A 60,948-nucleotide genomic window follows, 5' to 3' on the forward strand; every position below is an offset into this window, starting at 1 on the left:
GGAGCCATCCAGGCTGCCATGAACGGCACGGAGCGGCAGGGCCCGGGGAAGGAGCCATCCAGGCTGCCATGAACGGCACGGAGCGGCAGGGCATGGGAGCAGGAACCAATTCCTGCATTGCATCTGTCTGCTCACAACCAGCTGCTCCCTCTGCGTGCCCGCGGCTGTCAGGGCAGAGAGCGCCCAGTGCTAGTGCTAAAAATAGCGCTCCGCACCTCCACAGCACCCTCTGACTTTATATGTAGGAGTTTAGCTTCACTACACCCCTCATCTAATTACATCACTGTCATCTCCACCTTTATGTGTGAGGAGACAGTCACAGGCAGCACAGAGCTGTGAGAGACTTGGGATGACACAGCAAGCACAGGGCTAACAACCAGTGCTGGACCCAGCCAAGGGGAAATGTTCTGGGAGGAGAGCTAGCAGACAGAGTGTGGCCACACAAAGATGACAGACCTGCACTGGTGGCACCCGGCCTGGATGTTCCCACAAAACCTCCGCTGGGCAGGCCTGGATGTTCCCACAAACCTCAGTCAGCTTCACCTGCACATTTCCACCTCTCCACAAAACCCAAAGAAGCTGTGGATGCCCTATCCCTGAAAGTGTTCATGGCCAGGTTGGATGTGGCTTTGAGCAACCTAGTGGAAGGTGTCCCTGCCCTTGGCAGTGGGTTTGGAACTGGCTGATCTTTTAGGTCCTTTCCAACCCTGATCATCCTGTGATTCTACAATTCCATGAAAACAGCATAATCAGTTAGAAATCTTCTTGTCCAAATTGCTAACTTTCTGATCTCCTGCTAGGATTCACTCCATGATTCAGAGAAAGGGCCTAGATAGCCTTAAATGCCATGAAGTAAATGCACATTGCTTCAGGGAACAAGACCCTTCTCCTCTTTTCCAGGGTTGGAGAAAAAGAACATCCTGCAACATCCTGCTGCCTGCAACAGCAGAAATGGGCTGGTGATATGAGAAGTTATGAGAGCCAAAGGTAAAAGGAAAATTAAGACATGGAGAAGCAACATGAGAAGAGACCCTTGGAGCAGCATGAATGAGTGTGGCACTTGGGATGGGGACTCCGGGCCAGGAGGAGCTAAGAGGGAAGCAAAGAGCAATGTGGGAAGACTAGCAGGGAAAACTAAAATGATATTTACAGATTTAAAGGTGAGGAAAATGGGTTTGGACTTGTGTGGGAAGTCTGTAAAATCGTTCAAGGAAGTGAGCAGCTCTTCAAAGGGGAGAAGGAAGGCTGTTTTAGTAACAGGCACAAGCAATAGGAGAGCTCAGCATGGAGTGAGAAGAAAGAGCCTCTGCTCTACTGACACCTGCCTGTACTCCCCTCCACAAAAGCATCTCCTGACAAGGCAGAAGAAAGAGCACGATTTGAGAGGGGAGCCGAGGCACAGAAGTGTGTTTTCTGAGTTGGTCCAAGATGTGCAGAAATTCTGTAGCTGAGCAGGGAGAATTTCCTTGAAAATGCCCTAGACTGAGGAGAACCCAACCTTTAACAGATGCAAACTGGTTTCTCTGGAGGTGCTCCAGAATCTAGCTGGGTGCCTATTTGTGCATAGCCCTCCCTGTAAGTAAATGAGGTCCCACATGCCTGGTTTTGGGGTTTTTTTGTAGTAAATTTGAACTTCACAAGCATGACAGAACTCAAACTGCTTGTTATATTTCTTTGGACTGCTTCTTCCCAGCCTGCACTTGCTAGTAAAACCCACAGATCATGGAAACTTGTCTCTGGACAACTTAATAACTCCCACCATGTGGGAGAGCTCTCAGCTGGAGAACCACCCATTTGCCCAGACCCACACCAAGCCAAAACCTGCTCAGGTACAAGGCTGCTCATTGTGCATTTCTCTCACCTCCTCCATTTTTGCCACAGAGATAAGGGAAGCGCCAGACATTACCCAGACCGATAGCATAGCCCACACAGGACAGCAAGAAGTCAAATTTCCCCTTCCAGGAACCTCTGTCTGGGATCTCCTTCTTCTTCTTCTTCTTGGTGCTCACGACCTCAGAGCTGATGGGCTCTGGCTCCTCCAGGGCTGCCTGCTTCACCTCAGAGGGAGAGCTCAGCTCCACAGAGGTGTTGTCCATTTTGCCCATGGTGGCTCAGAGGTGAATCCACTCTTGCTGAGGGGCTGGAGGAGCAGGAAATGCAGTTTCTGCCCTGGCCACGAGAAGACAGGATGGGAAGCACTGGGCAAAGCTCCTGGTGAGAAAGGAGAGAAGGAAGGTGTCCTGTGTCAATGTGGTGTGTCAGACTTGGTTGTTACCATCACAGAACAAATCTCTAAACTCTCATCTTACCTGCTTCTCCTCCCAGTGCTCTGCAGGAAGAGCTTTGGGACCAGTAGGCATGCAGCAAAACCACAGGTTGTGGGTGACCCACCACACAGCACAGAAATGTACCTGTCCTGTCTGCGTGACAGTGGAGGAGGGCACGATGGAGGTGCCAGAGCTCCCAGGCCTGGGGTCCAAAACTGAGTGCAGCAGTCACAGAGCCACCGGAGAGTTTGTGTGGCCCAGCCAGCCAAGCACTGCTATGGATGTGCTCCCCTTGGAAATCCCATGCATTTATCCCTCACCACAGCAGCAACACAGCCATGTTCACAGCTGTGCACCTGCAGCATCTGGCAAGGCAATCACTGCTTGCTCAGCCCCTCTCTGTGCACCATGTTGATTCTGTAATCCCCAGGTGTACCCAGCTTGTGCTGACTGTGACTAGAGCCAGCCTGTGAACCACTGAAATCCCATTAAGTCAGGACTTCAAAGTCCTGATGATTAATTGCGTGAGTCCAACTAAAAAATTTAGTTAATACTTGCATTGATTTTAGTTCTTAAGAAGTATATAACCATCACACCATAACAATTTGGAAAGAGAGAGAGCAGGCTATGTTACTACACCTGTGTCTAACCCAATATTGCACTCATGTCTTGAAAAATAAGTGCAGTTCTCTCTTCCTGTCACACAGGCTATTGCAAAGTCAGAAAAAGGCATGGAAGAGAGCCAAAAGGCTGCTTGAAAGAGTGGAGTAACTTCCATGTGAAGAGAGTATAAATGAAACAGGATCCATTGTTCTGTGGAAGAGGTAGCTGGCAGGGGCCTATAAATGTATCAGTGTCATAGAATACAAGTATTCACCATTTCTGATACAAGAACTGCAAGGGATTAAACCACGACCAGCAGGTGGTAGGTTCAAAAAGAGCAAGAGGTGAAAATGTAGTCCAGAAAATGTGTAGCTATAGAGCAAGACTCCCCACTGCAGGACATGCTGGATGCCAAGAGTTTATATGACTTTAGAAAAGAAAAATAAGGGGATAAATAATGGAAGGAAAATCCACCAGAATCTACTACTGCAATTCTGCAGTAAACCTTGAGCTGGAAGTTGTTGGAGGTTGAGGGACTCTTCCAAGGAAATAGCACTCTCTACTTTTCCTGGTGTTGTCCTCCCCCCTCAGCCAGCACAGAAGGCAGGACTGGCATGGGGTTTGCTCTCACCCACTTCTCAGCCTATTTTACAGAGACAAATTTAATCCTCACCAGGGGTCCTGAGGGTGATCAGTGCTACAATCTCCCAGAGAAGTCTGTTGACAAAAACATTAATAGATGCAAACATTGGAAAACAAACAAACAAAAAGAAAGAAAAACAAAATGGGTATATCAGGAAAGAAATCAATGCTATAAAGAGGTGTCATGTTCTAGCAGTTAAAGCTGACCTTGCTTGAGCTTCTTTCTAGACTTGGCAGTCTATTCTCATAAAGAAACAGTACCCATTTGGCCCATGGGATGTTTGGGGGACTCATTAACTGGCATTCCTAAAGTGTACTGGACAGAGATGGTCTCCTAAGTCCAGGCTCAATAGCAGTATGACTCCTGTTTACTACGGCAGGCATCCCATGATTATAGCAGGTGGATTTTGTTCCCCCACAGAATCCATCACTGAGGTCAGAAAAAGTCTTTCAGCTGTGAAGGGAATGGCTGAACCAGGGAATATCTGTAATTCCTTTTGATAATACAGTGGAGAAGGCAGAAATCCCCTTGCTGTGGGACAAAGTCTGTAACCAGGCTCCCTGAGCTATGGAGCCCACACCAAGCCTCAACTCACTCCTCCAGCCCCAGGATGGCTGCAGCAAGCCCAGCAGCAAGAGGCAGCATGGAAATGGTTTCTGGGGAGAAGAGACCATTTCACATAGCCCATGAGGCAGATGCCAGAAAAAACCATTGCAGGACATTCAGAGCAAAGGCTTTGGTTGGCAGATCCCATTTCTGTCCTACGCCTTGTGATAGCACTGTCACACCAGCTCCTGGCTCCTCACTAAGGCAAGGAGAAAAAGATTATACAGAACATGTAGGAGGAAAGTAAAATCAAGAAAATTTATAAATCAAAATAGAAGAAATAGCACCAAAACCCTTGGGAAGAACTCAGAGTTGGGCTAAGTCAGGGTAATAAGCTATGCCTGGAGACATAAAAAATTTGACTCAGTAGGAGCCATTTAGACTCACTTCTTTTTTTTTCTGTAGACAAAAAACAGAAGGTAAGCTGCTATCTTTAAAAAGTATTTATATATCCTGCTCTCCCTGTGTTCTTTCCCCTGTTTCTGTTGCCACAGTTCTGGAGTGATACTACAGCTAGAGGGTCACACCTCATATTTCCTAGATTTGGGGTAAGATGATAAAGGAACAGCAGACCACGCTGGCAATTTCTTCTTACCTGAAAAGTCAGATTCTTCATCTCCAGCTCAGAAAGAGTAAGCTAGATTTATAGAGATTTCTTCACAGTCAAGAAATAGAAAAACAGGCAAGAGGATCCCACTGAGGATCCATCCCAGCTACTGTCCTGTCTCTCTGCAGTGATGGATGATAGGACAGAAGGGCTTTTGCATGTCCCACAGCCCAGCTGTGCCATGTCCTTCCCCAGACACATAGCCTGACCAGCAAAAACACAGGCATCAGTCTCCCCAGGCCAAGTGTTTGGCTCCTGTGTTGCTCACATGCTGAACAAGTCCTGCTGGGACAAAATGTCAGCCCCTCCACTCATCCACATGGGTCTCCTGCAGCAGGAGCACAAAGCTTTGTCCTGTGCTGACAGCAGAGAGAGAGCAGAGTCAGTTCAGCAGCTCTCTGTCATGTCAGATTATTTGTTCTGAAAAGCACACGGTGCTTTGGGCAGAACAAAATGCCTGAAGGACTCAAAATTATAATCAATAAGAGCAGAGCTACAAGATGGAGGTGGCTCTGCTTTGCAAGGACTTGAAAACAAGGTCAAAGTTTCAACATGACACTACAGCAGGTTTCTCATTCAACTTCTTCCAAATGCACCACGTTCTGAAGCCAGAACTTTCCAAGCAATCCATAAATTCCTGGCAGTAAAGGAGTGACCTGTGTTTCACTAAGTTGTATAGAAGGCCTGGTCTTCTGCTACCCAAGTCAATAAAAACAATTGCCTTGTCCCCAGTGGATGCAGAGCCAGGCTGATCCACATTCTGGCAAACAGACTGCCTTTTTTTTTTTGAGGGATTTCACTTCAAATAAGAAAATAGCAGTGAGAAAGTATTGCTGCCACTTGAAACTCTGCCTCCTGAAACACTGTTGCTAACAACAGTGACCTTTTTACTTTCCCCTGCTTCAACATCAAATATTAACAATCTCCTCAAATTTGACAGAAACCAAAAATTTCAAGGGCATAAAATTGCCTGAAATGGAACAGCAAAATGAGCAAAATGACCTATGGAAACACATGTAAGAAATACTTTCACACACCTCTCCACCTCTTATTTGTCAGTGATTTAACAGCCACACAAATTACTTCTGACCCATGCAGGTAGAGCCACAATTAGTTTAATTACACAGTGCAGGCTGTTGTTTAGTCAATTAGACTTTTTCTTCCATCCACAGCATTTTAATGACAGCTAAGTAGCCCCAAGGCTGGTGTGCCTTGTTCAGAGCTGTGACCAGCCCATCAGGGCACAGCAGAATCTGGGCTGGTTTTCTGCTCACCACAGCAGCAGCAGCAGCATATGCTGGAGCTTCCTGCATCCATAAGAACTGGAGGGTCTGGGGAAAAGCTCCCTGTGGGAGCCTGGGGATTCTGGCAGAGTGCTGGCCCCACATGGAGCCCACTCAGGGCTGGAGCATCACTGTCCTGTCCAGCTGGGTCAGGCTCATGCTTCACAGCTCTCTCTGCATGCTGCCCAAGAGGTGCCACTGCAGTCACCCAACATTTCATGTCCTTTCCCGTGAAGACAGGTGATTGCTTGGTTGGAGAAGTCAGCACTCACAGAAGATTTGAGAAAAAAATAAATTGCCTCTCCAGATGATGGAGCTGCTTTGTGGCTTGCAGTTCCATGCCCTTTTCCATCCTCTTGCATAAGATTTGGGTTGATGATACCTGGGTCTGACCTGCAGCTGTTGTGCAATGTGCTTCTTCCACCAGCAGCTCACATCACTCTTAATAATGTGGCAGGTGAGGCTGGCACAACACCACAAGTTCATCCAGATGAGAAGAAGGGGCATGAACCAAGTCTCATAAATCATTAGATAAATGGGACTTTCGCGAGGCAAGGACACATCTTTCAGCCCCCAGCCATGATTCCAGGAGGGCTATGGCAGTACCTCAGAGCCCTGAAAACTTTTTGGAGCTGCTGGGATCTGGTTGCATCTTTCCATGCAATCGCTTTGCCAAGGAGCACCTTCATTTTGTGTTATACATGCAGGAGGAACGGGACCAACTAGTGCAACAACTGTCTCCAGATGTCCACTTGAATTTTCTGTGGCTCCTCACCCCATGGGAGAAGGCAGGGTCAATGCTCCCGGCCACAGGCTGTGCCTCACTCACCACTTCTGCATCACCTAAACATCCTAAATATTGTCCCTAAAGAAAGCAGGGGTCCATGCTTCTTTTGGAAAATGTAAATGATGCAGCCTCTGGACCATTCTAATGCTCTCACTTAAAACCCATCCTGGTCCCTGAGAAGCTTCCCCAGGAAGCAGAGAGATGGCAGCACTCTTTTTTGGCCCTAGCAGACTGTCCTGACCCAGTCTGAGCCACCACAGCAGCATTCAAGGATCAAGGCCAGGCCACATCCCACTCCCTCAAGGCAGTGCCTGAGCACACTTCACATTTCTAGATTGGAATGCATCCCTGCCTCCATCCTCCTCAGTGAAAGTACAGCATTAAAAATATTAAAGGCCTATTTCTGCTTATTTTAAATGTCTTGATTAAATTTAAAATTGTTTTTCTTTTCTTGTATAATGCAACCTGTCACGCTAGGATGCCAGTTTCACGATGTTGGTAGGTTTTGCTGCATTACTCTTTTGCCCTGCCTGAAGCAACATGAACATTTTTTAGCCCAGCTTCATTCTGCAAAGACCCATCTGTCTGATCCCAGCCCCAGTTACTTATTGAGTTCACTGGTGAGTTTCACCTGTGCATGAAAAAAGAGCACAGCTCTCAAAGAAGTTCCTCAAGAAGCAGGGAATGGAGGGAGAGAAGAGATGCAGGTTGGTGCTTCTCCAGAATAAGGGTGATGGGGTGACCTGCTCTGTTCCTTGGTAAGGAATAGTCCCACTCCAGGGAGGCTAAAGGAAAAAACCTTCCCAGTGCCTTCAATGAGAACATCAGTGGGGCAGAAGTGCCTAGAACAGAGAGGGCAGTTTCAGATGGAATTTCTCACTTGGTTTATACCTCCTGTGCCTGTTTGTGACAGCCCAGAGCGGTGTCCAGGCACTGCCACCAGGATGGGGACAGGCATCCACACTGAACCCTTCTCTCTTTTCTCCAGAGAGGCTGCACTGTCACAGCTCAGTCACTGCAGCCTGAGTTACTGCTCATTGGCCACTGCCTCACCAAAACTCTGCCTCTGAACCAAGATTTTAGCTTAAGTCCTGATCTGAAGCAACATCCTGGGTGAGACTTTGGTGTTCCCAGGGGTAAAGTGCCCTGTCTTACAAGGACTCACCAGTGCTGTGCAAAAGCCATGGCTGTGCAGTGCATGAGGAGGAAGAAATCATAATTTCATGCACATAAAGCTGGATTTGATGCAGCTCCAGAGAAGTTGCAAGTGATGTCAGTGGTTATTTGCTGTATTTGTCTTGGAATGGTTTGGGGTTTATTTTTTAATTTCTTTTTTGTTTGGTTGGTTTGGTTTGGGGGGGTTTTGTTTGTTCGTTGTTTGGGGGTTTTTGTTTGGGTTTTATTTAGTTTTTGCTCCTTTTTTTAAATGAAGTCATTAAACTAAGCAGATTGGGCAAAATCAGTGTTGTAAAGAAAAGTAATGACATGCACTTGAGAAAGTCACCTTGGACTTCGTTGCCACAATTTAATAAAAAATAAAATTGAATAAGGAAAAGAATTGTGCTGGAAAGAGTAGAAACAAGCATGAGAATGATCCAGGCTCTGCTCTGAGCTGCCAGGGAGCAATCTCTTCTCACCTTGTGTGGCAGAAGAGCAAAGCACTGGCTGTCCCTGGGGCTGGGAAGCTCGGGTTGGGAAATGACCCATGCACAGGGCACAGACGAGTTCAGCCTGCTCCACACTGACCAGCACCTGCTGCCCTTGGAGTAAAACCAGCAGGTGAAAACCCTGCACTGCCCCTACAAATCTCTGCTGCTGCATTCAGATGAAAGCACAAAGAGGAAGGTAGATAGGAAAAGAATGAGAAAATCCCAGACCTCCTCCCTGCTCCTTCTGGGCAGGGTCACAGCAGCTACCAAGCACCTCATTCAGAGCATGGCACCTGTGAATGTGCCTGTCACCACTCTGGCACACATTTACAGCTCCAAAAAGACTAGACCCTCACCATGGAGACCATAACATTGTTTTCCTGCTGCGGCATGGCCAAGCTGAAGAGAAAATCTGTGTTCATTCTCAGATGCCAAACTCTTTGTTCTTCTCATGAAACCAGAGGGATAATCGTGCTCCAGAGCCCTCAGGCTGCCACAGGGCTCCCTTTGATCACATACATTTTTGGGGGGTGGAAAATAGAGAACAGCAGAGCCAGCTGCCTCAGCAGGAAACTTGCAAGAGCTTTGGTAGCCTCTTGGCTGAGGTTTCCTGGAAAACATGCTCACCACCCAGAGCACCATCCCCTCTGTCCAGGATCAACCTGCAACTAGCTGGGCATTATCTCTACCAATTTAACATTCAGACCTTCTCCTATCCTCACTTCTTGAGCTTAGCACAGTGGAGAAGGAGCAGCTCTTCCACCAGGACTTGTGACCAGGAGATAAAGCAGAGGAAGGAAAGGTAGTTGTCCCTGTTGCCTTGGCTGAAGATTCAAGTCAAATCCCACACAGCCAGTCCACACCAGGATGCAGACCCTGGCCCTCCAGCACCAGCACCAACCTTTACCACATGAGCACCTCCACAGGGGCCAGACACAGCTCCCACTTGCTCTATCCCCAGCAAACAGGATTCAGAGTGTCATGGGGTGTTCACCTGCAGTATAAGGACATCAGTTCCTTGATCCTTGTGCTTATTAAGTTTCTTCGTAAGAAAATGCATTTCCAGCTGCATGTCTTCGACCTGATTTTTGTTCTTCACACAACAAAATCCCAATCTGTTGCAGAGCTTCTCTTGGAGGGGAGAGAATCAAAATTAAATGTGCTGGAGGTCTCTACCAGTTGCTGGCAGAATCACAGCAAGGTCACCAGCAAACTGAGGAGACTTTGGAATCCAGACTGCAGCTCCAAGAAGCGCTCATGGGAGATAGGGAGAAGGGAGAGGGTAGGAGGAAGGGAGAAAGGGATGGGTGAGTTTGTCCAGGTCTCCAGTGCTGTGGAGACAGAGATGGGGAGGGCTTCACTGAAGGACTGAGCTACCTCCTCCAGAGTCAGAGTCTCTTGCAGATAGATAGGAAGGAAGGGTACAGACACAGACCCCAGAAACATCCCAGCAGCTATACAGGCAAAGAAGCTGAGTTCCAATGCTACAGACCATCAGAGCTTGTAGGACCTTTGTGAAGGGTCACAAAGAACCTAGAACAGTGTGAGTCATGTTGGGGCTGAAACATTTAAAGCTGGGGAGGGCTATCCCAGCCCCAGGGAGGGGCAGCTGAGCCCATGCCTCCTATGTGTGTCTCACCTAACCCATTCCTGGAGTTCTACCTACTGGAGACCCTCCCCAGAGAAGCCTGCCCAAGGTATCACCATAAGTGCTGATACAGCATCTTTACTGAGCAATCATTTGCACTCACTGCATTTTTCCCAGTCCACAGGCACTGTGAGCTGGAAAATCTTAGGGACCTCAGTACCATTTTCAGGTCATGCTGTGAGACAGTCACCTCCCCTCTTGCTCTGCCTGGTAGTGCCATCTCCCTGGATGGAAGCTGGGGCTTGCTCATGCAGCAGGGCAGGGAGCAGCACCTGCAGGTCCTTCCCTGCCCACCCCCACTGGGGATGAACCATCTCTGATGGTTCATGCCCCACCTCTCTACTGCAGCAGAAACAACTTCTTCAGCCCAGGATTTTGCTCAGTGAACAGGATTTGGAGGCTGGGTGCTGCACCTGCCTGTTAACATCAATGGGAGTCCAGTTAGCTCTGCATGGGAGTGACAGATGGGAAAGTTGCTGGTGTCTTTCTTGACCAAGGGGACATTGCAATGGCAAGTGACAAGAAATTTAGGCATTGTGGTGGTGCAGCTGTAAGTAAAGCTGGGCAATACCTGCTCTACCTTACACTACTCCAATTGAGTACCAGACAGGGCTGTCCTCATTTTCTCAGCCCTCCATCACCTTTTGGAACAATCCTGCATCCTGCCTTGTCCTCAGGGTGCTGCACCGCTCAGCCCCACATCAAACCCAGTATGGATGGAGGAGAGCCCAGCACCTGCCCCTCTCTTCCCCAGGGATGCTAGTGCAGGCAGGTGGCTCTGTGCCACCCCTGCTTTGACATTCCCTTCTCTGCCCCCAGTGCTCACACCCAAGCCCAGACCCTGCAGTCCCAGTGCACTCACCTGCCTGACGGTGCCAGCCGGGTCCCTGGGGCACGCAGAGCTGCTCACAGAGCCACCAGCCCAGGGATGCACATCCAGAGCTGCTCCCACAGGCTAGGGGAGCTGTGAGCCCCTCCTGCCACAGGGCCCTTGTCCCCCTGCCTCACCCCACACTGCTTCTCATTGCACTATTGATGAGTCCTTAATGAGCTTTGCGCTCACGTCCACTCAAATCAACACCCTGCATGTTGAGGCTGTGGGGAGGGGGGGGTCCCACAGCCACTGGAAAATCACAGCCACTGGGAGAGGAGAGGCTCCAAGGTCATGGGCAGGAGGGAGGACAAAGCAAAAGGGCCTGATGCCAAAGAAGGGGGAGCCATCCAGCAAGTTGGTTGCAAGGGGTTGGTTGAGCCCATATTGCTGCAGCAGTTCCTGCAAGGATCAAATGCATTACTGGCTGTGGGTCAGGCTTTTGGGATGGAGGGGTCAGCTGCAGGAAAATGGATACTTCTCATTTGAAGTGGCAGGTACCAACCATCAACCAAGGAAAGGAGCCACATGTGAATAACTGGTTGCTTAGTGTGTAAATCTTGTCATTGGCTCAAAAACAGCTTGTGTGGAACCTTTTTCTTTTCCTTTCTGGGGCCCAAGATAATTTCCACTGGGAGTAGGGAGAAGTTGCTCTCAAAAGCAGTATGGGGGAGCTGCTGGTGCTGTGAGCATCTCCTTGTTAGAGGCAGCATTGACAGAGAGGCAGGGGAAGGAGCCCAAGTGAGCTAAAACATAATTCTCCCCAGAGATGACACCTTAGCACTTCACCAGCTCCTTTGTGTTAAAACAGAGGTAGGGATGCTTAAAATGACAAAAGTTCATTTAGTGGCTTTCAGTGCTGAGGGCACCAAGGTAATACCACGGTTTTTATTCCTTGCTATCAAAACTCTCCTTCTTTAAAGGTCACCCCTGCTCCCTTGGATCAGGCAATAACCCATCACAGCTAATCCTGACACATGGGCCAGAGCCTTTGTCCCATAGGGATGGGAAGGAAAACCTGCTGCCTTAGAGCTTTGTTGAGGTTGCTGCTCGTGCTGCCACCTACATCTGTGCCATTATCCTGCCAACAGACTATGTTTAAAGTTCACATTTCAGACTAAGTGGTCACTGGAGGAGCATGGAGGAGGCAGTAAGACCCCCATCAGGCTTTTTTGGCCCTTAAAGGGGAAAGACAGTGGTGCTAGGAAGGCTGGCAAGAGGGAAATTGGAGAAAGAAAATTATTTTTACTGGGTAAACCCAGGGGGCTTTGAGAGCTGAGTGGCACTCCAGCACACACACTGGAGGCATCCTGAAAAAAGGCATCCTCTCTGACCTGAAGCAAATGCAGTGAGTGGCAATCCCTTCTGGAAGAAAGATATGGGTCTGACAGAGCACTCTCATCCCTCTCCTCTTCAGGGAGTCTGTGTCTCCCCCTCTACTCTGGGAGCTTGAGTACCTCTTATTTAGCAGTGCAATTTTCAGGTTCTTAGCTGGGATAAAAAATCAGCCAGTGAACACGTGCTGCCTTTGCTCCCTAGGAAACCCATTGTGTATTTCTGGAATTGAGCACAGCTTGCACTGGCCAGACCTGCAAGCACAGGGAGCATGTAGTGCAGAACAGGGAAATCATTATTGCCCACCATGCCATTGCTGGGAACATTGCTGGAATTGCTGCCAGCTCAGTCCCACAGGGACAAGATCAAATCCTTTCCTGGTGAACATTGTCTTGGAGAGCTTTTTCTGTGGTGGTGAGGTTGGAACTAGAAGACCTTTAAGGTCCTTTTCAGCTCAAACCATTCTATGATTCTATGAAACAACTCTTGGTGGAGGCAGAGCTGGCAGAGACATGTTTCCTTGTTTCCTGGGAAGTTTGCAGGCACAGCCCTGGATGTGCTGGACCACGCAGGAGGCTCAGCTCTCCCTTGCGTGCCCAGCTTGCTTTGCAGTTGCCACAGAGCTCAGGAGTGGGGCTTTTTGAATGCAATGCCATGTTACTGGGAGATTGAGATTTGCCTCAGCCAAACCAGCCAAATTAAAGCAGGTACCTGCAGGTAGCTTCAGAGTGGAGCCAGCAGCAAAGCTCCTGCCCCCTTTTGTCAGAAAGAGTGAAGGTTCAGCTATCAAGATATCACAGCTCACCCTTTCCTGAGTGCGGCATGAGTCCATCCATCACTGTTCTCTCTCAGTCTTCAATCTCTCCTCAAGACCAACTGCTGATGTGACACCTCCTACAATAAAAAGATAGAGAGAGACAGTAGCAATCTCAGGCCTGAGGGAACCAGCCTGTTATATGTCTTTTCACAGCTCTCCACAGAGTCCTGGCTGAGGAACACCTGAGAACTGCAGTGGGTCCACTGGAAACTCCAGTTTCTACCACAGGCAGATTCCTTTCACAGGAAGCACAGCAAACCACCTCCCCACCTCATGCACTTCTAGTCTGGAAGGAAAACTGGCCAGAAAGTGACTTTTTCCCCTGCAGGAGTAAAAACTGAATTTGAAAGCCACAAGTGTTTTCTGTATCATATTTGTTGTGTGAGTTATAGGCAGAAGCAGACTGTGAGTATAAAAGGTGCTGGAGAGAAATATTGTCTCTCAGCACCAGTCTGAGCAACCCCTGCTTTTCCAGAAAAAAAGGGAAGTTGGACCAAGAAAAGAAGATAGTACATGGATATTTCATACTTGGCAAGAACTAGGCATAGACTGGAAAGCCCAAATGGATTTGGGAACATGCCTTAGAAGAGAAGCAGAATTCATTTGAAAGGATGGGATTTGGAGCTGCTCTCTTGGTTGTTTTCCATAAATGTTCATGAGACTAAATTTTGATTCACCAGTGTGTTCCGTGAAAATGAGAGCTTGGCAGATACTCAGACAAATACTCACTGGCTTCAGTATTTGCATTCAAAGCACTCGGGCTGCCACCTCCAAAGCTTTTGGTGGCTTGGGAAATATCCAGCAAAAGAGCCCAACCCCAGCATATAATCTGTGTGAGTAAACACAAGTGCAAAGAGTGTTTTCTAAATAACAGCTATTGGATGTGATGACAGTGGTGAAAGCAGCCAAATAATCAGGCTAGACATCTCTTGGTTTAAAATTCATTTGCAAAAATCATTAACACAATCATTGCAAAATAAGCAGAAGTATAATCACTCAGGGATAATTTGCAGAGGAATAGGGCTGCACTCACTGAAAAGAGCTGTTATGAGATATGAGCCTGGCTCTGGTGACTAAGCCCACAAAGTCCACCACCTCCAAAGGGAAGCAAAGCTGGCCAGCAGAGCAGAGCTGGCAGGCATTGCTTTTTTGAGCCCAGTCTAAGGCATGGCTTCCCCCTCAGCAACCTGAGCAATCCTGCCAACCTGCAGTGGGGGCCAGGCTGGCTGGCCTCCTTCCTCCCTGAGCAGGCCCAGAGCTCAGGTCTGACTCCTAACACCCAAGGGAATAGACAGGGAAAAGGTATGAGGCCAGGGTAGGCAAGGCAGGACAATTCCTGTGCTCAATCCTCCCAGCTTCCACTCCCAGGTACTTTATGTGACTCCCAACCCTGTTGAAGACTCCCATTGTGGTGTCCAGAGTTTCTTTGTCACCAGAGGCTGGACTGTTAATATCTGGTAACATAATCACCTTCCATCCTCACTGACCCCTTGTCCCCAGGAAAACTGACAGAATCTCCGCTATTCCTCATCTTGGGCATTCCTGGGCAAGCTGGGATGAGCTAGTCCTATGGCACAGGGAAAGGTCCTGCTCCACATATGTATAGCTCTCCAGCCATGTTTCCAGGGCACACAGCTTCTTTGAAATATTATTCATCTGGAAACCTGTGCAGTACTTTTCACAGAGAGTACTTTTATTTACAATTACCTTCAGCCACTGGTATTAAATCTGCATTTATGCCACTTGTCCCTGCTGCTGCTAGGAGCCCTTAGGAACAATTTCATCTGTAGATTACTTGCTTCAAAGTCTGGGCATTTTTAAATCTCTCCTGCTGTCAACAAGCACAAACAAAACAGAACATGGTGAAGGAATAAAAATGTAAAAGAAATATGGCAAGAACAAAACTGAAAATAAATACAAGAAAAGAAAAGGAATTTCCATCACTGGAGGAGATTAAAAGTGACCTGTCAATGAAAAATAGATTGGGTTGAAGCACATTAGTTCAGTGTGTGCCTATTAATTTTCTTTCCCTTGGAATACTCTGGAGACAGGGACAACTAGTGAGATAAAGTCACTGGATATTCTGGCAATAAGATTTTGTCAGGTGTGAACCAGCCAAGTTCTGTTAAGCTCAGTGTTTTTGTGTTGTTTGTCCTGTGCACCTTGCCATAACTCATGTGGTTGAGAAACACCGGGGAGAAAAACTTCCTGTGCTAAAGATTTATCAGCACTGAGCTTTCAGTCAGCAAGTAAGACCTGAAGGGCCAAGGTGCCCAAGCACAAAATGAAGATGATCAATCTGACAAGTCCTGAGATGTCTTATGGGAGGAGAGGGATATTAGGTAGAAGAGAAAGAAAAGGCCACTAAAATAAAATCCATCCATTTAAAGATGTCTCTATGGCATTTTCTAGAGTCTCCCCTCAGCCCCTTCTTCCCAGCCATCTTCCCTGCCAAAGGGGTGTTTGAGTGACCCAGGTGTGCTATGTCCCTGGGATATGCCCAGCACAGCAACAAGGAGCACAAAGCCCTGGGAATCAGAAAATGAGGGCTATCATGGACACCAGAGATTGGATTTCTGCATGGAAGATTCCTGGCAGGACTTGAGTAGTAGCAGTACCTACCCACTCTTAGGTCTTGTCTACCCAGCCAGTGCTGCCCACCTAAATCAAAACAAATTGGGCTAAATTAAACCACAGCAGCCCACTTTGAAGCATGATTATTCCAGCTTTAAGACCATTTGGATAATAAGTGGACACAGTCACATTGATGAAAATGTGCCTGTGCCTGCAGGCTGTTTTGATAAATGTAGTTTAAAAAAATCTGATCATCTTTTTGTCAGTGAAACTGCAAGGGACTCACAAGGGACTGGAAAGATTTAGCTCTATTGCTTCTAATCCATCAAAACCAGTGTGAGCAGTAACACTGCATCCAACTTGGCACAAACTTGATCCTGATGGACTTAATATAAATTAAAATTAGTATAAATGGAACATAAATAGAAGTGGCCTCACATACTTTGGAAGATTTAACTGAAATCAAATACTCTGGGAAACCAAGCTAATTTAAAAGTAAATGTGTCTACTCAATGTGTCTAGTTACATCATTGGTGCAGCTCTTACAATTTTTTTCCCTCTTTATTAAGAGATTTATGCTAATGAAAGCTCTGAAGTAGATGCATTAAATCAGCATAAGCACAGTTATACTGATAGAGATTATGCCACTTCCCAAACCTTATGGCAATGCCTTCCTACAGGGAGAAGCCTTATTGCATGGCTGTGTCTGACCTCAAAAGCACAGGAGTGTGGGAAAAATGTGACAGAAGCAGAGGAAGAAGAGGATGGATTTGGGTATGAGATGCAAATGAGGGTTACTGACAGAGGCAGTATAACCACTGCCCACCACAGGTGCTCCATCATGATAAGCACGCAGGCCTTGGGGATAAGGAAGAGCAAAGGCCTGGCTCCTCTGTGCAGGCCACACAGTGACAACCTCATTTATTACCACATCAGAAGGGACAGAGCCTCCACTGGGAGGGGAAATATCTCCAGCCTGCAGCCTTGCTGCTGCTTGGCCATGTGATGCACACCCCCAGAAGCAGCCCCAGCCCGCAGCAATCGAGTTTCACACAGCCCCACCCTCCAGGGAAATTGCATTTATTGATAGGATTGGACCATGGGAAATTGCTTTGCCATCGCTCGATGTGTCCTACGTCAGCCTGCCCAAGGGACTCTGGCCAGAACAACCAGAGGTGCTGCTGACACCTCTGCCCACGGTCACTGAAACACCCTTCCCTTCCTTCCAGAGAGGGAAACATTTTTTTGAAGTTTTGCCAAGATAAAAAATTACCTCTACTTACAGTATAAGTCCAGAGCCTCACAAACTCGAAATTCTGACAGCAACACATTAACCCACCAGCCCCTGTCACAATGTCACTGTAGTGATGTCATTAAGGCAAAACCTACCAAAGCACAACTCTCCCCCAAATGCCCTAAAACACACCCATCCCCACATGGAGACACTGATCTAAGATGTTCTGAACCTCCAACTTTCCAAAAGGCATCAGACCCCTTTCTCCTCTTCACATGAAGCCTCACAGGTGCCCCAAGGCCAAACAGCAAAGGTTTTGCTGCTGCCTCCCTTTACCATAGAAACAGGAAAGTGAGACAGCTCAAAAACTCCCAAATGCAAGGGAAATGCCTGTCTTGTACTGCAAAAGAGGCTGGAGTGGTTGTCATACTAAAAAAAAATAAATTAGGCACCAAAGGACTTTTTGAAATCTGATTATAACAGGTAATTTATAAAAAGAAAAAAATTAATTCTTGTTATTCTCTCAGCCTAAACTGTAAAATGAATATGCTCTGAAAGTGTTCAACTATCTTCCACCCAGAGGTTCTGAAAAAAACTGTGTTTGACCACACTGCTTTCCTATGTGGAGACAGACTCCCATGCTTGGGTTCCTGGACAAGGTTTATGGAATGGGACAACTGGAGGCTGCTCCTGACCCTCTGTTTTACTGGCTGGAAATTTATGCTTTAGCTAAGGTGCAAAGCAGGTGTAAAGCTGAGCCCTGCAAAAGTATTTTTGGGGTGGGAGAGCCCAGTGTTGGTGATGGGAGACAGACACACACGAGACAGGATCACCTGGAACATGAAGAGAGAACCCTGCCATCTCCCTGATCCTTGACTGATGTATGCATCACCAGTACCAAGGAGAGCCACAGCCACCTTGCCTGTCTGGGGAATTAATACTCATCCAAAAGCACTGCACAAAAAACTAACACTGGCTGGGCATGATTTTCCCACCGTTCTGAGCCCCAGCACCAGCCAGTTCCCATTGCCAGGCTGCCTCCCACCATCCCAGCTAATCCAGGGTTACTGACTTACACTGCTGTGCCCTGCCACTGATGGGATTTCTCCTCAGCAGCTCCTAGACCCACGTGCATGCTGCTTGAAGCATTCCAGCATAAAGATCTCTGCTTCTGGAAAGCTTGATTAAGAAACCCCAGTTCCAGCTCTCAGGTCACTCTCACTTCAAAGCTAGGAGGTGGGGAGGAAGCTCATGTCACAGAGATAGCCCTTCTCCAGGACTGTGAATGTCCCAGATTGCAAGGCAAGATGTATTCTGTTTGCCATCTATACGGCAGTTGTCTTCTGCTAAGTGGGCAGCTTTCCTTATCTCTTCCACAAACAATCCTCTCTCAGGGCAGACATCTGCTGATAACAGGCTGTTGATTGTCACTGAATGACTGATAAGGACTACAGCATCCCATTGTGAGATGCTCCGCCCAGAGGGAGGAGCCAAGCATTCCTACCTGGATATAATCTTGAGGTTCTGGAACACCAGCACAGTTTCTTCACTGGATTTCCCAGAAGAACAGCTGCCTCTTCCACTGGATCTTCAGAGGAAAACTCCACCTTTCTACTGGATCCCTGCTCCAGCAGAACCACACCTGGCACTGCAGGTGGACTGCAGCCACAATCACAACTGGACTGCTACCAATACTCTGACCAACAGAGTGTCAGGTTGTATCTGACTCTATCAGTGCTGTTTTGGTTTACTGCATTGTTTATTGTATCTTATTTTCTTCCCTAGTAAAGAACTGTTATTCCTGCTCCCATATTTTTGCCCGAGAGCTCCTTAATTTAAAATTAATAGCAATTTGGAGGGAGGGTTTTACATTTTCCATTTCAGGAGAGGCTCCTGCCTTCCTTAGCAGACACCTGTCTTTCCAAACCAAGACAGTGAAAGTGACAGGTTGCTTTTATGCTTGAGGGAGGGTTTATTTCTCCATGAGAAAAAGAAGCTTATTTCACGTCCTGTTGAAATATGAGGTCCAGAAAGGCACCAGATGGCCTGTAATCTCCCATCCTCCTCCAGAGATCACTCTCTACACCGTGGTACAACAAAGGCTGCACACTCAATAAAGCATGTTTTGGAAAAGTGGCCACTGGCAAATAACAATTGAGCGTAAGCACGCCTCTGGTCCAAACCAGCCATCCTAGTCCACAGCTCCCATCCTGGCTGGAACGCAGGCTGGGCAGGAAACTATTCAACAGCCTGTAAAAAAACCTAAGCAAAACAGGAGAAAAAAAATCAAAAAGCCATTTAGCAGAATGGTATTGGCGCATCACCAAAACCAAGACAGGATGGAATTGCCCACAACAAGCTTTGCACAGACATTGAAAGCATTTCTCCCTAGGAATCCCTTTTTGTTCCACACAGTTTTCCAAGCTCAGACTTGACAAACCAGAACAGACTGCTCTGAAAATTCACGTCCTCCTTTGCAGTTGTGGGTCAGGGATTCAAACCAGAGCCAGGATCATGGCCCACAAGCAGTTGACGGTGCAAGGGCTTATTGTGGGTTTAAAAAACAATACATAGCAAAATAACCTCTGCAGTGTCCATCCATGCACTGTTAGGTGCATTTCTTCTCTTCCCTTGGCAGGTTCAGGAGTAAAGTCTTTCACTTTAATACCTCAAGCTTATGCCTGCAACATATGCACTGGAACTGGATAGCAGCATATGCACATCTTCTCAGCCTCTCGAGTCTTAAATTTTAATCTTTAATTTTTGAAATAAGTTATTATTTTATCTTCTCCTTTGATGAACATTACTCGCCTCTTACCCCATTCAAACACAATTTAGCTAATTAGTAAGAGGTCACCATATGTAACACATGGAACTTGATAAAGGCCTGAAGGAACACCTGATGTGTTCTATATGCCCTCATGACTGCTGACTGTCTATTTCCCAGCCCTCATTTACTGTGCACCTAAGTCACTTGGCTCATGTCTCTCATTTCTACCTGTGCCAGGCTCACTTCTCCTCAAGATGGGGAAAGCGCCTGAGCAAACCCCTCTTGCCACACAACAGGGACGCAAAATCTCAGGGAAGTCCCCAGGTTCCAGCACAAACCACACAGCCACTGCAGAATACCCATAACCCACACAACAAAAACACAGCCCAAGATCTGAGAAACTCCTGTTCTTCTAAGAGATTTCATTTCCTCCAGTTCAGTCCCTACTGCCTTTTTTCATCTTCCAACCCTTGGCAGACTGCAATAACTGCACAGGGGAAATCCAGAGCTTTGCTCAGGATGGAGCCAGGGTCCCAGTCCTTGGTAGTTAAGCCCTGCACTAGGGCTATGGTGGGCATGGCTTCTCTCCAGCCCAAAAGCAAAGATGAGGGCTGGAGGGAGGGCATGGCTGCACCTCTAGCTCATTGGAAGCTACAGCAGGTCATTGTCATTGTTCTTTGCCTGAGTGCTGCCATGATCACCTGAGACAGAACAACATTTGAGAGCCAAGAAGAATTCCCACTGCAATTCTCCTTCTTCCAGAAAACTATGTTGTGGGTTGCAGTCACAAAAGTTGAAGATATCCTGGTGATATTTGACAGTTTTTTATCTTTCTTTCTTCAAATTTTGTCCCGTACAAGTTTTCAATGACCATTTCCCTTTTTTTTTGCCATTTGTCACTGTCAAAGGAAGAAGGGAGGAAGGCTGAAGTGGGGGGGAACAGGAATAACAGGATGGAGAAGGATAATACAAGACCTTTTGGCTTGATTTATTTTTTAAAAACTCTGTTCCTGTCTTTTCCTTCTGGAGAGGGGGGTGAAAATGACCTTTTTATGAAGAAAAAAACCACAAATAAAACCAAAACCAGAACAACAAACAAACTGGAAACCCAGAAGTGGTAGTTAGGTGTTTACAGGTGTAGGTCCTTTCTTCTGTATACAGTGTTTTAATTTCAGCTGAGAGGAGTAGCACAGGATGAAAACCTCGTACCTTCTCTTGGACTTCAGCTTCAAATGCATGGTGCCTTGGCATGTTATCAACAATTTACAGGGGGAAAAAAATCTCTCCCTCCTCTCCATACAATCCTTCAGTGGTGTATTCCCGGTGGTGTGCAGGACAGGAGCAGTTTCCCATCAGACTCAGAGCTCTCCAGAGGTGCCCAGTTCCAGGGGTTGATAGAGACCTGTCAGATCTGTCACATGAATGCAGCAATGCCTGAGACATTTACAGAAATTTAACAAACCACTACTCAGTCTCTGATTGTGCTGGAGGTCACACAGCAAAAGACAGCCACTGATGGCATTTGCCTCTGTTCCTCCAGCTGGGTGTATGTGGGTGTTTCGGTTTTTAGAAGAAAGGGAATTAAATGACACGGGGTCACTGAGCTTTGACTTAAAGTTCCTGGACTTGACTTTGTCAATTACATCTGAAGAAACTGGATTAATTTCCTGATCCTGGGAATTTTATGATTGCTTTCAATGGTCACACCAATACCTCCTCTAGCTTTATTACAATAAGTTGCTTCCTGGCAGAGGTGAGATGTTATTGTCAGATTATACATAAACAAGAGGAATAAGTTCATGCAGTCAATAACACAGCACCATGTTTGTGTTCCAAACTGAAGAGTTACTTGCTTCTATCTAGGATTTTCGCAGTGTTACTCAACTGCCTCAGAAAAAGAAGTGAACAGATCTCCCTGACTTCTCTGCCAGCACAACAGTACCTCACATCTTAAAGGCACGGCAGGAGGAGCAAAGGGGCAAAATGTCCTACCAAGGATTGTACAGGAATCAAGACTGAGGGGAGCTGCTTCCCCCACCAAATTATGAGCAACATTGGTGGGAAGGAGAGGAAAAATCACCCAACTGCTTACCATGATGCCTGACTTCAAGACTCTGGGTGCTAAGCTCTTCCCTCAGCTATTTGCAGCATGACATTCAGCTCTTTAGAAAATAAAAATACAATAAATTGTGTCTTATGTGGTGCTGCAGTCCTTTACAGGGAATGTGAATGAGGTTTGCCAGCCTTCTCCATCTTCCACAGTAAAACATCTTAAATGATAATGTGCCAGAGAGGTACAAATTCTGATAATTGACTTTCAGTGTTCATTTCACCAGCAGTTTGTAGTTTTTAGTTTTTTAAAGGAAAGGAAATTAAATGGGGAAAACATTGCCCTATGCTAATTCTCCAGTTAAACTCAGAGGAAACTGCAGCAGATAAGGTTCCCATAGCAATTGGAATAGGTACTGAGCTGCACAGATGAGACCTGATTTCTGCGCTCCCTTTTTGTGCCGGTGGTTTATCTCCATCCAGCACAGGGAAAAGCAATTACTTGGAACAAGGAACAAGGGAAAGGAGCCTGTGGCATCTGTGATTCATTCTGATGGCCATTCTCTGGTGTGGTTGGATGTGCCAATATTGCAGCACAGCCATGCATCAGTGTATGTACCTATGACCACAGCAAAGCTCCCGGGTGTGTCCTGCCACTGGCTTTTCTGGTGGGTTTAACTGTGAATTTTTGATAGGCATTAAAACAGGATTTGGCAGGGATCTTTACAGCCCCAGCCTCCACAGGACAGAGTCATCTGGCACTGCACCAAACCCGGCAGCAGAGCACATTTCCTCCCACCCATTGCCTCACATTTTTGACTACCCTGGCAACAACCAACCTTTAATTTGACACAATCTACTTCCAATGAACCCATATTACCTATTAATTTTGCTTTATCTTGCCTGAGCTGATGATTATTGCACCTGATTATGTCTTCCTTATCCCCTGAGCAGTCATCCACAGCAAAGCCAAGGAAGTGCAATCATTCTCCCACCTTCTTCCCAAAGCTACTCTGCAGCACAGGATCAGGCCCATCAACTCCTTCTATAACTCCTCTCCAAAATGCCCCAGCAGTGCAGTTAAATTTGTGGGCCTGCAGTCCTCAGGATCTCATTTTCCCAACTGTGCTGCAGCTCTTTTTCTTTTTCTTACCAACTGCTCTGGGACTTTTCCTGCACTCCATGAATTTTCTGAAAGAATTGTCAAATGTTCATCGGTTTCACTCTTGGATGCGTTTTCAGTGGGCCGTGCAGTTTTGACCAAGAGCAAGTCCCCTCAGATAGTCATTCCTCACCCCCTTTTCCAGACTGAGACTGCCTTGAGATCCATCATCAACAACTAGGATTGCATCGAGCGCCCTGTCACTCCTTTCCCTTCCAGCGACAGCTGAAGCTGTAACTCCTGACAGTGCAGCCTCCTTTTGTCATTGGCTGTGATACATTCCTGGCTCTCTCTCCCTTGTACAGAGGTGACCTAGTAATGCCCTTTCCTTTGTCATCCTCCAGCTTCTTGTGTACCTCTGAACCAACTTACTTATTTCCTGTGCTAGCACCCCATTGTTTCCTGCTTTTGCATCCCTAACTTGTCTCCTTCACACCTTTAATCTCTGCTCTCTCTCACCACCCTCACCACTGTGGTTTCTTTTCCTCCTCTCAACACAAATGCACTTTTTTTTCTTTTTTTTTTTTTTTCCTTGTTTGCTACAACGTTGTTTTTCTCTTCCCAGCCAGGGTCAGTAATGAAGGGCATTTCTGACAAAAGCATGGTCAGTCTCCACAGCTGCTGGCAGGAAGAGTTGTCCCCAGGGTGTAAAAGAAATGCTGGAAGGAGAGGAATTGTCCCACATGCTTCCATCACAGACATGAAGGAGAGAAAAGAAACCACTTTGGGAAGGAGAGAGCAAAATCAGTCTGGGTTATGGAGGAAACATCCCAGGAGCCTCAGAAGTGGGTTTCTCTCTCTGTGATGCTGAGCAGCTGCTGGGCTGGAGGAGACCATCCCTCCTGCCTCACATCGGCCGGCCTCGCCACGCGCCTCTTCTTTGGCTGCGGCAGATCCTCCGCTGGAGAAATCAGCAGCATCAGTCTCTGCAGAGAGGAAGCTGCTGTTAATTAAGCTGATGAGCAAACTGACAGCCAATAGTGATCCACAAGCATTGCTGGGGGCAAAGGCACCTAGACAGCACACATGCCCGCTCCCTCTTCCTCTCCTGCTGGATGACCGTGAAACAGAGGAGGAGAGCAGGTTCTCTTCAGCTGCTCCCAGTGACAATAATTCTGTCTCTGTGCTCAAATCTGGGCTGTGGACTGATAATCTGATGTACAGCACTTCTCAAAGACCTGCTGCTGTGAGGGAGGATGCCAGCAATTAGCACCACAGACATTTTCTGCAGCAATAGAAAAAACACCATAAAACCTCTATTTTTCCTATACCAAGCAGCTTTCCATTGATTTTCATGGGAGCTGTGAATGGGCTGATTTTCAAATGGGCTGATCATCAGATGCTGGACATCTCCTGCTATGATCCAAAGCAGGGTGGTAGGCAATGTCCACCTCAGTGGCATTTCCCAGGTAAAGCAGCCCCTCTGCAGACTGGTTTCTGCCCCAAACCATCCTCAGCTCCCCTCTTCCAGTCAGCCAGACTGTGATGGTGAAGGCAGGGGTAGTGAGGCAGCTGCCTGCCCTTAGCTCCCTCTGTCCTGTGCAATGCAGGGGGCTACAAGCTGTTCCACACACATGTATGCAGTGTTGGGACAACTTAGAGGAGTTTCTTCTTAAAAAACTAAAGTATCTTCGAGCTCTTCAGCAAAAAGTCCTGGCTTACAGGGACTCTACAGTGAATTTCTGGTCTTCTTCATCCCATTTTTTAAGTCTCTCTGGTGCCACATGATTTCCTGAGCTCCTGGTTTCCTTTCCCTTTCCATCCTGTAGCTGATGTCCTGCAGCTACCTGCCAGCTCCATGGGACATTCTATCATTTCCCATCTGAAATCTGACTTTTACTTTTTCCATCACAAGCTCAGGACACTGCATGCTCACTCCCATGAAGAGTGCATCACAAGCAGAGCAGGCAATTCATCCATGAATCGTTGGATTAATTTTAGTGCTCCCACTCCTTGTGAAGTGCCTGCCACAATCACAGATTTTGTTAATTTATTCAAAACTATTTGCTCCATGATTTACAAAATTCACCTTGGTCTGCAGCTTCTCTGTGGGTAATTCATTGTGAGTTTTTAGCCTTTGGAGCTTGAGCTGTCTTAATTAGGGCATTAGGAAACAACATTTTTGTTTCTTGGTCAGTCAAGTGTAACGAAAGGTATCAGTTTGTAGCAGTGACTGATCATAATTACCAATTACAAACTTGCTTTCAGTGAACGCTTTGCAATATTCAACAACTGTCCCTGGAAATTTGTGTAAGGAAATTAATTCACTACAATTCTGGGGTGTGACTGGAAAAAGAGAACAGGTATATTTTGAGAAATTTTGTTTTAAAAACAGGTGCAACTACCCTAGAAGGTATTTCATGGCTGGCTTTGATTCTGCCCTGAATCAACCCAGGTTTAGTAGCCAATTCCTTCCCCTACACCTAAATTGCATCCTTGGAAATTTCTTCATACTAATGTAGCTGAGGAGTCCCTGGAAATTTCAATTAATCTCATGTAAACCAGGATAAGCAGAAAACCCCTCAATCTGAAGTGGGCCAAATCAATTCCTCAGGCGTGCTCTACAATGAGCTCTAACACTATTCCCAGCAGCATTTCAGTCCAAGGGCTTGGAGCACTTCACCCCTGGTGAGAGATATTGCTTGTTTAACAGGCAGGACATGTGGGCAATTACTTCTCTGGCAGCTCCAAGCCCTCATTTATACACCAAAAGCTTCTGAGCTGTGGGGAGTCAGACATGTCAGCCACAGATTCACCTTCCCTGAGACAATGGAACAAATAAAGACTTCCTGTACCCAGCTCATCCCTGGATGTGTTGGCAATGCAGGGCCCTCCTGTCCATGAGCCCACAACGTGGCTATCACAGCTACACCACAGCCACAAGGATGCTCCTGTTCACCTGCTCCCTCTGCCCACCCCACCCTCCCACCAGCCCCAGTGGGGATGGGGAAGGGCCTGCAGAGAAACTGTGTAGAAATTTAGATGTACTGTACATCACTCAGATCTTTCTTCATGGGTCAGGTGAGGTGTCATCTCCATGATTGCATCTCCCTAGACAGAGTTCTTCCTAGGACAAGGACAAGGATGTCTACAGTGACAGAGGACAAGCTCAGGCATGGCACAGGGTAGGCCTTTACAGCTCTGTGAGCAGGTCCTCTTTAATAACTATGGGTAATTTCTTTTTTATAAAGAACATGGTCCTGACCCAGGACAACAAGGGACAAGAAGTAAAGGCAAAACAGATCTTGGTTTTTTCACTTGGTTTGCATTGGTATCTAGTGCATATATATGCTATATATATGTCTATATATTGCATGATATCCAGCATGATGGTACAACGCCACATGGAAGACCAGACATTTGATGATCGGCCTGGGAGTTGTGCTGAGACCCTCCAAATTGCCAACAAGAGCTACAGAACATTCTGGGGAAGGGTGATTCTCACCAGCCCTTGCCTTCTCAGAGGAGAAATGTGCCATGTACCTCTCCTCCTTGGGGCCCATCCTGAATCACCCAGGGGAGCAACAGCAACACACCCAGTGACCACAATCCCAGTACCTGTTTCAGGGATCCTTTGGTTTTCAGGAGGATGAAGATGGCATAGAGAGGAATACAGACCATGGAGGAGAGTGCCATCAGCCAGCCTAGCATGTAGCCCCAGGGTGGGTACTCGTAGGAATTGTTGTATTTCAAGGGTGTGTGCTTGATCAGGGAAAACAGGAAGATGCCCTGGGGAGCAGAAAATACAAAGGTAAGGAGAGCCAAGGGGCAGCCAAGGCTGGCAGCCTGGCCCCCCTGCAAGGACTGGCTGCTCTGCAAGGGTGGCAGAGGGTGCTCTGTCTTGCATGAGCCAGCAGGACCTTGCTGACTGCACAGAATTCTCTGCAGTCTAAAGCCTTCAGGCTTCTGAAGAGTCATAAGCAAAGCTGGCAGCAGCTTTGAGGGTCCAGCAACACTGAGACAGCAATTTATTCATATCAAAGAGAAGAACTGTTGTTCTGCCTGGCAGAAATAGTCCAGAGGAGCCACACAGGCACAGATTTAGCCCTCCTGGGGCTCTCTAGCTACAAAGCTCTTAGACAATTTGGGCTGGTTTGAAAATTTCCTAGACCTTCAAGTCCTGCTGAAGCCTGGGGACAAAGGACTGGGAATCTTTTGTAAGTTGTAGCTATATATCTCATCTGTGTTCCCACTGAGGTCAAGGAAAACAACTCTCAATGTCAGATACAAAACCAGAATTTGGCTGAGAAGGCATGTAGAAGTCAGTGGAGCAAGACGAGACATAAATTCAAAACAGGCAAGAACTTGCCTGAATTTGGGTGCATTTTATTTAAACATAGTCACAGAAGTTTTGGAAGATATTTAATAACACAGAAAGCAAATGGCTATAGAAAGATACTTCTGAACCATGGGCAGTCCCAGGAACACAAACTGAAGCAAGTATTTCAGAATAGGGTAATTTTCACCAGTCCTCTATTCATAGGTAATTTGACCAAACCTCTCCAGGCTTTGAGGACACATTTCCTTTTGCCTTCACAATAAACAACTGGATTTTCAGGGTCAATTAATTTTTCAGGCAAAACATAAGGCTTTACAAAGGAAATAAATAGCTACCTCAGCTACGGACAAGCTTCTGCTTCTCCATACAGTCTGAAAAATTTACAGCAGCACCTTGGAGCTAAATCAGCCTTTCCCACTGAGAATTTGGGGACCCAGAGTGATATGTCATGAAGTTATAATTGCACTTACCAAGCACAGACCCGGGGTGAGCACCAGCCAGCAGATCTTGATCAAGGGCCACGGCCGGAAACCAATCATGTCCTCAATGTTGTCATAGAAACGGTTGGCACCTTGGCCACCAACCAGCACAGAGACAAAGTCACAAGTCAGATGGGTTTTGTTTTCTTCAACCACTATTCACATCAGATCCCAAACTTTCTTTATCCTTGGTGTTTATTTCTGGTGAAAACATGGCTATCTTAATATTAGAGCAGCAAAGGATGGGGTTTTCTGGCGTTGTAAAGGCCCATGTGTGGCTAAATAGAGATGGAGGGGTTTAATTTCACTCATAAGTGTCAGAAAGATTGACACTGAAGGAAAGCACAGTCCCTCAGATGGCAGCAGCTGTAAGTGACAGGATGCAGCCATGGACTGGTAAGGACTGCACAGGGAAAAGAGGCGCCTGGTTTACAAAGCAGCAAGGGAAAGCTCTTGCAGGTTAAGCACTGTGTAAGTGCAGAGTGCTAAAAGGAACAAAGAGAGTGGGGAACACCTAACAAAACCTTCTCTTTGTAAATAAACATGCTGGTATACCAGGGAAGTCATGTAAAGAATCACCACTGAGTTGGGCAGGACCCCTGTCATCTCAAGATCCTGTCTTCCACAGAATATTTTATTACTGACATAAACTCAGAAAACCTGGCAATTAAAGCTCTTCTGAAAACCAAACCTTCCATCTGCAAGTGCTGCTGTACTGTCCAGTGAGAGCTGTCTGGTGGGGTCTATCTCCTCCTTCTTTTCTGATTAGTTTCACTTACTGGATTGTTTTGTTCACAGTGTGTGGGACCCCCCTCAATCTCATGGTGCCCAGGAATGGGATAAACTTCAGAAAAGAACCTAAAAGTACTGAAGCCAGACTTTAACCACTGACTCTGCCCAACCCAAAGTACAAAAATCAAATTTATGCAATGGCATAGAGGAGACTACAAAATGGAGATGGATTTCAGCAGACCTTGCAATAAACTCTGGAATGTCTTCAAGTATAAAGAGCCTAATGTTGGCCAGAAAGAGAAAATGAAGAAAAATCAAAAAGTCATTTCTAACCAAAACTGACCAGATATACCAGACTGCCTGAGGCAGAATAAGACAACAATATTAGACCAAAAAAAAAGTGAGCTAGTCTGTCCAGAAAAAGGGACAGCACCTCTGGGATGAAATAATATTGTATTTGCTTTATTAAAGTTCTGTCTTGGTACTTAAAGGATTCTGCTTTTGGGGACGTTCATCCATCTGTGAACTCACGCTCAGGCCACAGTTCCCAGTTGCAAATGTGATAAGAATTTGCTTCCTTGTATCTCAACCCCAGAGTGCTGGACTAGGTAAAATATGTGCCGAGAGAACTAGCCACACTTCTGAGTGCTTGGGGTTTGGTGAGTTCTATTTTGGCTTGTGGTTTTTATGTCTCAGAATTAAATTCTCATATTATGTTTCCCTTAAATATTGCAGTTCTACAAAAGCACATTATGTATGCTCCTTTCTTTGTAATTCTTTGCATTATCCCATGACTAATGCTTGCAGAAAATCTCTTTTAAACCCAGCTTTTTTAAGTATTTGGAGGGAAGGGGGAGGATAATAGTGTTTTGAACACCTCTTGGTGTTGAGTTGGCAAGTTAACAAGTAGCCTCAAGCAAAGACAACAAGCTGTGGTGTATCAAGGGACATGCATATATATTGTGTGGGAGTCCAGCCTATACCAGAGAACTTCCAAGCTGTAACTATCATGAGGATTCAGATAGCATTTCTGAAAATATATATGGGATGAAAGGAGTTGGTATATAAAACTAATTTTGCCAAAAAGCCAGAATCTTCCACAGGGTGAAAAAAAGAAAAGAGAACTATAGATCATGTGAATTGCAATTTAGAGTATGAGGACAGCACAGTATCTTCCACAGAAACACACTGTCATGTCAGATAAATTAATTCATAGTACAACTTCATGGCAGATAAAGTTTCTCTGCCAATTTGGATCTAGGATCTAGTCAAAGAGACTTATCAATTAAAGAAATACAAAAATGCCAAATGAAAAGAAGAACACACACACATCCATCCATCCTCCAACAAGAAAAAAAAAACCTCACAACTTATATTGTTAATTATGATGCGCCTCCACCTATCCTTGTCCCTTTTCTCTGTAGAACAACCACCAGGTCCTAAATTTCCATGGCCACTGTGGCAGTCAGTGGGTGATGTGATGATACACAATGGGACTGACATGAACATCCTCAGAGAGCATATGAACAGGAGGATTTACATATTTTACATTTCACAGGCAGATGAAAAAGTAACCAAGCTTAAGAAGTCATCAGTTCAACTACTCAACACTGACTTTTTGAGCAAATTAGAAGCTGGAGGACACATACTGGAGCAATGTGCCCTTCCTTCCCAGCACATCAGAAGGATTTCTCCTGCAGAGAAAACCATAAAAACATCCCCAAAGAGATTTTTGTTGGAATGACCAAAGATGTTTGCTTTTACCTCCATTATTCCAAGACAAGGAGGAATGAGATGCAGTCACTGGACAGTTAACCATGAATGCTGGTACCATTTTCCTTGTGCTGATGAGTCCCATATACCTTCAAAGGGGTTGTGTGCTGCTCCTCTGACAAATCATTTAGCCATGTAAATTCACAGGAATAAATTTCACACAAACCTAACTAGAGATTTGCTTGCATCCTTATCTCTTGTCCTTGCAGAGCTCTTCTTATTTTACACAGCTTATGAACAGCAAACGAGACCCAAATTAAAAGGGACAAAGATTTAATTTTACTTTTACCATATCCAAAAAAAGTGATTTTCACAGTTCTGCTAGTTTGGAATCTATTGCAAAAAAATCTCTTCCTGTCTTTTCTCCCAAGTTACATTTATTTGCATTCATCTGTATCAAATTCCACCCACAACATTGCAATAGGTGATGACTGTGGCTCCACATCTCAGAATCGTCCCAATGCATACCAAGCCTGTATCTGCTCCCTCTCTGTGTCAAATCTTGCAGCATCAACATCTGCACCAAGCCTGTGCCAAAAGCCAGCAATGGAGGTGTAGTGGCACCACAACTGCACATCCTCTGGGCACCAGGCACACAGAGCTGGCCCTTTATGGCCCATAAAGAAGCAGGTAAGGTTGCTCATAGCCAGTGTATCTGAGAATTCAGCACACAGAGACAGAGCCAGCCCAACAGGCAGGATCCAGGCAGGAAGAGGCTGCCATGCCATGCTGGAAGTCACTCTCCATGTGAGCAGCAGAATCAGACAAAGATTTATCACTGCACAACATGGGCTTACCCCAGGGCCACCCACAGGTACCCTCTGGCATCAGTTTGCTTTAGCTGTGTAGAGTCCTAATGATTTCAGCCCTGGCTCTTCTGTAGTGAGGGAGGCCCTTGCTTTCTCCTGGAACAGCTAACCATAATGAGCATGCTGTGACTGCCTGGAAAATATCCTCTGCAGCACATTTCAGTGGCACCACATTGTGAATCTCACAGCCCATGCCTGCTTATAGAAGGGCTGCCTTTCCCAAAGTGGAAGGAGGGCAGAGAAGAGGCAGGGGGACACCAGAATCCCTCCAGCACTCTCCTCTAGGGAACATGATCCATAAATGCAATGCTGTGTGATCCTTCCACAGGCAGGGAGCAGTACAGAGGAAATCCTCAGGTCTGGGAGAGCAGCTGCCTGGCAGCAGGGAAAGCTGCCAAGTGGTGGGTGGCTGGCGTATGTGCTGGGAGAGGGGAAACTCAGAACACATATTTGTGTTAGCAGAAATGTTGTAATTCTTCACAGGGTAAGCAAGAGGCTCAGCTCTGCCAATTGCAAGGCTGGGGGAAAAAACCTTTTCAATCAGCACTAGTCACTTTTTCCCCCCAATATAACACCTCACCTTGGCCCCCGACTACATTTTGGACCAGAATCATCCCAATGGATGCAAAGCAGAACATCAGGAAGGTAAAATCAGACTGTAGGGAGTGGAACAAATGAACCATGGTGGTGAGGCAAAGGGCCATTTCTCTGTCACCAATTACTCCAACACTCTTTGAAGCTGCTGGGGCAGCATCACCTCTGCTGTTACCCATTGCCTGCCATTTCTCCTCTCCATGGGTCATCAGAAAAGCCATGTGGCCTGTGTGACTGTAAAAATGGCATTAAACATCAAAGCATAATTCAGTTTAATTAATTAACCTAAAATGGTGATCCCCATCCTGTCACAGATGGATGGGGATCTCCACATCCCTCTAAATCCCAAAAGGACTGGGCAGAAGGTGACTCAAAATTAAAATCTGGCCAGGGTCTGTTACTGCAAGCTTCTCTTGAAGCATCTTTCTAAAACAAGTCTTTCTTAGACATCTGCTTCTCTTGCATTCTCTGGAGCCCAAGACCAAACATCTGGACTGGTTATGCTTTCAGTAAGAGAGGAGTTTATCCAAAACAGCAATTGGCTCGTGCTATACATAAAGCATTTGGAGAAACTACTAAGCCCTTCATCAGCAGCTGCACTACAGCCAATGCAACCTCTATAAAAGCATAAGCACCAAAAGGAGCACACAGGGACTGACTGCACAAAAGGCAAAGGAACTGGCAAGTGGTAGAATCAGAAAAAGAAGAGGAGACTGACTCATCACACAACACCTGAGAAAGCCATGGAACTCCTTGCTGCAGTATTTTGTGGATGATAAATGCTTAGCCAAATCAACTGGAAAAAATATCAGAAAAGAAATAAATAGATTTCACTTCTGGCACTGGAAATTCTTGGGCAACAAGCTGAGTATTGCATCTGGTTCTAGGAACCCCAGAAGAAGAAAAGCATGTAGCTGTGTGTCCAGAGAAGGACCATGAAAATTAAGAGAGGACTGAAGCACCTGTCCTGTGAAGACAGACTGAGAGAATTCGGGCTGTCCAGCCTGGGAAAAAGAAAACTTCATGAAGACCTTGTTGCAGTCTTTTAATGTATAAAGGATCTTAGAGTGACATGACAAGGGCTAGCAGTTATAAATTGAAAGAAGGGAGGTTTACAATGGATACAAAGCAGAAATTTTCGACTCTGAAGCAGTGGAACTGGTTGCCCAGAGGGGCTGTAAATACACTATCACTGCAAATGTTCAAGGCCAGGTTGGACAGGGCTTTGAGCAACCTGGTCAAGTGGAAAGTGGCCAAGAGGGTGGACTAGATTACCTTTAAAGGTTCCTTCCAAAAGAACCAAAGCCTCTGTGGTCAGGAAGAGATCTCCCATAGGATATGAGAAGAGGCTTTTCTTACTGCACAGACCAACAAGCAGTTGGTTTCCTCCTGATACTTCCTAAGCTCAGTTGTATCCTGCTCCTGAGTAGTTTAGTTACAGACTTCACTGAGAGCCAAAGCAGTCCCTCCTATTTATTTTCTGAGCACCATCACAGCCTAGGTAAGAAGGAAGCAGGAATTATGGCAGAAGTACCACATAGCAAGTTTGCATCCCAGAATTTTGTGTTGAATTAACTGGCAGGACTAAACTAAATGCACAATGGTAAGCAGACAGGGACAGACACCAAAGAACAGCAGTCATTCCTCTATATCTGATTTTCTAATTCAAAGGGCAGATGGGAAAAACAGCAAGGCAGTTCAATATGAGGCACCTACAGAGAAGGAACAAACATTCCTAAACTAAATGTGGAGCAATTAAGAAATGTTGCAAGGAAACACAGTGAAAACCAGACAAGAAAGAACATAATTACAGCACTTCTTTGCCTCCTGAGGATCTTTTCTATCGACTCTCACTCTCAACCCCCCATTCTTGCCTTGATAAAGAAAAAGACAGGTTTTTGTCCTCCACTTACCATACACCCATCCTATGCAGATGACTTCAAAAATAGCCAGGAAGAGCAGGGATATGCCACTGGAAGCATAGAAGTCAAAGAGCTGGAAGATGTACATGCCACCCTGTTGAAGAGGTAGAGAAAACAGAGCCATTGCAAGCCTTGTTCTATGTCAGGGAAAATGAGTGGGACAAGCAAAAGAACAGCAGCAGAAACACTCAACCTAGAGCAGGTGGGAGAAGAGCCTTCTCTTGGGGCTGCCCTCACTCTGTTCCAAAAACACAGTCAAGCCTGGCGGCAGAAAAGTTTTTCATGCCCATTTTATGATACTGCTGGGCTAGACTGGCCTCTATGTGCATAAGAGCAGGAGCTGGTTTGTTTGGTTGCCTTAAAACAGTCAGAAAGTTCCCAGAATCACTTTTTTAAATACCATGTAGCAGTGCAGAACTTTGCACCCACAAAATTGAGATCTTGAGCAAGAACATTCAAGATGCCTTGTTTTACCTTCATCCATCCTTACATACTGCACAAGTTCCAAGCTCTGCAATGGCAGAAGCATGTGGCTTTTTTGTTGCTTCTGACTTTGAGCTGAGCCCTGCAGAATTCCATCAGCTACATGTACAGGCCCAGGGATGATTTTCATGTGATTTTTCCTAGACAGAGCCTCTCCACATCAAGAAGATCCTTTCAGATAATGCTGAAGGGCTCTAGACACAGTGTCACTCAAATTGACAGGTAGGTGTTGCCTTCAGCAGGTCCTTAGCCAGGATCCAGCTGGAGGATCATTCATCTGTGCCTCAGGGGGTTAACAGGAATTAGCTGTCACTTCAGAGCTCATGGAAGCAGCACAGGAGTGCAAAGACCCCCACCCAAGCTTGTGGTACACACAGAGCACAGCACCATGCAGGAAGAGGTGCAGCTGTTAGCTGCAGAGCAGTGCAAACACCTTGTGCATGGCACCACACCAGCACAGCTCTGCTCCTGCTGGTCCAGGGATCACAGGCTTCCCACGGGCTCCAGCAGGGTTATGGCACAGCCATTACCCCCAGGCTCCTCTCCTGCTGCTCTGCTTTGTGTGGAAAGCAGCCAGCAAACGATCACTGCCCTCAGAAGAGCTTGTTTTCAAACAGCTCGGCCTGTTTGAGCTCCCAGGTCTGGTATTTGCACAAAGCCTGTGTCAGGCAGCCTCTCTGGGCTGTGGGAGCAGCATCTCTGGAAGGCTCAGGGACACAGTGAGTGCACCAGTGTCACACAGGGTCAAAGCAGCACTGGCTGTGAGAGACACCAGCTAATGGATTGGAAATGAGAGACAATTAACAGCATTGAAGACAAGCTTGCTGTCTCTGCCCAGACCTCCAGAACTGTGTAGCAGGGGTTTGGTGCTCAGCTGTACAGCCCTTGCTCCTTGCTCCTGTACTCCTTGCTCACCTCAGTGACCAGCAATAAGCCCAGAAAGTAGCATATGACTGCAATGGCCAGGATCAGCAGCTCCCGACGCCCCCTCTTCCGAAACACTGCTGGGAACATGTCAATAATAGCTGTCACCATGCTTTCCACACAGACAAACTGCAGGAGAAAACAGGTCAGAGAAATCAGCATCTCTCCTTCCCCAAGCACGCACTTCCCCTCACTGTCCTTTTTCCTCCCACCTGCCAAATCCTTATTTTTTCATTTTTTTCTTTTAATCTGTCTTGCTTCCACCAAAGGCCAGCAGAAACAGAGGAAAAATGCCTTGTTATCCAGGCACAAGGGCTGGGGTATAACAGAGCAAAACACCTGCCTGGTGGACATGCAGGACACCCTCTGCTCTCCCTGTGCCAGCAGCAGAGTTTCACACTGCACTCTGCAGGGCTTGTTCCTGGTGTAACAGGGATATGGGATGTAAGACATGAGCACAGCAATGAGAAGAGGACACAGGGATTGCTCTGGTGGGATGCAGCTGGGAGAAAACAGCCCAATTCTCCATCCCAGACTGTCTGCTCTGTGCTCTGCCTCGCCCTGCAGGGTGAACAGTTTTGAAGGGATGTAGCTGGGCCATCCTCACATACACACAGGGAGAAGATGCCAGCAGAGATGCCAGCCCACATAACCCCTGGCTCTGAGCTCCCACAGTGTGGAAGTGCTGCATACAGTGCAAAGAACCTATTTAAGGTACCAGCCAAGCACAGGCCCACCTTATCCTTTACAATGACTAAGGGGAATGCTCAGGGTGGGGATGTTAGGCATGTTAGATGAGGAGGGGGGTTTGTTGTACCTGGCTGTCCAGTCCCAAGAAGAACAGCATGAGGAAGAAGAGGCAGGACCACAGCTGAGACACAGGCATCATTGTTACTGCTGTTGGATATGCTATGAAAGCCAGACCAGGACCTGCCAACAGACCACAGGATGACCATGTGTGCTCCCATTGCCACAGCTTCTTGACCACCCACGGCTGAAAGCTGTGTTGAGGAGCACTGGTCCTGCAGACCTCTCTGCAGACACCCATAGCAATAGAGGATGTAGACAACATCCTGGGTTTCACCTCAGAAGAGTACCCTCCCCTTCAGGCTGTTTGTTTTGCCTTGGCTCTGAAATCTCCCAGAAAACTTACCTGATTCAGCCACTTCTGAAATAGGCACGCCCTGCTCTTGAGCCATGAAGCCCAGCACAGAGAAAATGGCAAAGCCAGCAATAAAGCTGGTGGCACTGTTCATGGAGCACAGCAGGAGGCAGTCCCTGCAGGAAGGAGACCAGAGAGAAATGGGTGTTTCCTGCTGCAGAATGGATCCACTTTAGGATCATGTCTGTGCTCAGCTTCCCTAGCTGGACAGCACTACCAAGAAACAGAAATGTTGTTCTAGAACCCCTAAGAGCAGAGCCAAGAGTTCAGGAGTTACAGGACTACACATGGCACAGTGGGGGAATGGGGCACAACCACACAGCACATCAGAATAAAAAAAAAACAACAAGAGTCCAGAGAATAGCAAAAACAACAGAGAAAATAAGGAAAACAGAAAATTTGAAGAGGAAAGAGGTTGCAAAAGGAAACACCGTCAAGAAAGGGGAGTATCTGAAAGCATGAGGACATACAGGTCCAGCAGGTCTAGTAAAATGAGGGTAATAGGATAATAAAAATCCTCACTGACAAGGGCAGTGTCTACACTGTCTTTATTAGCTATGCTCACATGGAGGCTGGGATGTGTTGTGTTACTTGTCCTGAAACTTCTGTGCCCTTTCTCCTTGTGGAAATTGGGCACCACTGTGAGCTGGCTGGGCTGGAAGCCCCACATCCCTGGATCCTGCCTGGGCAGCTGCCAGAGCTGACCCACAGCATCAGCTGCCATGGGACAGGCACTGTGGACACGTTTGGGACACCCAGAGGTAAGCTGCAGCACAAGGCACCTTAGGAACTAGAGGAAGGAGTCAGCACAGCATTTCATTGGTGCCTGAAATATTTTGGGAGAGCCAAGAGAAAGTATTAACTGCCCAACCTACAGCCATGGTAGCACCTACTGGAGAACAGGAGAGATGATTGTTGTGTCCCAAGCACAGTTCCATTTTACAATCTGTGCTGGGGCAATATGTGAAAGCACAGCAAAGTCCCTTCTTCTCAGGGCTCTGTAGAGGGTGTCAAAAATGGTCCTGATTGCTCCACTGAGCTCCATGTCAGGCCATGGATACAATAGACCTGTAATCCAAGGGCAAGGAGAAGGCCAGACAGACTTGATTAACCCCCTTGATAGGATCAAAAGGCCACTGGCAGTACATTACTCTGATGACAGTAAAGCACTGGAGACAGGAGGCCCCCATCAGCTTTGTACCACCTCCCCTGCCTAGCCAGTGATGGCAGAGCTGGCCATGTCACTCCTGCCCACTCACTCTGTCAAAATAGAGTGTGCTGTCTACACAGTGGCTGGAGACACTCTCCATTTTCATTCCTCCCCCTCCTCCAGCCTCTCATTTATTGCAGGAGAGCACTATTAAAGACATTTTCTGCACTCCTCTCTTCCCTCAGCCATCCTCCATCCCTGTGCTGAGTCCTCTGCACTCTGAGCATCTCATTAGTCACAGCAGCACGACCCAAGGTCTCCCCCAGGGACAGAGCCTGCCTCTGATGCAGCTCTGTGCTATCTGAGAAAATTTCCAGAAGGAAATGAGGAGTGCAGCTCTTCCTACCTGTAACAGTTGTTGGTGTATTTGTTGTAGCTGCCCAGAGCTGTCAGGCACCCCTCACAGATGGCATAAGAGAAGAGGATTTGAGTGCCTGCATCCATCCACACCTGGAACAAAGAAGGTCAGTGGTCTCCAGATGTGGCAACAAAATTAACAAATGGCTGTGCCCTGTCAACAATAACTCCTCCAGTCATGGAGAACAAACCCTGTGAGACAGAAAGGGGATCTACAGTGAATGGAGAATCTGGGATATCTATCTGGAAAAACTGAGCTATAGAACTGGAAACCCTTTAGGAAAAAACTCTAGAGGAGACCATATTTTCACACCCCATTTAAGGTGACACCATTTCTCCACCCCACACCTCTGCATTCAAGGTAGAGATGGCATCCCTGATAGCATGGCTCCTTCTGAAGCTCTCACTACATGTCTGTGGTCCCTACATGGCCCAGATGATTAATCTCCTTGCAGAGCCATTGGTGAGTCACCCCAAATGACAATGTGATCAACAATCTGTGTACTCCCTCCCCTGCTCCCAGACCTAGTTTTCCACCTCTCTGAGGCCACAGTGCACAGTGAAGGGGCAGAAAATTGCTGAGATGAGAGATTGCCGGCCAGTGGGGTGTCACACCCAAGTTACCCTTTGCTCTGGCCTTTCATGGGAAAAGCTGAGTGGGATTTCTCAGCACTGCTCCAGCCTTCTCCTCCCTGGAGAGCTGAGCTGCAACTCTGCTCTCACACAGTCCCAGGGAAAGCCCTGAGCTGGGAGTTGTAGGCAGGCAGGTAAACAGCCCACCTTTCTGATGCTCTCCAGGCTCCCCAGTCATTCTCTTTTTCCTCTAAGCAGCCCCCAGCTGCAAACATCCAGGCAGCTGGAATTTCATAGCCTTCAAAGAATCCCATCCCAGGCGCTGCAGCCTAAGTTCACCCTGATTTCCCACAGAGAGGCATGTACACAGGAGTCCCTCAGGCATGGACACACATCCCATGTGAACTAAAGCTCTACCTTCTGCCTCAGCTCAGCAGCAGGATCTCACTGAGGGTTTCCATGAGCTCCAGGGATTGGTGGAAGTGATTGACCCTTTGGCCAGCCCCTGCCCTAGGCAGGTGGGACCAGCCCCCAGGAGCAGTGCAGGGAACCCATCTGGTCACAGCCCACGTTACATGCATGCCTTTGGTCTCTTCTGCAAGCACAGGGACCTCTCATGTCCTGGGAGGGTCCTGATGGAGCCAAAGTGCTAACCAGGCCAGAAAAAAAATTAAAAGTGATAGATTATATAACCCCTCCCTTAATTATCTGCATTTAACAGCCAGAAAAACTCTCTGTTACATGCTAAATATTTTATATACTCTTCTGGTTTTGCTGAGCCCATGAGTGGAAATGACCTAATATGCCCACATGCTGCAGACCACAAGCAAAAAGAATGTGCTGTGTAAGGGAACCAGACCCTTCTCAGAAGTTTTAAGGATCCTGGTTGCCTGACTTGCTTTCATAGATGACAGCTAGATGCTCAGCTCCAGAGGCCAGGGCACTGAGAACATTCTTGTGGCCAGCATTTGCCTGACACCAGCCCTCACCTGTGGGTCTGCCAGCTTGGACATGTCTGGCTTCAGGTAGAAGATGATCCCCTCAGCAGCCCCTGGCAGCATCACCCCTCGGACCAGCAGGATGAGGAGCATCACATATGGGAAGGTGGCAGTGAAGTAAACGACCTGCAGAGCAGGGAAACAAGAGGAGAGAGGGTCAGCAGGGAGGGGCAGCATCACTTCAACTCATCTGCAGGCCCCTGCCCCAGCAAACCTCCCTGACTCTGCTGCTGGCTGTGGCTGCTGCTGCTAACACAGAAGAGGGGTGGGAAAGAAAGTAATCAAGGTTACATCTCACTGGTGATTTAGTTAATCTGCATTTTGTTCTTCATCCAAGACTCTGCCACTGGTTGCTCTGCTTTGTTTTCTCTTTCCAGCCAATATAATTTCCCTGCTGTGCAGCTGTTCCCTTCATCTTTTGAAAGCTGCTGAAGAAACCCAGATCTCTTCCCATCACTGAGCTTTAATGAGTTATTAAAATGGTCCTATGCACAGCAAGAGCTTTCCAAATTAAATACCAACTTTTGCTGGCCAATTTGAGACACCTATGAGGCATTTCTCATTTCCAGAAGGGCTCATGCGTCACTCTCATCTCTTTTATGCCTTTGAGCTCACAGGTAAAAAATGGGGGCAACTCAAAGCCTTTAAAGAAAATGCAGACCATTATTTTTGTAATACCTATTTTTACTTCTTTTTGTGTGTGATAGAAATAAATATTACAGTAGAATTAATCATCTCTAAACCATTTCTCTAATATAACATATTCTTTTTTTCTAGTTGCAAAATACTTGGGAGCAAGTTGCAACTTCCTAACATTTATTCATTACTAAAATTCATCCAAGCAGTGTGAAGGCTTGTTTACTCCATGGATTCATAGTGATAGGCCTGAAATTACATTTTTTTGTGCTTAGTGATAATTGGTCAAATAAGTCACACTACATGGTACTTTTGCTGTTCCCTGATTGAATGAGAATGACACTCCTTTAGGCACAAGTATTAAAATCTACCTTCAGAAATCAGTTTTAAAAAAACATTTATGCATAAGGAAAAGAAACATGGGGGGGGGAAGGCTTTTAAAAGAAAATGAGTCTTTATGGAGTTATTTGAAATTATTGTCCTGAGGTCACCATGGTTCCTTTAAATTTGAATTCCTTAAATCACAGAAGCAGAAACATAAGGATGTGGCAGGATTATGTGATTAGAGCAGCCTCTCAGGCAAACACAACCTCCTGTTTAATCTGGAGCTGTTGTACAAAGTTATGCACCTGCTCAGAATTCTTGGGTCTTTCCTAATGCTTGTCTTAGTATATTGCCAGCAAAGAAAAAGAGGGAGGCAGTTGAATTTTTTGACAGTGCCCCTGTAATACTCAAAATTACAGCCTGCAGAGAAGACAACTGGCCTGTTTGACCTGTAGTATATTTGGGAACAGAAAACTCCTCTTTTATTGTTGCACCATGTCCATAACACCTGGCTGGTAAACAGTCAATAGCCCTGTACCCTAAAAATTGTGATGGAAAAATCATCTGTAGTCTCAGGAAGACCATTATATTTACTATATGTAGTCACTGTTTTCTCTCACTTTCTGGTCTGGTTTTGCCAAACCAAGTCAGCTAAACCAGCCTGACTGAAATACTCTAGCTTTCTCCTTGTGCAGGTAAGTTATGCACACTGGGGAAGCAGTGTGCACAAGGAGAACCATGCAAAGAAAAACTCAGTGGAGAAGGCTGAGAGCTAAAGGGAACCTTGCATGACTTCATTATTCTTCCATGCAGATCACAAAACCTCTCAGACAAATTTCTTGTCAAGATGGCACTGTGGCATTCAAATTAGGGACAATCAGAGATTCAAGGTTTAAAATGCCATCATTTCTCATCCATCCCCTCTTCCCCATAAAGGTGGAGTCTGGATCTCCTTCCTTCAGAAATGGTGGACAAGTCTGCATCAGCAAGAACCAGTCATCAGCAAAATCTGGGAAAAATCTAGTCAGGGGAGCAAGCTGCTATGTCATTCTGCTGCAATGGGTGCCCAGTGCAGTTTTAAGTGAGCAGATAGGACTTAACACTGAAACACAGGTGTCAGGAAAGGGAACATTTGTGAAGAGTAGACAGTGATTTGAAGGAAGAAATCTGTTGCAGAAATTGGTTCCCTCCCTTTGCTATTGGGACACCCTGGACACCCACAAGACTAATTATTAACCATCAATCATCATTAATGATCCACCCATCTCATGGCAGCTCCAAGAAAGAGGTCCTGAGCAAATCAAGGCCATGGCAGTGTCACTAATACCCAGCCCAAGGCATCAAACACTCATTCACTCCAAAAGGAAAACCAGTCCATCTGCTCTGTCGGATAAACATCGGGAGAAAGCATTGGCTTCAGCCTCATTAGCAAAATGCAGAAAGTGAAGAACTGACCCAAAACCTGCAGATTTAGAAAGAGCATGAAAGAGAGAACAAGGACACTTGTCCCACCCCAAGTGTTTTCCAGGATAAAGAAGTAGGAGAGATTCATTATCTATTCTCTGAGCTGGTTACAGGCAGCAGCTTGTCTGTTTTGCTCAAGTGTTTAATAATTGCCAGGGATGGGAAGCCTGCCACGGCAGAGGATCTTGTTGAAAACACCCTCAAGCCACAGCAGGACAACACATTGGTGAGTGCATGATTCCCAAGGGCATTTGGGGAGAATCCACCAGCCACTGTGGGTATTTGCAAGTGAAAATGTGCCTCAAAACTGCCCTCAGTTCCCAATGCTTTCCCCATTCTCCCCTCCCTGACGGACCTACTAATTTATTCTTCCTCTTAGGTTTCAAACACAACTGGTGCACATCAGTATGGCCTCAACAGGATTTAAGCTTCACTTTGGTGCTGTGTCTTCTGCTTCTACTTCATGAAGAAGGAAAAGAGTTTGGGGAAGAAAAAGAAGATGGATACAAGGAGGCTTATGGACTGGGAGGATAATCCTCATTCCTACTTTGCCTGTGGACTTGACCCCTTTCCAGATGCAGAAGTAGCAGATGATCCAGGCCAGCAGGAGACACAGAGCCAGCTCCCAGCGCACAGTGCCCAGTTTGTGAATCCCATCCGTGAGCCTCAGCACGCGCTTCCTGCCGGCGTCCAGGGACAGGGAGAGAAGCATTAACACTGCACACCCCACTCAGGGTCCCCTACACACCTCTCCCATATTACCCCATCAGCCTATCTACAACACATCTGCCCAGGGCTCCACGCCATGCAAATCATCCCAGCTCTGCTCCACCGTGTCCTGTGGCTGACCCAAACCCTCCCACTCTCCAAACCCACGGTGCCATGCCCATCAGACCCCCACTACCCAAAATCAACACCTGTTCCCTATTTCTCCCTGAGCCTGGCAGCTCCCCAGCAGAGACACCTCAATCCAAAGCAGGCCACCAAAGCCACTATCAGCCCATGGCCACCATTCTTCCTCCCCTATGCTACAGGCACTCTATATGTAAGCATAAATTATCTTTAAGATTGCCATGCCCTTCCCTCAGCCTCCTTCCTTGGAGATTCACCATCAAGAAGGCAGGCAACACAAGAGCTCACCATTGCAACTCCTGCAGTTCCCAGCAGCCTAAGCCCAAACTTACAACTCCTCTGCACATTCTGCTCAAAACCACTTCCCTCAGTGTCCCCTTGCTCTCTCTACAGAAAACCCAAACAACTGTTTCAACCTCAGCTCTCACTAAATAGTATGTGCAAGGAGCAGGGCAGGAGAAGGGAACCAGCACTGTGCAGACTCTTTTTGCAACCATGGGCACATATCCTCTTCTATGTGCCCTATGGTGGCTGCAACAAAGGAAAGTCAACCCTTTCAAATGTACTTTAAGAGACAGAAACAGGGACAAAACCCAAACCCAACTGCTGAACCCCTCTTCTTTGTAAGACTTTCCTCTGTAGCATGTGGAGTGGTAGGGTGGCACCAGCAGTCATTTCAACCTCTCCAGGCTGCACTGATGACCCTATCTGGGACATTGTGTGGCCTGCTATAAGACCCCCTCACTCAGTATTTTAGTGCCTCCAGCCCCAAATTCCTGAAAATTCTCCACCTTCCTCAAATTATTCTCTGGCATCTCATGCATGTATCTCAGATCCCTGCTCTCCAGGAATGATCCTGAGCAGCCTGAGGGATCACTTCCCTTAGCAAGCAGGACTGGGTCAAAAGAATGTAAGAAGCAGTTTTCTCCCTTTTGTTTCACTGTGGAGGACTGTTCCACCTGCCGTGGCCTCTCATGCTTGCCTGCCAACCTGCAACACCCAGCACATGCACTCCTGCTTGCAGCAAGCCCTCTCCTGCTTTTGGTGGCTCTCTCAGTGGCCACACTCACCCAGGCAGCCCAGTGCCAGAAAGGGGAACACACCCTCAAGGTGCACACGAGCACCCCTGGGCAGGCACACAGTGAGCAGCCTTTGGGGTGTGCCCAGTCCTCACACCCCGGGCTCTGTGCCCATCTCCTCGGCAGCTCCTTGTGCTCCCCGTGTTGGATCTGGCATGTGGCACCTCACTTGCTCCTACAGACACAGAGCCCCCAGCCCAGGGAGTCCTGCAGCTGCAGCCTTTGGGTGAGAGGGAGCCTGAACAGAGGGAAAGCAATCACATACTCCCAAAACTCAATCATTGAGGAGGTGGCGTTCACTGGCAAGGTCCTGTTGTCCAGGCTGGATCTATTCAGAATGTCCACACAGAGATCTACCAAAAGAAGAGGAAGCTGATGAGGTGAGAAATTCTCTAGAGCTCCTCCAAGAGGGATATTCCTTCTCCTCTGGACCCTAACCCTCACAGATCCTTCATCTTGTGCTATAGAGCATCTCATTAAATGTCTCATTAAACTCTGGCTCTCCCCAGGTAGGAATCCCAATCCAGCAGTCACCAGAAGGGCTTCAGGGAGAGAAGAGGGGAAGGAGAAAACAATTCACTGCCAAATTGAAAACAGATGACTGAAAAATACAGATTATCAAGGGATAGTGACTATGAGTAGTCTAGATAGAAAATCTCATTCTCTTTCCACACATGCTTGTCCACACCATTCCCTGTCCACACATGCACACATCACCTTCATGTTCTCCTTTGCCATCCCCAACCATTACAAAGCATGAAATAACTAAAAACAGAGCAGATGCCACACATCCAATGCACCTCATCTTGCATTTTGCCAGCAAAAGCCAATCCAATAGAAAACCAAGGAAACCCAGCTGTTGCTGGGAGACTTCTCTCTGTTAAGAGAACATTTGTGGCTTTCCTTGCAAACAAATCCATTCTGGGGGAGCTGAAGGAATTGGATCATCTCCTTAAAAGGCTGGTTACTCCTGCTGGAATGAAAAGGCAGAGGGAGCTGTGAGTAAAAGGCCTACAGGGTAGAGAAATTTAACTAATTGCAGAAATTAATTATCTGACTCAAGAGAAAAAGGGAGGGAACCAAGCTGCTGCCAAGCAAAACCTGCTCAACATGTTAAAAAATTCCTGACAAGGACATTCATGAGAATTACCTCACATCCACCCCATCTTCCCAGGCTCAGCACAAGCAACTTGAGTAAAGTCAAAGCCAGGTCTTCTCTGCAGGGCAGAGTAAAGTGAAAAGCTGAGTGCACCGAGGAAACTGTTCAGGCACTGGCAGTGGCAGCAACTGTCCCAGTAACTCCGCAGAAACGGGGCAGAGTAAGGGAACTGTAAGATAAACTGTTGCACCAGAGATAATAAAAAGAGCCTGCCACATGATGAGTGCCCTAGATTGGCTTGCAAACTCTACCATCCACCTCTCCTGCTTGCCAGAAAATGCCTATTTTTTGGTGACATCACATGCCAGCTCATGAGAGCTTCTTATCCAAAAAAACCCCAAATATTTTCAACAAAACCTAAATAACTTCTGGGAATTGGAAAGAAGCTAGAAACTGCCCAAGAATAGGTGTACCTGAGTTCCAGGGGTTATTGCAGCTGGCCCATGGTAGCACTGAAGAGAAGGAGCTGAACAGGAAGAAGAGTGCCCAGGACAAGATGACAATGTAGTAGATATTCAGATATCCCACAATGACTTGGGTGGCATATCCAATTCCTGTGGAGAAAAGCAAAGGAGGTGAGAATGGGACTGGCAACCAACTCCCAACACATGAGGCTTAACACCAAATAAAGACACTGCTCATGCTGTGGTTAGAATGAGGCAACACCAACAACATGGCTCTCCAGAAAATAGTGCAAAACCTGCCTAAGGGAAAGAGGATGGCTTTTGTGACTGGGCACACAGACAGGAAACATTGTTGGTAACTCTAGACAGGTCTGTGGTGAAACAGCCAGAAAACCTTATGCTGATTTGGAAAAAAATTTCTGATGGCTACCATGCCACAGCATCATAATGCCTCCTCTTCAGAAAAATACAGCTCTAGCCTTTGAAGAAAAGAAATGCAGCTGAGTCTCTTACTTTTGGAAAGTGTCAGGCAAAAAAGTCTTACAGCTGATATTCACCATGCTCAGCTTTGGTCCTGGGTCCTGCTTGTGCCCATTGCTCACTGAGACCTCAGAACAGTAATCAGAGCAGAAAGGCCCAATTCATTTATTTAAAACTGGTTGTCAGTGTCCTTTGAGATACCCCTGCTGGTCCAGCTCCAGGCGTGTGCCAGAGCACAGGGGTCTCCAGTGCAGGAGGTACCAGACTCCCCATGGAGTTTCAAATAGCACTGCATGCCCATGCTCAACAAACTAACCAGGCTCCACTCTGCCTGAGCACAGCTTTCTCCATCTGCAAAACATGGTTAATAAGCTCTCCTCTGGACAGAAGAATTGAGGAAATTATATTCATTAATGTATTAATCCCATTAAACAACCTACCCCAGGGCCCCAGAAGTCCTGGCTCTTATGCCTGTGGTTTAACCTCATCCCCATCCCATCTCTGGGCTGTCAGACCCAGTGCACACAGTCTGATTCCCCCAGTTTGAAGGATTCCAGCCTGCAAATGCTGCCACAGCAGCCCTGGGCACGGGAGTGGGCAGGGAAAGTAGAATAAACCAGACAGATTTCTTCAATCTCTTCACCCCTCACTATTTGTCCTGAACTACACACAGGTGTTTGTACATTGATACTTCCATCCTCCTCCTCCAAGCTGGCCATCCTGCTTCTCCTCTCTCCCAGGTTCTGAGCTCCTCAAAGCAGAGACTGTGGTTCAGATGAAGCAGCACAGCCCCCAGGCAGCACCACACACCCTCACTCACATCGAGAGGGGTCAGGGAGCTGCCCCTGCACACACAGCAGGCAGCAGAAGGAATAACAAGGCTGGGAGAGAGAAGAAGGGAGGGAGAATAAGAGAGAAAGGAAAAAAAAAAAAAAAGAATAATAATATTTTTTAAAAAAAAGGACCTGAGTCACTGGTTGACAGAAAGTGTTGCCAGTAAATACTGTAATTTGACTGACCTTCAAAGAGGGGGCAGATCTTCCTCCAGGCTGTCACCCCTCCCTGGCTCGTGTACTGCCCCAGTGCCGTCTCCAGGAGAAACAGAGGGATCCCACAGGTGAAGAGGAAGATGAGGTAAGGGATGAGGAAGGCTCCTGCAGAGAGGGGTAAAATGCTGCCTCAGAAACCTCTTCAAAAACCTTACCCCTAAAATCTCTTGCCAGGTACCTGGGACCACAGCTGGAATCAGCTACATAAACATAAATATTTCAGTGAACTAAATGTGCAACCTCTGCTAAAGAAACAATCACCATAATTTCTCAGAAAAAAATACAAGGGTGGTCTGTCTTGTGCTACTGCTGCACTTCTGCATTTGGCATAGGCCAAAACCTAGAGGGGTAAGGAGTAGCCAGGCAAGGAGCTAAAAAAAGATAGTGCTGAAGAAGTTCTCCCTGCTTCATGCTCCTGACCTCATTCCAGCTTTCAGCAGGAAGGGGATGAACAAAATAAGTCCTTGTTTCACATAACTACATTTGTTCTGCCTTTCATGAGAGTCACAGCAAAACTCCCACTTGCCAGAGGATACAAACCTGGAGGCTGGTGACATTTCTTGGTAAGTAAAACATTTGCCAGGATATAAATTTACTCGAGACTTTTTTCACATCAAATTTGGAAAGCAGATTGCACCACAAAAATGGAAATAGGGGAGGAATATCTTTCCGGCATTTTCAAAATGAGGAAGTTTAACGTCTACCTTCAAAATCCATTTTTGCTAATATGTAGAGAAATGTCTAAAGAGAAATCAACCTGAAATCACCCTCAGATTAACGCTTGTCAGAATGGAAGAGGAAGGAGAAAAGAGCAAGGCTTTTTCCCAGAAACAATGACCAACATAAACTAAGCATAAGAAAAGACAAACAAAAATAACCAAAAACTTTAATGCCCTGAAAAAATGGCTTAGTGCTTTGTTCAGCTGTCTGAAATTTTTTTGCACCTTTTCAGTTATGTTGTCAAACCAAGTACAAGTACATTCACTGCTCTGCTCAAAACTGCTCCTGAGATCTCATTTTCACAGCTGACCTTCCTTCTGACACCTCACTCTCTTTCTCCACATCCTTAGTGTGGATTTTCACACTTCTGTTCCCCTCCAAACAAGATAAGGTGACTGCCTTCCTCGCTGAAACAACTGTGGCTATCTTGCCACTCCGTACAATAAAATTTAGTCAGGAACACCTCTCTTGCCAGGGCCTGGAGAGCACCTCAGTTGCTTGTAACCAAGACTAGGGTGCCTTTCTCAGCCACTGTCCCCCTGGCCCTCTCCTCCCCTGCCAGCACAGGCATTCACACTGACATTCCTTCCAGTGACTGTGAGCAACCAGGAACCCTTGCCCTTGTTTTTAAGCCAACAAAGTTACAATAACAAAGAACATCCACACTTCCCCTAAACACAGCTGTGTGTAGCTGCAGGAGACCTGGGGCCAGAGGGAAGGAGGCTGGTTCTCAGGGTCAGTCCAGGTTTACAGGGTAGGAAGTGAGAACTGCAGATCCTGGACTAGAGGCAGCTGCTGCTTTTGGTGTTGCAAGACATCTATGCCAAATCTGCAAGACAGCTTTATTATCCTGCACACAGATGAGCCTTTCAGCAGATTCCAGACCCTCTCCTCTGATACAATTTGTCCCAGAGGTTGACCCATTTTGGTCTCTGAGCAACAATGATTTTCTTGCACCTCTATTGTCATGTCTCTCTTAACTGTCCCACAGCAGTTACCAGCTGAAACTCTAGCTGTGATACCCTCCTCAATTTGCTGCCCTACTGCAGGAGCCTCAGCCTTGAGTGGGGCCTCAGAAACAGATCCTCTTTCCTTATGAGTCAATAATAAGTTCAGGATGCTGAGCAATTAGATCAAATTTGACAGTGCAGCAGTAGATAAGGTTGCAGTTGGTCTCTTTACAGAAATCTAGCACTATTTTTTCTATGGCATCTGTCTTCATGGCTGTATAACCATTTCAGTACATTCAGGTGGAGAAAGGCGACAGGACAGCAGTCTCAAATTTGGGGGGTAAGGGTGGGACAGGGATGAAGCATTTATAGATGGGAAATGCCTTTTTTTGCAATTTCAAGAACTTTTCCAATGATGAGAATGTCTTTGAGTGTCATGGAAATACATTGCCTTGTCCTATATGAGTCTTCTGGTTCCCTAGAGCCCTGGAGAGAGAAAAGCGTGTTCTACAGCAGTAGCATACTTTCTGCAAGGGAGCTGTGAGGGAAGGACACTCCCATCCTAACCTTTCCCAAGCCTGGCCTCCTTGCCCTCTGAATCACAGCCTTAGCTATTCCAGAGCAGTCTAATTAAAATGTTATTCAATAGATATTTAAAGTGAACAAAAGTAGCCTTTTCACTTACACTAATTAGCATACAAATTGCAAGGACTGCTGAACCGGGTACCACAGGCACAAACTATGCAAAGATATCATCTGAGCTCAGGGAGAAATTTTCCATGCAAAACCCATGACTCCTCTCTGAAAGCATCACTGCAGAATGGGCTGCTCAATCAGATGCACCTCCACTGTTTCCTAACCTGTGCCCATCTGACTTGCTCTTGGGTGCCTCCCATCAAAATATTGGAGAAGGACACTGGAGGATCTGCTAAAAATCATCCCAGGTTCAAGAAAAACTCAATTCCATTTTCTGTAACCATTTCTTACCCTGGCCCTCATCGGTTTTGAGGATGTATTTCCTTGTCTCTTGTTTAATTTGGATAAACTCCAGCAACAGCAGAGAGGACAAGAATTTGGAAGCCCTGGGGAAAATTACAGTGGAACCACTCACCTATTGGTGAAAGCTCCTGGCACCTTGGAAAAGAAAGGCCTCTGGGGCATGGTCTGCAGAGAAAAGAAGCTCAAAGAAGGGGGGTGGGGTGTGAAGCAAATCCCAGACCATTAATTCAGGGTGTTTTTAGAGAACAAGAACAAAAGAGAAGTTATTGCTGGATTTGACATGTAATTTGCTATTCCTCCTTTTCTTTTATAAAGTTAGATTTTTATTCACTGAGAAAAGTTAGTGACAGTCAATTATTCCCTTACGTTTCATTTTATTGTTATGAGAAAGTTTTACTTTTAACCATGTAATGATCTTATTGCAGTGTTACTACAAGAGAAAAGGAGAGCCATGCAAAGAAACAAAAGGGAAGGTGAATGAACCTTTTTTGGGGATGAATGTTTCTAATAGTTGTTTGATCATTGTGAGAATTGCTCCAGGGAAAGAGGCAGAAATCTCCTTCTAGGGACTATCAGGCCTTGGCTAGGATACCAGCACTGTCTAAGCCTCTCCTCCTCTGTAACAAAGGATGGATTTGACACCAGGAGTAGGAAAAGGGAATATGTAGGAGGAGGTTGGTGTTGGCTTTCCGGCCACTCACAGCATCTGATATTTTCTAAAGACCAATAATTTCTTGAGATGCCCAACAGCCCTAAGTTGTTACTGGGGTTCAATTTTTCAGGAGTACAGATTTGAGAATGCAGCTTTAAGGAAGAGTACCCATTGAGGAGCTGGATTCACCCCTGAATTTTTATTCCTCCTGGTTTTAGCAGGAACTAACTTGTTGAAGGAGTGAATAAGGGAATACCTTAGGGAGTACATAGGAGAATTGGGTGCAGGCATATACATGTCTCTCATCATAGCTACAGACCTAGAACAACTCACGTGTGCTGTGCACTCACCACCACCGTTCTTGTAGCAGAGGTATGGGAACCTCCACACGTTACCCAGGCCAATGATCTCCCCAGCCACAGACAGCACAAACTCCATTTTGTTCTTCCAGTGGCCTCTCTCTTCCATTTCCTCCACTCTTATCTCTTCGGGAGATGCGGTGGCCCCATTGCGTTCTCCTTCCTTGGATATGGCTCTTGTCATGGCTCTGTGGGACAGAAGAGAAGGAGAGCATGGGATGTAGGGAGCTGCTGCAGGACATGCTTGTGGGAAGAGGAGTGAGGGGACCAGACACCACAATAAGATGTGGTTCCAGTATCAATATGTAAATTTAGGTACATCTGACTGGTGGCATTACTGAGCAGAAGCTGGCCTTTCCAGAAGTGATTTGCTTTAGCAAGGGATACGCATCCCCTTGTTGAGATTAGGAAAACAGACTGGAAACAAGTCTCTCTAAAGCAGCAGCATCTCTGCTTCCATTCCCACCAGCTGGGGCTGCAAAGAAATCAGGGTTTTGCTCTCTTGTAGCAACTTGCTAATTCATTATGCTGGTGGTTCAATAAGTGTTTTAATAGCACATCTCTCATTCCTTCTGTGCCACCTAAAGGAACATCCCCATCTTCAGGGAGCAACAGAGACAGCAATCTGCATCACCCACAACACTCAACATTTCCACTGCCCCTGGATCTGCTCTGGACTATTTAAACTTGCTCTCTCCCTTGGCTCTGGAGGCAGCTCAGGCCAAGGACCTCTCCCAGTCAGCAGCTCAGTGGTGAGCAGAACTTCATCGCCTTTGATGTCATTTACCCTACAGGACCACCAAATCCTCTTTTGACCCTTTGCACCAGGACGGTGCACCAGGAGCATGATGCCAAACTATTCCCTCCCTCCTTGTGCCTTGTGTCTCTCCAACCATGTCCCTCTGGACAAACACCAGGTATGAGCCATCTCATGGTGAGGAGGGACTGCCAGGGAACCTGACCTAACTGCAAATAAGAGCAAGTGTAAACCCTGACATCTAACTGTCCCAAACAGCTATGGCACTTGTTTGGGTACAGTTTTCAATGAGGCAAGGAGGAAGCAAGAGCAGGAGCTGGTGGGCCATGCTCACACTTATCCACACAAGACAGCATCATTATCAGTGTCTCAGCTCTGTAAAGGAAATAATTTCCTAAATGCTAACCCTCTGGATATATCAGGCCCTGGGGCAAAGAATGATGCTTGTGTATGAAAAGACAACTTCTAATGAATGTTCACAGCAGAACAAGTAGTTCTTTGACACAGCCATGTTTCCTGCCTGTTTTTCAAGTAATGAAAGGAAATCAGATCTCACAGTGTAACACACCAATTGCTCTCTAAATGCCCTAGGCAACAACAGGCTTTGTTCCCCCATCTGCTCTCCTGAAGGGCTCATCCTATTTGCTTTGCTACCAGCAGCAGATTTCCATGGATGCTGAATGGAGAACTGAGTCTCATGTGAGACACCAACCAGTGTAAGAGGAGCTGCAACAAGATCAGGGGGACATAAACCATAGAGGAGAGCAGTCAAGGGCTGGTGAAGATCATCCTCCAGGCTTTTCAAAAACAAGGCAGAGAGATCTTGGTCCCTGTTAAATTTGAGAGGTTTTGAGAACTATTGCCAGTAATAGCTTATATATGGGTAGTACTGCAGTGGGCACTAGTTTTGGTGCAAATGCAGATGCACGAGGGCACTGAGGAAGCAAGCTCTGTTTTATCTCCAGCCCTTGTCCTTTATGGTCCATATGCTGGAAAGCAACTATTTGCTGGTATGGCTTGCACTGATCCAAACCACCAAGGGCTACAACACCTGTGGATCTACCTGAGAGTGGGAAGGTGAATCAGCCCTCTGACAGGCTCCTAACAAACCTCTAACCCCACATTTAAAGAAGGTGGTGGAGCCCAGGAATCAAGGCACACACCCTAAATGCTGGCTTGCAGCTGCAGCTCCCCAGCAGTCCCAGATTTTCCCCCTTCACTTATCCCTTCTGCTGGGTAGGATTGGGAGATGGAATCACCAGGTCCTCCTGCCAGCCATTTCTCAGCTTCTGGAGCCCAGGCAGGGCTCTTCTCCCCCATGCCTGCCTGCAGCAAGGCCTGCTAGCTGGCTAATCAGTTTATTCCAATGCTGCAGCAGAGCCTCCTCGTCTCAGAGGAGCAGAGCTCCACGCACTGTCAAATGTGAGAGAAAAAGCAACACGTACTTAATGAAACATGTTTGATCTGTCACGGTCCTTGGCACATTCCCATTTGCTGCAGTCCAGGGCACATTATCAAGTGCAGGATGTTTAAGTCTGGGTTTGTGAGGATGTCCCAGGAAGCTGACAGGACAAGCCTAGCTAATTCTTTGGTTTTATTCTTTTAATGTAAGGTGGATCCAAGAGCCAGCCTATTTCTACTAATATTTGTGGGTTTATTTCATTTTTGTGAGACCTGTTTCACACATAAGTGCAGAGGAAGGTCACAATCAGAGAATCACCTCCTCTCACCTAGCCCTGGCAAGGGAATGTATGAGTGCCAGCCACAGCCCCAACCCTGTCACCAACCTCCAGCTCAGGGACACTTGGATCAGGACTTTTTATCTGTCCTCTGACTCCTGAATAGGCCAACATGAAGGACAGAATTTGGGATGCTGCAATGAGGAGGAACACAGCTGGGAGAAACACAGAGCAGCAGGGGAGACACAGCACTTGTGCCTTCATTTTCATATTTTAAGAAGGGGGAAAGCACCCTGGCTATGAAATCAAATCTTTTCAAGTGGGAACAGATGGTGGATTAAACTGGTGCCTAAAGTTCTGGCTCTTCATGGCATGAAATACAACTTCTCCTTTCCCAGACTAAGCCATGCACATTACACATCCCCACTACTTCCCTCTCTGCTTCATCTACTGTTTCTATGAGAGAGCCTATTCATACACCTCCTGGCTCTTTTCCCAAACATTTAATCCTACTGTGCCCCTGCTCTATATGTTCTTAGGCCAGATGGGGACTCAAATAACTTCTTGTTTCCAGCTAGGAACAATTTGGTTCTCCCACAGCAGTCACAGCCACCTACTGGGTTACATCCTCCCCAACAGGCAAACATTTTCCTCTTCCTTTGGTTGCTCCCTCCCTAATACATGAGTTTGGAGTAAAGACTGTGCCCCTCACTGCTTGCCTGCACTTTTTCTGCTGCTCCTTCACCAAAGTTTGGAGAAAAATCCTATGATTAGTTCATTCCCAGCCTCTTTTTTCCTCTGCCACAAAGTTTTCCCAACTGCTAAAATGCCATCTTGATGCAATCCACAGAGTCTATCCTGCCCCTGGAGCTTCTCCCCACCACCACCTTCCCTCCTCAGCTCCCTCTGACCCCCCATCTCTTGTAGAGGTGCTCTGCTGTATTTCCAGCCCTCAGCACTTGGAGGAGATGGGGTTTTTTTGCCCTTCACAGAAATGACCTGTAGTCTGTCATCTTCCCACAGAGAGCAGTGATCTCCCTCTATGCAGCTGCATAGGAAATGGTACAGTATTTGCTACTGGGTTTGGTAAATGGAGATGGCCACAATTTTTTTCCCCAAAAGATTTATGGCTGGGAAAACAAGAATACACCTGGATTCCTTCAGGACTGAGAGAAGAGACTGACTAGAAAGAGAGAAGGCAGCATGCAGGCAGCTATAGACCCAGAGCAACAAGTTCCATTCTTGAACATTTGAATGAAGCAACAGTCTCCCCTTGGTCACAAATTTTGGACTGTGTTTGTCCCACATCTACCACCATGGGATCCACAAAAGGCAAGGAAAACCAAAGACATCTCTGAAGCACTGTGGTCACTCAGCAGTTGCCCATGATGTGCTGAACACACAATGCAGATATGCAGGAGAACAGGCTTTGCTTGGAAACAAGATGCCACTGAAGGGGAGAGGCGGTAATAAGAAAAAGAGGAGAAAAAAAAGCATCATTTGAAGCAAAATACAGTGCTATCCTCAGCCTTTCTCGGGGTAAAAAAGGGCTTTTTCAAAGTTCCTCAGGTGAGACAAAGAACAAGAGCGAGACAAGATGAGAGAGAAGCCACCTGGAGTTTTGGCACCAGAGGAAGAAGCCAATAGCAATTCTCTTAAAGCTTTTATTTCTGCAAACTTACTGCCTGTTCCTGACTGCTATCAAACAAGAGTTCCTACTGCTGGGAAGTTAACATCCTCCATTTGACCTATTTTGCTGTTTTATCATAAGGCAAATGAGATGAGGACAATCTCCAGAAGGAATAGTGAAACAGAGGGAACAGCAGACAGAAATGTCTCTAAAAAGCAGCTGATAACATTTATGAGAGGAATCACAGTGCTAAAGCTCCCTTGGACACTCGAAGGCACTGCCTGAACCGCAGAATCACAGGTGACAACGCAGACAGCTGCAGTGCATTTATATTTCTTGGTTTCATTTTGAAACAAGCAGCAACCAAGCACATAAACTGCAATTTAAGATGGGAAGGGAGGAATCAGGAAGCAAGACGACCGGGCTGTGTTACAAAAGGAGGAGCAGGAGGACACACAAAATTCTCGGGTTGCGCAACCGGAGCCAGCAGTTAGTCAGCAGCTGAAAGCCTGCGCTGCATTCTGATGGCAGGGGGCGGGGGCGGGAGCAGAGACAGAAAATCAGGGCTCAGCACGGAGCAGCAGCGCCGAGGTGCAGCTCAAGGAGCCAGCCCGGGTCAATTAGTGCATGGGGGCTGCTGCTGGGATCGGTCATATCTGCAAGATGGACAAGAAAATATTAGCAGTGGAAGCAAAGTGCTTTCCAGCCAATCTGAGAGCAGCTACACGAGCAGAGACAGCTGTTTCCAAATCAGAATGCTGCTGGAGAATGGCTCACTCCAGCTGCATAGCAGAGAAAAGCAAGGAAAGATGTACAAAGAGAAAAACTGATCAACTCCAGGACAGCAGTTGAAATTAAAATGCCTTTCATTTCAAGCAATTGAAAGTTAGTTGGCTTCTTTACACTTTCTAATTAACTTCCAGGTTCTGTGGGCTGCAGGGTATTCTCAAAGCATCTGTTCAGCAACGTTCATGAGGCACAGGAGACTGTTCCAAGAATCAGATCCTACCTATGTTTTCTCCAGTGTGAAATAAGAGCAATGCTTGTGCAGTGAGTTTGCTACTTACTGACACCAGAAAGAATGAGATGAGGAACTGTGAGTTCCTCATGAGTGAGCTCACTGATGCCATGGACATCTGCAATACAAGATGCAAGGATTATAGAGCATCACCCTTCAGAGCACACACCCCAGTGCAGGAGGGTGCAAAATGGGTCCTGCTCTGACTTCTGCTGCTGGACAGGAGACCCTCCGAAGCCTCTAACAGTGGCTGGACTTTTCTGAGGATCAGTGCAAATCTCTTGCTAAAAGCAAGGTAGGCTGTTATTCCCAGAGCCAGATGAGTCTCTGTTGGTGCCCATGGATCACAATCCCTGCTCTGGGCTACAGAGACACAGAGGTGGTTTCTTTCTCTAGCCTAGAAAAAAAATCAAGACTAACAGATGAAGTCCATAAATGGTGTCTAAATAGGACTAGAAACCAGGCTTTGTACCAAACCAGACAATCTCATGACCTCCACTCAGGCTACATGCAGTGCAACACAGCAGGAGGGCCAGCCACAGCAGGATCCATTCTTCTTACAGAGCACCAGCAATAGGGCTGGTACAGCCACAGAGCCAGCCAGGCCCCAGTGGAGCCCCCAGAGCCACCTACCCCATGGCTGGGGCTGTCAGACCAAAGTCCTGGGGCTGCATTGGGCTGGCTCAGAGCCCTTGTGTGCAGCCAAAGCATGTGGTCAGCACGGCTCCTGTCACTGGCTGGAGAGCAGAGCAGGTGAATGGCACACAGGGTGACAGCCACGCTGCTCCAGCACTCACTCTGCAAACAGGTCCCTGCATAACGGGGCAGCGACCTGGGGTGCAGCCCAGGGGTGCTCCAAGGGACAAGACAGAGCCTGCAGGGTGCCTGCAGGGCTCCCACCTCTCTGGGGCAGCAATTCCATGGAGCACGATGCCAGCCAGCAGCCCTGGGCATGTCAGATGAAGAGATGGAGGCTGCCAGCCCCAGCCCTGCTTGGCCAGCTGCTGCCATCCCTGCAGCTGGGGGTGAGGGCTGAGGGAAGAGTGGGAAGTGAAGTTGCTGGAGCAGGAGAGCAGAGGAGCCAGCACTGCAGGCCGAGGTCCAGAGGTGGGAGAGCAGCACAGGGAATTTTTGCATCACACTGGTATCTAAGCTCCTCCAGGTAGGCACACCCTGCCTGACCTCCCAAAAGCACAGCCTGGGGACACTTGCTGTCAGTGATGAGAAACAGGAAACACAGGGGAAGAGCACTCAAGCAAGACACTTCCAAAAGCCAGGGTAAGCTGAGGGATAACACATTGTCTCATGCTTCCCAGCAGGGAGGTGAGGGGAGCCAACAGTGTGTGTGGCACAGCCTGGTCCCTCAGCACAGACATGTGTGTGGCCAGCACAGAGCAGGGCCACAGGGCTCCCTGCCATGATTGCCCCCACACTGTGCTCCCTGCTCAGCCCTGCACAAGCCCAGCACCCTGTGTCAGACCCTGGGCAGACTCAGCCAACTCCAGGTGGTGCTCAGGACAACTCACATCAGGTGAAACCAGCACAGGCACAGGTGCATGGAGACCACGACTCCAGCAGTGCCTAAGTGTCTTCCAGCAGTTCCTGCCATAATTGCCATGACTGCATCCCACCTACACCCTCCAAGGGGCCTGGTAGCTGCTCTCCAGCCTGGGGCACCCAAACTTTGCTCTAGCCTGCCCAGGACCACAGCCAGGTAGAGAAACAGCACAGGCTCTTTAGCCTGCTCTCTGCAAGGAGCACATCTGCAACCAGGAATCCAGAAAAGTTGGGCTGCTGCAGAGCTGCAAAGGTCAGGTCCAAGGTTCAGCCTCTCGTATCACCAGCTGTCAAAGAGGAAAAACTAGGGCAATGGTATTTCCACTGGCATGAGATGAAAGCCCTGATTAGTAGTGATTACTTTAAAAGCACTGTTGATTTAAGAAGACACAGATCAGGTGTTATGAAACCCTCATGTGTTCTGCCTGCATTTGTTCACAAATATGCCCACAGATCCCAAGAGTTTAGCACATGCAGAAACTGTGCTGTCTCCCTGCCTCAGCCCTACAGGAACAAATTTGATAAAAACACTGGGGCCAGAAGAACAAGAAGTGCACTCCCAGGCTCATCTTTAAAAACTGCAGCTCCCAAGTCAATGCACTGGGGTCAGCACCTCTGCAGGGCAGCACAGGAGGAGAGGACTCATGCTGGCAGTGGCTGAAATGCCTACAGCCCACTCCAATCCCAGTGCCTTGGCTCCTGTACCTATTATCAACCAGCCAGCTCTGCCCTTCATCCCTGCCCCTGTCTCGCTCACTGTTGTCTCTGTTCTCAATATTTCTGCTGTCTGAGTACTTATCCATCACTCTCTCCCTTTTTCTCTGTTGCCACAACCTTCAGGATCAATTACCCATCCTTCAGGCATCTCTTTGCTCTCAGCTTCCTGGTGCCCCCTGTGCAGCATCTCAGCCTGTCCTTTCTTTTTCCAAAGGAACCATTGAAAGAAAAACCTCTTCCCGGGGTTGATCCGAATCGATTATTTCCTCCTTATTGTCCATCTCACTCTTGCTTTACTGAACCTTGGGAAGATTTTGCCCTTGCAGATGTGCTGGCCCGCTCTCCAGAGCACAGCAAGCAGCTGGCTGTGGGAGGACGGAGCCATGGCACTCCCAGGGTGACACAAACACCCAGCCAAGATCCGCTCAACGAGCAAACGCCCAACTCACCCGAGCCCAGCGCAGGTCTCCCCCAGGCAAGCCCCTCCCGTCCCACTGCAGTCCAGGCAGGGAATCCACTGACTGCCAACCAGATACAGCAAGAGTTAAGGCAGAGACTACCCTCTCTCCTCCTCCTGTCCCACCCCTTCCAGCAGCTCCCCCCACCAAATTATCACCCAGCTCGTGCGTGGGTGGTGGGACGTAGGGAAGGGAGGTGCATCAGGGCAGAACTTTCTCCCCTGTTCCCTTACAACATGCACCTCTCCAAACCTTGAACTGTGGCCCTGACAAGAAAGCAAGATGAGAAAGCAGCCACAGGCAGGCAGGGTGAAGGCCCAGAGTTTGTAAATATCAACTACAGCAGTCAGAGAGTAACTCCATGTCCTCTTGACCTCTGCAGGGCAGGAACTCTCCCTTGGCAGACCCCACAGCATGGCCCAGGCTGGCTGCCACATATTCCCACTGCTCTAGGGCTCCACCACTTTAGTGGGATAGGGGCATCCCTCAATGTCATCCTACAGAATGAATCTCCACAGAGCATTACATTTAACCTTCTGTGGCCAAGCTCAAGTCTCACCAACACCATCAGGCAGGTGGAGCAAAAGGCAGAGCGTGGGTGAAGAAGGAGCATTTGCTCTGGGGTCATGCAGACCCCTCCATGCCTGTGCCATATGCTGAGAATACAAACACAGCTCAGGAACAGAGCTCTGTCAGCAAGGAGAGGCAACTGCTGGAGTCTTTACAGTGTCTGGGTGCTCACTAGAAGTGAGCAATCCCTCTGTGGTTTTGCCCTGGCAGCTTTCTTTGGGTCCATCTCAGCTTTGACGCACTTCTCATGACCAACACCAGTAGCAGGCATTCCAGTTACACCGTTTTTCTCAAGATACTTCAGCTCAGCTCTTCCCTTTTTTTAATGGTTCTGTTTAATGCTATCACTCTTTTGTGTTTTGCTTTGTCTGCTTATGTGCCTGCCAAATTCCTATTGATCTTTTCATGCTCCCATGTGGTCAAACCAGAGCAGCATGCAGGAGGGAACGTGGGACATATCCAGCACATGCCAGGCTTTGCACTCACCAGAGGAGCATTTCTCAGCCCCTCAGTGGGAAGCTTACAGGAGCTGACAAAAGTCCTCAATGCCAGTGTGGGGAAGAAGTAGATTTACCTGCCTGCACACTCTCTATAGAGGTCGTTTATAATGGTGTCTCCAGAAAATCCTCCACAGGTGCTAGAAGGCAGTGAATCAGATCCCATTAGAGCATGCTGGATTGCCCTGGGGACAAATGAGGCTGGAGAGATCAGGGGAATCAACCCTGGACTGAGGGAGATCCTAAGGATAAACCACTGAGGCCAGTTCTGGAGGCAGTAAGGGAAATCATCTCCATTTACTTGGGGCTTTTTTTGGGATTAAACTTTCCAAGTATGCCATTTTCGAAGCTCTTGGCTATCACCTCCCCCACAGGCTGGTTGAGTGGATTGGTCCCATACCCAAAGAAATACAGGCTGATTCTTTCCTTGTGAGATCTGGCATCGATATCAGACAGGACAGGCTCCATATTCTGCCTTTTTGGGGCCATCTCCAAAGTCCTGAAAGACTGCAAGGTGAAGGAGCATGTGCTGGCTCTGCATTGCCTCTGACCCTACTCGTGGAGGACAGTGTCACTGCCTGTCCTGTCACAGAGGACTGGCATGACCCAGCACAACTGCGGAAAAGGTGCAATAGAGGTTATCCACATATGAAAAGGGGATTAAGATAAGCCTAGGTAAGCAGAGCTGACCTAAAAACTTGATTTATCTATACCGAAGCGTTTCACAGGAACATGGCAGGGGTTTTGCAAAGCTGTAGATGGGAAATGACCTGTGACATTAAGGTAAAACAAGAAGAAAGCCAACCTAAATGAAAACTTTATCCAGCAACGTGTGAAAGTCATTCTCTAGGAGGGGAAAAAAGGGCTATTTCTGTTTGCCAGCCTGGAGGTACTAGAAGTTACACTCAGACTTCAGAACTTCCCACCAGGCAATAATTCACAGGGTTTTTTAATCCTGCTAAGGGTAGGGACACATTTATCTCACCACACCAGCTTCCATGTGAGTGATTTCACTGGTGTGATGACCCAGACTGAAAAGCAAAAATCACGTTCTGAGCAGCTCAGCTGGGGGGGTACAAACCGTGCTCAGACCCATCCCAGGAGAGAGCAAAGAAAGGGATGATGCACTCCCTGACCATCAGCTGCCACCTTTGCTGGCAGAGCCAGCCCTGAGCAGGAGCTGTGTAGGTAGAACAGGTTTGCTAAAGGATGTGACAACCTGACTGCAGGTCACCCCACAATGAGGGCTCCTCCTCCATAAGTGTGGGTGAGGTTGCTCTAAAACACTCATCCCCACAAGAGAAGCACTGCTTGCAATAAATGCTGGCAATGTCCAAAGCACCCCTTCCCCAGGCAGCATGATCCCTCCCAGCCCTGGGAGCCCCTGTTAAGAGCAGGTCACACACCAGCAGCACTCAGATCTCCACAGCTCTCCCATGGCCCATCCCAAGCCCCATCACTGCACCCAAGGGAGCACAGGAGAACTGGGAAAGCACTGCTGTCCAACCACACAGAGGGGCTCACTCCCCCTGCATTTGCCAGCTCAGAGCCAGCTGCACGGGTTTCCATCCCCTCTCACAAACAGACGAGGAAAACTCTCTTTTGAAAGGACCAGGCTCAGGGCAGCTGGAGACCAGGACTCAGCCTTCGACCTGCAGGATGGCTGATCCCAACCTCAGATCTGCCCTGCACCTCCTCCAAGGTGTCCTCCTCCCCGCCCTGCTCACCACCTGCCAGC

General features: G+C 47.2%; 2 protein-coding genes across 3 annotated transcripts in view; both read right to left on the minus strand.

The window, feature by feature from the left end:
* The window catches only part of LOC132073863 (sodium- and chloride-dependent GABA transporter 1-like), a 24,055-nt gene extending 21,950 nt beyond the window's left edge, over positions 1-2,105 (minus strand). The window contains exon 1 of the mRNA XM_059473141.1: positions 1,862-2,105. Within this exon, the coding sequence (XP_059329124.1) occupies positions 1,862-2,105 (244 nt within the window). The remainder of the gene's footprint in view (positions 1-1,861) is intronic.
* Positions 2,106-20,688: 18,583 nt separating this feature from the next.
* LOC132073862 (sodium- and chloride-dependent betaine transporter-like) lies at positions 20,689-58,163 on the minus strand. Of its 2 annotated transcripts, none has more exons than XM_059473140.1 (15): positions 58,135-58,163; positions 50,319-50,515; positions 46,618-46,752; positions 45,128-45,268; positions 43,821-43,908; positions 42,172-42,304; positions 39,192-39,326; positions 37,619-37,722; positions 36,054-36,178; positions 35,718-35,830; positions 34,892-35,029; positions 33,485-33,587; positions 27,655-27,755; positions 26,464-26,634; positions 20,689-23,831 (listed from the first exon to the last, which is right to left on the minus strand). In XM_059473140.1, exons 2-15 carry the CDS (start codon positions 50,509-50,511, stop codon positions 23,685-23,687), a joined length of 1,827 nt encoding a protein of 608 aa, XP_059329123.1. In that variant the 5' UTR covers positions 50,512-50,515; positions 58,135-58,163; the 3' UTR covers positions 20,689-23,684. The 2 variants fall into 2 exon arrangements, with proteins under 2 accessions (XP_059329123.1, XP_059329122.1); XM_059473139.1 differs by lacking the exon at positions 58,135-58,163 and adding an exon at positions 56,045-56,085.
* Positions 58,164-60,948: the final 2,785 nt, after the last annotated feature.

This window comes from Ammospiza nelsoni, chromosome 5, assembly GCF_027579445.1.
Source record: "Ammospiza nelsoni isolate bAmmNel1 chromosome 5, bAmmNel1.pri, whole genome shotgun sequence".
NCBI lineage: Eukaryota > Metazoa > Chordata > Aves > Passeriformes > Passerellidae > Ammospiza > Ammospiza nelsoni.

What these genes read in the sequence shown, in the direction of transcription:
- LOC132073862 (XM_059473139.1), bottom strand. Translation starts at nt 56,085, where the DNA reads ATGCAGCCCCAGGACTTTGGTCTGACAGCCCCAGCCATGGG. An exon ending in TCAATGATTGAGTTTTGGGA is followed by an intron (nt 42,305 to 43,820) that starts GTATGTGATTGC and finishes GGACGCCGGCAG; the next exon opens with GAAGCGCGTGCTGAGGCTCA. An exon ending in TCACCCCGGGTCTGTGCTTG is followed by an intron (nt 26,635 to 27,654) that starts GTAAGTGCAATT and finishes TCTGCTCCCCAG; the next exon opens with GGCATCTTCCTGTTTTCCCT.